A 72,089-nucleotide genomic window follows, 5' to 3' on the forward strand; every position below is an offset into this window, starting at 1 on the left:
TATTAGTGCACATATGAGATAATTTAAAGAATACAATAAAATGTATAGTTTAAAATTTGGTAATATTAATTATAAAAATTTATTAATTATAGACATCATAGGTATAAAATTATGAATATTATGAGCACAAAATTATGGATGTTATGTGTACAAATTTATGGATGTTATGAGTAAATTTATCAATTAAATAAATTAATTTAAGAAGTTGACATTTTTTCAAATTCAATTATGATAAAATTTAAAATATTTGTGTTAACTTGATAGTTACTTATGCAATAACTAAAAAATGATATGTATATGGATGTAATATCTAATAAACATGAATTTAATTTTTAGATGTTAGTTGTATGTAATTATAAATGTTATGTATATGAACTTATGAATATTATGTGTATGAACTTAGTTAGTACAATATAATTATAAATGCACATAAAAACACAAAAATAATTATATCAGTGTATTACCATACCTCATGAAAGCTAGTGTAGTTTTCTATATTCTCAAAAATTGGTTGGCTGGCAATAATTTCATTGGGTGAGTTCGTCTATTGTTCAAATTATTCTTCAACTCCTTCTGACATAGGTACCGTGTTAAGGTCGAATTCAAATATCATGCTATTTACAATGATAAAGGCAACTTCTTAAAAATTTCCTTGGCCTATCCCAATTGTACTTGTAATTGAACTAGAGTTGTGATTTTTGGATTCTGTGTTATACTATCTTCAATTCATGATCCTTGTTGCCAATGAGTTATAGCTCAAATTGCATAGTCTCCCCATACTCAATTAAGAAGTTGCGAGTTCGAGTCTCCTATCTTTGGTAAAAAAAAAAAAAAAACAATAATAAAAGTATTAAACAAGGCTTTCACGTTTTCTATTGCCTGGAATACGGTAATAAATGAATTAAAGAAAATAAAAATTAAAGTCAGTTAAAGTCATTTAATGAATATTAGTATTACTTCTCTTTTTTATTATTATTAGTCTTTATTGTATTTTAAATATAAAATTTAATTATAAAAGAGAATATTAAATAATAATTACAAAAATGCTTAATAGTTAAGAATAAAATATTATAATTAATATCATTAATAAGTGAAGCGGATAAAAGTATGATAAGTGGATTAAGAAGAGAGTGAGATAAAAAATAAAAAATATTATTAAATATTATTAAGTTATATAAATAAAGTAAATTTTTAAAAATTTTGGCTAAATATGGCTAAAACTTTTTGGTTACTAAATTTTTGTCTTAACTTAATTATTAATGGTTAGTAATGTTTTAAAATGCAATGCTAACATTATGATTGAACGTTATATTCATGGTGGTAGGCTGGTAGCTAGAGCTAACCTTTTATTAATTTTGTTCACAATGTGCATATAGAGTAGTTTAATAAACCATTTTGTTTCAAATACTTAGTTACATTTAATTTGTTTCAGCTCAGGCTATGATATGCTATACCTTGTTGTTCATAGCGATATGCTGCAAACAAGTGGGCAGTGGCACTATTGAATCCAAAAGCAGAGAGACTTAGCTTTAGTTTATTTATAGAGGTGTTGATGTTGAATATTTGAGTAGTTATTGTTTCCACTCCAACCGACAGCAGGTAAAAATAGTTGCACTTCTTGGACTCTAAGAATAAGGTACACTTAATTAAACTATTCATTAAGTATGATCTGTATACGGCAGCTTGGTCAATGGATTCACATATTCATATTCTTACTTGATTATAGTAATTAAACAGAGTAGAAAAATTGGACTTATTATCAGAAGGTAGTGTCTGACTTTTAATTTGTGTTGCAGGTTATGAAACAGCGACTTATAATAACCTAAATTTTGGGTTTAGTAAATAACCCAAAAATGTTATTTTATTACGAAAAATTATATATGTGATTACCTAAATTTTGATTCAGGTTGTATTTAGATTATGGTATTTACTACGGGACGATGATAAATTCATATGTATCGATACGTTTAAAATATAGACAAATAACAATAAGATATGTGAAATTTATTTTTCACGTCAGTATTTAATTTTTTTTTTTAAATATATAGTATATCACCGCTTTTACTAAAACACTTTTTTAATTAAATAAAAATAAAAAATATTTATTTATTTAATTTTATAAAAAGACTTAAACATCTTTCCTTTATTTGATTAGACAAAAATACCTTTTTAAATTAATCAAATTTTAGAATTCAATTAATCCTAATTTTATAGTTTCAAATAATTGAAACAACAAAATAAAAACATATTAAAAAAATAAAAAATCAAAATTGTTCTTCATCTGTGTTAAACATATTAAAAAAACAAAAAACCAAAATTGTTCTTCATCTGGGTTCAGAAACCCTCTCATTCACGCCTCTAAAGGTTTCAGTATTCTTCATCTTCTTCTCTCCTCTATCTATCCTCTCTCTCTGTCTCTCTTTGCTCGATCTCTCTCATCTGTCTCACTGTGCGTCGCACGCAAGATCTCTCCCTCTCTCCTCTCTTGTCTCGCAATCGAGGTCATCGTCGCGTCACAGAGCATCGCCATCTTGTGCGTTCCAGAGAGCGTCGCCTTCCTCCTCGTTCCAGAGAGGCTGCCTTCCTCTTGGTTCCGTCTTCGTCGCCGTCTTCTTTGCCGTCTTCCTCATTCTTCATCACTGTTGTCAGCCTCTCCCTTTCGGTAATTCCCTCCCTATGATTTCTGTGATTTGAATTATTATAGCATTGGTGTGATTTTTGTAATTAGGGTAATTTGGTTTTGTTGAGTTAAGAAATTAACTAAATCAATTAGTGATGACAAACATTATTTTTGGGCAAAATAAATAATTAGTGTTGATTATTTATATTTTCTTGTTAACTAATTGTTTATTGTTGCAGGCCAAATGTTAATAGCCCAAATGGAATAGAAAGCAATCAGCAAGGATATTGGGCTGAAAGCTAAATTAAGAGCCCAAGGAAAAGCAAAGAAAGAAGCCAAAGAAATCAAATCGGGCCATGCTTACCAATACTCGATCCAAGCCCGATCTGGTTTCAGAAAAAGCAAATCTCTCTCTTTTGCTTAACCAAGAGCAACGTTCATCTCTCTCTGACCAAGTCAAATCAGCTTCAAAAAAGTAAGAAAGAGAAAGAGAAAAAGAGCTTCTTCACCAAGATAGTCACCAAAGAAGCAAGAAAGAGAAACTAAGCTTGAAAGGCAGAAGTCATCTCAACAAATCCAAATCAAATCAAGCTTAGGTTATAGGTAAATCTTTTCCTCATACATGCAACTCGGTTACATCTCTTCTTCCCAACTCTTTGCTCTATCCGAAATGGGATACAAGGGAAAGAGGATTTCTGTTCTTCCCTGCTGTGTATCTACGGTCTTAAACGATACTTGGGGACCAAGTAGTTTCTAGATGGCTAAGATCAAGTTGACCATGGGAAGATTTCTATGGTTACTGCTTTATGGCTTTCGGTCAATATGAAGAAGTCAGAAGGAAAGTTTCTACTCTGAGGATTAAGGTGAAAAAGTGATTCTGTGGGTTGGTGAAGCTCAAGGCTCAAGGTGTTGACCTTGGAAGAAGAACCAAGCAACATGCAAGGAGATAAAAGAAGCTTGCTGCTCATTCAGAAAGCAAGGAGAGAAAACCAGAGTGTGAGAACAGTGTTATGTTAAGAAGTTCCTCTACTTGGATAATGCTTTCTTTCAAAGAAGCATTCGGCCAATACTGAAGAATTGAATCTGAGGTTTGCGAATCTGGTTTTGCACATAGCAAAGAGGCTGCTGATGAAGTCAATCTCCTTCATGTTTTACTAATTGTAATGTACTTTTCTAAGTTTATCTTTCTGTAATTTCTTGAGAGAAAAGGCATTGTGAGAAATCTTAAGAAAAAGCCATGAGTGGAAAAAGGCTGAGAGATACACTTAAGAGAAAAGCCTAGAATTATTTTCTGATTTCTTTAGGTTGGTTAAGTGTCTTTTATCTTGTACCTGTAAGGTATCCTTTTCTTAGTTGGGTTAGCACTAAGAGGAATAGTTAGGTATTAGCATAGCCAATGTCAAGTTAGGTTAGAACTTGAGTGTGAAAGGATTGGGTCAATCCTGTGAAATTGGTGTATGTAATACTGTTAACTATAGTGAAATTCTTCCATATTTGTGGAGGAGACTGGATGTAGGTTGCATAGCACAAGGCAACCGAACCAGGATACATGCTGGTGTTAGCTTTTCTCTTCTCTGCTGAGTTCTGTTTTCTGATATTCATGAGACAAAAATAAATTGTCTCATAAATTTCTGCTGCTGACAGAACCTGTATTGAAAGTTCATTTTAAAAGGGTAATAACAGCAACTTAAAAGGAGGGCATAGATTCAACCCCCCTTCTCTAAGCCTACCACAACCTTCAGGTTTGATTTATGTGATTTGATATTAGTTGTTAATTTTGACAAATTGTTGAATTCTTGTTGTTAATTTTGGCAAATTGTTGAATTCTTATTTTTTCTATTTTTTGAGAAAATATATGTTCCCCCTTCCCCATCGGAATCTTCAAAATCTTCAAAGTTCTCTTCAATTGGATCTCGTTTCAAGGGTGCAACTAATTTCGAATTTTCTTCGAATTTTCATATACAAGACTTTAGCAAGAGTTGTCTTTCCTATGCCTCCCATGCCCCATATGCCTATAAAGCGAACATCCTTTACATTTGGTCTTAAAAGTGAGTTCATGTCTTCTATCTTCTTATCAATTCCAACCAATCCATCCCTAAATGTTGGCAATTTAGGTTGCATCCTTGTCTAAACAGTTGACAATTTCTTCAATTAGTTCTACTTCCAACCTGCATAAGAGAAAAATAATCTAACATGGACCAAGCATGAATGGTAATAAATAATAGAACAAAAAGAATAGAAAAAGTATGAGGAGCCAATGGAATATTTGTACAATGTGTACAATAGAGGTTTAGGCAGTATTAGAGATATAATCATTAGTGTTACCTTTTTCCATCAGCTGAAGCTTTTGGGGTGAGTGGTATCATGACATGGTATTAGAGTGCTAGATCCGAAAGGTTAAGAGTTCAATCCTTGGTGAACCCCAAAATCAGTTTAAGCTTTTGGGAAGATATTTATTATCCCCAGTATTCGGATGGTTATTCTAGATAGTATGGGGATGTTCATTTTGTAAATCAATAGCCCATTGTATACATTGTACAAATAGTCCATTGTCTCCCTAGCGGGACTCAAAAGAATATGTATGTTCCAAGAATGAATTGATTATATCTTAATTTCCAACAATTATGTAGCATTCACATGATGAGTTGAGATCTTAAAAGCACATATTGCTGATTTTCTTCTAGCAGTAGTTTTCATTGCATTGCACACAACTTTGACAAAACAATACAAGATTTTCCGCATTAGGATAAATTCTTGAGGTTCAATACCATATTCAGAAGGTTCCAACTAATATGAAATTTTCTATTAGGCTACCTAAAGTGACAATTTCTTTTTGTTGCATAGGGAGCCCCTATTTCTTGTTTACACTGCTTGTATGTTCTCAGTAGCTCTATAGGTAATGATGTGTAAACATTTCCTGTTTCCCTTGTGTTCCTACAAATTTTCATACACTCTGTCCAAGATTGTCGCAAATTATTGGCCCCCTTTTTGTTTTTACCTTTGTCTCAAATCTCAATTATTTCGTTTTGGTTCATTTTGTCCAATTTACTTAGAGTTACTTTCCTAATCCATATTCACAAGAATTAAGCAGACACCCCTCAGTCCCATCTCCCAACAAACGCAAGTTTTTGTTAAGCCTTGGATCTTGTTAGTATAAAATGGAAACATACTTTGTCATGTTAAAGATATATCTTCTTTATTTTTTAAAACCCTTTCATTACAAAACCAGATTCCTTTCTTTCTTTCAACCTGAATATCTTTTTTACAAGGGATCGGTTATTAGTTTTACCATTCAGTTGATCATGTATGCTTGTTATTATGGTTGATTTGCATGTGTGCATGAATTCTTTTGTTTTACAGTCAGGGACTGATCTCCATCATACATGAAGGGCTAGTGAACGACCAATTCAATGGTTCTGTATGGGTTTTGTATTCTATAAAGCTTTATTTTTCTCTAAAAAGTCACTTTCTTACATTATTTACAAGTTTTGCAAGTTCAGGGTATCCTTCCTTCTATGAACCGAACCATTGATTTAATGCAATTTTACCGTGGAATTGTGTACACGTTCTTGTAGTGCGCTGCAGGTTCCTGGTTTGGTGATCTTTTCAACAAGCAATCTCGGGTGAAGCCGTTACTGGCATGTTGGTTTCTTGTAATGGCAGGCTATTTCAAATGGCTTTTTATTTTCCTAGCTTATTAGGGTATATATATGGTTCAGAGTTCAATTGGAGGCTGATTTCGAACTTTAATTATTTCGTTATGTTGTGACTGTAAATTACCGTGGATGGTTAAAATGTATGATTAGCTTCCCTTTTATTTGTTTTTGCATTGGTAGAGAGGCATTGTTGTCAAACTCAGCAAGTTAATTTATAAACTTGTACTTGTATTAGGTGGTGGAATTCAGTTAACTTGGATATAAACTAGATTGAGTAGACTCAGTCAAACTAGGTTAAACTCGCAAGTTTAGGAAGAGTTTGCGAGTTTATGTGCCATTCGTTAATGATGGTGATGATGATTCAATGCAAGGTCAAGTCCCATCCATGCATGAAGATTAGTCCATGTGAGTGGTTTACAAAACGAAAAGATTTTAAGGGAAAAAAAAACTAGGATATTGAAGGAGGGAACCAAAGGAAGACAATGAACGTAATTAGGTAAATATGAATTTAGCCATTGTTGCATAGTTTAGTTTGAGTATTCGGAATATTGGAGTTGAATGGTGTATAATTGGGTTCATGACCATACGATCCCCAAAATATCGTTTGCAAATGAGCGGAGACTCAAGTTCATATCGTTTTAAACAACGAAGGATGAGTTCCCAAATCCCAATTAGAGCATTAACGCTCAAATTTAAAACGAAGTTTTGATCCTGACACAGCAAGCATCTTTGATTGTTCAATACATAAAATAGCCTTAACAATGTCTTTAGAAATACCAAGAAAACAAATAGAAATCATGTAGTTTGCGTTATGAAAATCAAGGGTAAAAAGTAACCTGACATACAGAAAATAGTCAAAACAAGTGGTGCCATGGACGTTCTCAGCATTAGAGAGTAGCTCAGATTTGAATAATAAAGATAATTAATATATTTTAACTCAACTAATACAAAATAGTTGTCCAACAAAATTTCTGAGAACTCAACTTATCGAACTTGTAGCCACCTCTAGCAAACAAAATTTAGTAAACCTCCTAACCATTACACCGATTACGATATTACAATGCAATAAAAGCAAAAATTAGTACATATTAGAAACTTCATGATCAACGACCACCCTTCTTTCCACCTTTTTTCCTCTGCTGTGAACCAGTTTTAGGTGACTGGAACTTCCCTGCGCTGTTCGGATTTCCACCTTTCTTCACGGGGTGAGGGGTTAGTGCATGTGCAATTTTCTTGCCACCTACAACACAAAGTACATTAAATATGATGGTGCACTTGGAATGCTATCAAGTGAGCATGCATGACATGTTGCAATATCGACTATTTTCCTCAACAACACTACGAAGTTATGCAATATTGAATTGTAAAGATAGCTAATAGTCTCACCAAACTTTTCAGGAGTTACATTCTTAGCTTTCTTAGCAGCAGGAACTGGAGTTTTTGTTGCAGACACATTTGGTCTCTTCTTGCCCTGGTCGACCTTCAAGACATAAAGCAATGCATTTAGTTTTTAATATCAAATAATAATAATACACAAGACAATATACGAGGAAACAGGACCACACAGTAATGTTACCTTCTTCACAGGTGTCTTTTCATCTTCATCACTCCCGTCCTCATCACTATCAGCATCCATCTACAATTATCAATAAAGGTTTCCACAAAATTAATACTTGAAAAGAAGCGCAGTGCTTTTATTTTTCCATTAAGTTTCAAATAAAATTAAAAAGTAATTGCAACAGAGAGTAGATAACAAACTCATTGTGTTACCTCACTTCCAGATTCATCCTCATCATCAGACTCATCGTCATCATCATCATCAGAGTCCTCGTCCTCTTCATCTTTCTTTGGAACAACAACATTGACTTTCTTTGCTGGGGCACCACTCACATCCTTTTTTGGTTCATCAATCTTTACCTTTTCAGACTTGGTTTCAACTTTTCCTGAATGAAGATTAATAATTAGTTACTCACATTATAGAATGCACAAGTAAATAGTACGTTTTGGATTTAGCAGAACTATCAACCATTATCTTTGAGATTCAATGCAGCCTCTACCTCATCACTCTCTGTACAAATCAAACAACGCAACAATGTTTGAGCAAGTGAATCATAAATCAATAACAATTCATCAAATTTACGAGATAGGTCTGTGCCATACCTGAATAGTCATCAGAACCAAAATTACCAGGTGCGTTCTCATCAGTGCCACAGGGAACACATCAAAAGTCAAGGAAAAAACATTCACAAGTAACAACACACATAATTGAAACTTGCACTTTTCATATTCAAAATTTTCTAATGACAGGGGACCAAGACTAATTCAAAATCAACGAATAAATTAACATATACTAGTGGTGTAAAGGATATCGATTAGCCCTATATCCACAGAAATAGACACTGGCACTCTGGCAAGTGTGGGAAAGCTTAGCCTCTTGGTCGAGAACCAAATCCAAGGGTATTTGGGGGATTTCCTCCCTGTTCAAAGTTCCCAAAACAAGCTTCTGCACTCCAACTTTGAGGTAGACAACCACAGGTTCCTTAGATTTCTCATTCTTTGAGGCCTCTCCCAGCGCAACCTTAGAGGGGAAACACTTAGAAGATTTATTCCAAAAAACACGAGAAAACAATAAGCATGAAAAGAAGCGAACCTGAGAGATGTGGATGTAGACATTAGCTACTTCCAACTCATCTATTTTAACGCAATCCCCTGGCTTAACCTCAACACCTATTTTATTTTATTCAAATTAGAACAAAGATTACAGTGCCATAAACATAAAATGTTTCAACTATGAGAGTTTATAAATGAATTTTGGTTGGCTTTGAAGTAAAATCATAGCACAAAACATTGAAGGAGAGTTTTGGCTACAATGAGTATTACATCACAACAGGACTGCAATGCAGTGGTTATCATGTCAGTGTCGCCTACACATTCGAAAGAAAAATCTGCTCCGCCATCAGTAATGCGCTTAATAACTTGAAAATTTTCAACACATAAACGATTGTTACAAATAAACTTGTTTCACAAACATGTAAGTCTTAACCTAACCGCAGCTATTTGATATGATATATGACCATATATATATTATCTGAAAGGTCAAATTGGATATTTTCAGATGAGATAAACAACAACCTGAGCAATAGGTTCTTGGTAGGAACTCGGGTCAACAACTACTGTAAATCCAAAAGCTTTTGCTGCGGCAACAACAAACACAATAACAAATAATGAACCAAGAATTGTTCTAGGTGAAAAAACAATATTCAGATCGATTTCAGGACTGATTTTGGCACCTTTTTTCACACTTCTATGGATTCTTATCCACGCCAATTATTCGAGATACTCCCCTTAGTCTTGCACCTTATGCAACCTAATTAAATGAGAATTCATAAATTATCTTATAATTTGGAAATGATAATTAGTAATCAATTGAGAACTAAAAAGTTAAGACAGACAGAGTTGTTCCCTGCACTTACAGAAAGGCCAGCAGTTCCGAGACCAAATATCACCCCAGTTGATCCTTTTGTCACATTAGCAACATTCCATGCTGCGCCTAGACCTTCCATGAGTGACATAATCAATCAGAAACCAAGAATTTATCAATGGAATTAAGAGTTATGAATTTATGATACTCTACTCTGAGAGATTGCATTATTGGGACTCTTTCCTTGGCCATAACTTAACTCATTCACCAAATCATCAACATCATCCACATCTTCATCTCCATCTACTTGAGGACTCCCTGAAATCCAAAGATGATTCTTTCAGTTCAATTCAAAGTTAAGACAAAGGTTCTTCAGAGTCCAAAACAGTAAAAAAGAAAACACATACGCACAAAGTAAACTACCTTTGTCCCTTTTGTATCTAGTCTTGCACTGGAGGCAACACTGGTATATCCTTTTGCTCGTATTCATAACAAGGACAACAAACTGGAAATGCACACACATTGCAAGCAACAAAGACATCGCCGATGTCTGTTAATCCAACAGTTTCACCACAAATTTGACAGATTGATCCATTCAAATTCTTCAGGGGTTTAGGCTACAGAATAAAAGGCATTTCACAAGTTGAATTACATCAGTAGAATTTAAACCAGATTAGCTTCATCAAACTCTTATAAACTGATAAACAAAACTAGTCATTTACCATCCAAAGGAAATGCTCAAGCAGGGCTAGTTCGAATCTTAGAATGGAAATTAGTTTGACTTCATTACAATCTTTGTGATGTATAATAAGAAAAAAAGTTAAGTTCAATTCATTAACAATTAGCAATAATATCACTATATAAGTACATAGATCTATAAGAAAAATATCCAATCTCATTCACATTCACATCAATCGCAAAACTCCAAGAAAAGAAACATATCAATAGCATTATGTGACTTTTCTAAAGTCAAAACCAATCCAAAACATATTAAGATACATACATGTGAATCTAAATACACATATGAGCTGAGTAAGTACCTTTTTTCTCTGATCAGGCAGCATCTTCAAAGTTGAGCATAAATGAACTTTTAATTATTTAAGCAAAAACTAAATCAACTAGCCCCTTCTCTCGGGTATAATCCAAATCACCCGAACTCCCACTTCCACTTCAAACCCCAGAAAAAAAGGGAAAACCAGAGTTGCACTAGAACTCCTGCATCAAGAGGGGATGATCAAAATGCAAAGAAATATCCCAAAGAGCTAATAAATAAATAAGATAAAACAAAAGTAAAAGAAAAAATCTTCACTGCAAATCCCAACAGAGCTCAATTCATATATCAAAGATACTAATATTAGGTAACATGTATGATTCTGAATCCATCTAATTATGATCAAATCAATCATAATATCAAAATGGCATAATAATAAGCACCACTAGCAGAAAAATCATAAAACATAGAAGTAATAATGATGGTCAAGAAAACCCACCTTTAAAAATAATGCTTCTTATATCTCTAGTCAAATGGAGACATTAAATAATCCGGCAAACAAATACGGACTCAAACGTAAACAAAATAACAAAAAAATAATCACTGGAAGGTTTATATGCCCACAAAAAAAACAAAAAGGGAATGTTATAAATCTAATCTTCCGGGAATTCATAATAATCAAGATGGTGATTATTATACAGCTTTCTAAGATTTTCAGAGGCTTTTCTTTTGACCCTATACGCGATCATGTTATGATTCTTCGACACGAGTGAGACTACAATCTTCATTCGATTCCCATCATCAACCTAATAAAACATTAATATTTACACATAATGCTTAACTACCTAAATATCAAAGAAAGAATGAGAAAAAAAATAATGTATAATATTACCTTTATATTAAAATGATCATCTTCAAAACAAGCTATCATCCAACTTGCAACCCACACACCCGCGTCATTCCTAAATATCGAGCAAGATATATTAGAGTACTATATAATGCATAACTTTCATACTAATAACTACTGCTAATATTATCTTACAATCCATGTTCGAGGGTGGGAAGGCCCTCCGGTTCTTCTAATTCAAATTGTGAAGAATTCAGATTCGGAGTAGTCTCAAAGTCATAGAATGAACGGTCTTCTAATACTTCGTCTAAAAAAATGGCCTGTTTAAGTCTATGTCAGAATTTGGTTTTTTAGTCATATATCTAGATAATTAACAAAAAAACATAAAATATGGTTACTAATTTCAAGGCTGTCCTCTTTCGCTTGAACTGTTTCTCAGTGGGCAATAGGTCTAGCAAAATGATTTGTCCTTTAACACAATTGATCACTACGAGGTACCAATATTGATGACCTTCGTCAATAGTCTCAGATACAGGGATAAACACCTAATCAAGAGAAATTCATTTTAGTTATTAAATTTATTTCATACCCATATTTGCTATTTTGAATTTAAAAATGATATAAACTTCTTGAATAACAAGCATTAAGTTGTTATATGGTGTATGCAACAATTCTTACTCTTTTTAAGCAGTCCACTTTGCCCAAATAAATATCTGTGATGCAAGACGGCAGACAGCTGGGATCTATTTTTGTCTTCTCTGACAACTGCTTTATTTTTGCCACTTGTTTATATGTGCAATAAAAATAACAAATACCAACATTATTTTAGTGTTATTTCTCTGATATGCTTACCACAAAAACTGTAGGTAAAAACCAATAACCACTTTCTCTGGTCAACTCTATCTTCATTATATCTGCTACTAAGTCTAGCATAAGAGAAACAATTGGCTTGCCTGGCATCAAACTCCTGAATACATCGTTGTAAGCTGTATGATCTGAAAACACTATATCCTCCTCATCGCTGCCAAAGATAAATTAACGCAAATAAAAATAACTAAAAAAATTCACAACGCCGTTAAAAAACGATATGCCTATTAAATTTACTTACTTATCTACCAATAGATCACCATACAAGTATGCTGCAATTGCAAGCTCAATATCGTCCAAACCCATCGAAGCTGTTGGTCTAAAAGATACGTGTACCCACTAAAAATAATAATAATAATAATAATAATAATAATAATAATAATAATAATAATAATAATAATAACAACAACAATAATAAAACTAAATTAGTTATTACATAGTACTCACAATAGGTAGCTCTAATCCAAGAACAGTATTTGGAGCAAGTGAGTTTTTTCTCTTTTTTTAGCAATAGACAAATCCGTTTTTGCCTTCTCAATAGAGCATAGCAACAATGGATTACTCGACGCACTACCTTGTTGAGTAAGAGTATTAGATTCGGAACCAAAGACCTTAAACACTTTAGAGGGGGAGCTGACATTATTTTTCAAATGTTGAACAATAGATTGAACTAGTTGAGTCAATTGACCAATTGAATTGGCTAATGAATCCAAAGTCACTTGTTCCAGCTGTTCACTGTAACGATAAAGAAAAAAAAAATACCGATGTAAAAATATAGAAAATAAAAACTAAAACTTTATAAACAACAAAGCACCCCAAAGAGACATCCAAAGTATTAAACTGAATAACATGAAGAGAAAAAGAATACATAGAAAGCAATCAAAGAATGGCAGCACCCAAGATTCACCTTCAGATAAAGATAAAACAGAGCAAAATCCCACAAACACACTCAACCGACCCAAAAGCAAAAATTCTTTTTCACAGAACAAGAAATAGGTCAAAATCCATAAACCACCAAAATCAACTCAGAAAGAAAGCAATCCAGCAAAGTAAACCTAGAAAAGACCAGTAACCTTGGCGACATAGAGCAAACCAAGCTCGGCTTTCAGATTCTTGATCCACTGACCCAGAATCAAGAAGGAAAACCGGTTGCCCGCACCTGTGACGGCGAGTCGGCGACAACAAAACCAAAGGAATACGATGACGAATGTGTAAGGAAGCACCAAGAGGGAAGAGCCGAAGAGGAACAGACCATTAACAGGATTTTGCGTGTGAAACTCGATTGTGGAGTTTGGATTTAGTTTAACATTCAGATTATTTTTGCCCAGCGTCATGACCGTGGGGAGTGAAAAGGGAGTGCTTGAGCAAACCCTAAATCCTTTTTGCTTTTATTTATTTATTTATTTATTTTATATGATAAAATAATACTATATACACATATGTTTACATCAAAGATTCGCAGAAAAATATTAAGAACAAATTCATAAAACAAGATAAGTAAAAATAATAATTATTATATACCTGTTCAAATTTTTTGTTGTTTCTTGATAATTCTTCATGTTAAGCATAGAACTTGCCTCCACAGAAGCAACCCGATTATTTTTACGTATTTTGACTATTGTAATCAGCTTATAATTTTAAGTGTTTTAGAAAGAATATATAACAATGATAAAAGAGATCCGCTATTATATATAAATTTAAAGTGAATCTATAATAAATATAAATTCAATCAATTAGTGACAATCTTATTAGTGTTATAATCAAAATAAATCACACATATTTTATTTTTAAATAAATTATATATTTCATCTAAACTTCACCGTAAATAATTTTTAGATATTTAAAATAAATTTTCAATTATATATAACGTTATATAAAATATTTATTTATTATAAAAATTATGTTAACTACACGTAAATTTGAATAACAATATATACGATAATAAATATCTAAATAAAAATAATAATTTTTACATAATATGCAACTTTAAAAAGTAATATATATATATATATATATATATATATTATTAAAAATTATAAATTTATTGTTACGAAGATTAATATTAACTTATAAAAATAATATCTACTTTCAATAATTTTTAAATAAAAATAATATCTACTTTAAATAGTAAATTTTTTTAAATTACAGGCAGTAACAATGTACATACCTTATAATTATATGATATGACATGAATATAAAATAAGAAAATCTTTTTAAAAGATAGTTTCTCAGAAATAAAGTAGGAACAAATAAAAAGTTGAACTATATATAGAGATATATTTTAACATGTCATTAGCAAATTATATTCATATTATAATTCTAATTGTGTTACATATATGCTTGAGTGCTTGATATGGGTAAGCAAGAATCATCCGAATCACCTCCAGGTAGCGAGAACAAAAGAGACACGAGAGAGGTTAGCATTAATGCTATTGGTAACTAACTCTTACATTATCCGTATTTCAACCATATACCTTACATACCCCAATTTTTCTATTCTATGTACCACGATTTTTATACTGCTACAGCATATTCTAACCAATCTCCGACAACCATGCATCCATCACTATACAACATATTCCCACCATCATTTATTGTAGGTCCAACTGTCACAAATTTTCAGCCTCCTACTCACTTATATCCTTTTCAATCTACTAATCCAAGAGATACAGATGAAATTCTTAAACTGCTAAAGTCTCCACAGCATCATCAGTCTAACTATGGTACAAATAAAAAAGCATCAAAACAGACAAGTGTATGCGATAAGAAGATATCTACAGTCAGAAGAAGAATTGTCTGGAATTCACATTTGTCTAAAAATAAGGTTGGTGTGAATGCTGCCTACATTAAAGGCAAATTTTCAAAAAATAAAAAAACTCCACCAGAGACCTCACACAAATCTCTAACTGAGAAGCAAAAGGCACTCTTAAAAAAGAGTACACCAAGTGGATATTCTATTAGCATGCCTACTCTAAACCAGAAAAAAATCGAGTACAATAAACAGAGAATTGAATGGCCATTTGTAAGTTCTCATATCACAAGCATTCGCATCAATCATCTACGGTTACATAACTTAGTGATCTCACCAATTTTTTTATTTTGCAGTGGATCCCGATTTTATTTAAGCCTCCTGCATACATGGATTTGAATGACTTAGATATTAAAATGGCAACCTATGTGTTTGCACCAAATAAAAGAAGGTTAAATATCTCATTATCTACCTACCAAAAAATTTTAAAAATAGTACAATATTAATGTGATTCGTATTTGTAGTGATGATGTATTGGCGACAACAAACAAATTTAGCGGAACTTGTGGCAATTTCAAGTTATTAATTCCCAAGGAGTGGGTGCATGGGGATGTAAGTGCACAATTAAACTACTATCTCTAGCATACTTTTAATTCCTAATAAATTTATTATTTACCACATAGGTGTTAGATTTGGTGGCTACTATGCTAACCATGCAGGAGAAAGAAATAGGATGTCAAACACACTGGTATTTGCCAGCTGTGTTTTCGGTACGCAATGTCTTTTTCAGGCTTGTTACCGTTTTTATTTATTTTATCTTATAACTTAATTGGTGTCACCGACTTAGCCCCTAACTATTAAATTCAGCAATTCATACTACAATGTGATACCAAAATTGAAGTTTTGTTGAAATATTATCAAAAAGAATTTATGAGAAAAGTTGACGAAGGTCTAAAAAAGGTATATGATTTATTGTATTTTTAATTTTTTTTATTATCTAATGGCATTTATCTTTATGAACTGATCTATACTTTTTATTTTTTTTAAAAAAAAATTGTATCTAGTAATATTCTAATACGTGAAAGTTGGTACTAGATTTTTTTACCTGTCAACGAGAACAACACACATTGGTATCTGGTTGTTTTTGATTTGTGCAATCATCAAATAATTCTGCTAGACTCCCTACCGATTGCTACAGATAAAGAGCAAAAGAGATCGAGTATAGTAAAGCTGGTAAATTAACTTTCTCCATTTTCACTTTTATGACATTTTTTTTAGGTTTCAAATATCGTCCTTTATTTAATTTTTTTTCCTATATAAATAGGCAAAATATCTGGAAGATATGCTCAAGTATGACTCGTTCTATAAATATAACACTCCATTTAGGCCAAGGATACTTGATTTTGCATTTGTGGATATGCTAGAAACAGGAGAACAAGCTCCTGGCTCGTAAGGAATATATGTAGTTGTGTTTTCCTCTTTCAAATTTTTATCTGCATAAGCTAACCGCGTCTTATTTAACACAATAATGATTGTGGGGTATGGGTGGCAACTTGAATGACAAACTACAGGAAGACGTATAGTTATACAATAAATGTAATTTTCGGTTGCTAAAAAAAATAGTACTTCAATTGCTAATGTGTATGGTTTTGTTGGTAACCTAAAATATTTATATTTTTCAGGTTAATGATGGTACAAGGATGCGACTTGCATTGGATTTGATTCTAAGGCCCCACAACTTGATGCTGCGTAATGTCATTGACTCTGCTACCAGGAGTTATAATAAGTATAAACAAAAGGAGTCAAACAAAAATTAAATAATCGTAATTGTCACGTAGTCATGTTTAGTTTATATTAACTACTAAGACTTGTTAGTTTCATCTCTTTTACTTAAAAAATTATTATGCACTATATTTTTTATGGACTCTTTTTGAAAATTAATGTTTTTGTTTTTCGTTCAATTATAGTTGAATTTAGGTGAAGCTTAATTTTCACTCTAGCATTTTGATTCCTTGAACCACTTCTGTGTTGTAAGCTTAACCGAAAATTTGATACTAAAATATATTAAGCATTTTAAAATAAAAACAACATGAGAGAATGGTTATAATCTATCTTTTGAAAATCGGTTCAAACCGGTCGGTTGAACTGATTGAACCATGAATCGCTACAAAAAACAACTCGGACAAATGTTAAAACTCCAAATTTCAAAAACAACAATTGAACCGTCAAACTGGTCAGTCGAACCGAACCGTGACCTGACCAATTTTTTGGAATAAGGGAAAAATGCAAAGTTCTAAAAACGGTTTGAACCGATTGGTCGAACCAGTCAAATCCTAAACCAAGGGAAAAAGCGGTTCGAACAATGGAAAAAACCATAGATTTTGAAAACCGTGATCAAAGCAGTGAACCGGTCGGTCAAACCGAACTGTGACCCAACCGGCTTTTTAATTTTTGCCCAAAATGCTACATATGTTGCCAGAAGAACCCTAGCCTTTAGTCTTCACTCTTCAGTAAGGTTATGAAAATCGGTTCGGACCGGCCGGTCGAACCGTTTGAACCTTGAACCGTACAGCAAAGCGAGTCGGGCAAACAGAAAAATCGGAAAATTTGAAAATCGGAATTGAACCGGTGAACCGGCCGGTAACCGATCGGTTGAAATGAACCGTGACCCGGCCGGTTTTTTAAATTTTGCAAAACGCCATTGTTTTGCTGGGATGTCCTAGCCAATTACCCAACCCAGCAACCTTAGCTCCACACAACGCCTAAACGTGAACCCATCCCTCCCATCACCCTTGAGCTCCTCCTTCCTCTCTCCGTCATCGATCTCACTCCCTCACCTCCGTCCATCTCCCGTCGCCGTCGCCGAAATGAATTTTGAAGCCACCGTCGTTATCGTGCAGCTACTGTTTTAGCTTTGAAAGCACTGTCGCCCAGCTCGGTTCCATCGTCGCCGAGCTCGCCTCCTTTTTCTGTCGCGCAGCTCTGTTCCATCGTTGTCAGCGCTATCTCTATTTCACCTGTCATCCCTTCGGTCGTGCCCTTGTCACCCTCTTGCTCAGGATCTGCTCTGCTCTGTTCTATGGCTTCTAGCTTTTAGGTATTTTTTTATAACAATTATTGAATAATTGTTGTTAGTTAGTTTGTGAACTTGTTATGGGTTGAATAATTGTTGAAGAATCTTACTGTTTTTACTGTGAATTACTCCATTGTTAATGATTCTGATAATTCATCTGCAGAAGGTGATGGGGTCTTCAGGCTTGAATCTTTTGAAACTAAGTGTTACACGTGGGGTATGCCTGTTTTGTGTCTTTTTTTTCTTTGAGAACTTAGCTTTGCTATGCTTGATAAATTGTGCCAATTATGCATTTCTTGAAATTGGTATGTCTCTGTAGATTCTAAATAGTGCGATTCATGTTTCTGATTTTGATCATTTGAGTAGTTTATGAAGCATAGTTTACTGTTATTGCAAATGATTTGGGACTGCTTTTGAGGAGTGTATGATTTGGGACTGCTTTTGAGGTAGTTGAGACCTGAATGGAAAGAACAAGTTATTAAACCAAGCATATTTCTATGTAATCTTATTTTGAATTCTTCATGTGTTCTTCCTTCTTTTAATTCTTTGAATGTAACTACTGATCTTCCTTGGTACCCAGGAGTTTACTAAACATGTTTCAGTTCAATTATTTCCTCACTTCATTTCATTTAATCATATATTCATGTTCTTTTTCTTTTCCGAAATTAGTTGCTCTTTTTATTTGCATAGCTGTTATGACATGGTTTGTTTATTAAAGCTTCAGTTTTTACTAAAATTGAAGCCTTTCTCCTAATTCATGTATTTTTATTTTTTGTTTATTCTGAATTTTGGTTACAATTTGATCTAGTTAGAGGCAGGGAAGCAGCTAATAACTCCTACTGGCAATTTGCATAAATCCATTCTTCACCTTCCTTGAGTTGCCACTTGCCGGGATATTACAATTTTGTGATGAATAAATCTGTATTAACATAGCTATTATATTATTTGGTGCCTGAATTTCATTATTGTGAAGAGTCAGTACAGTGCCATTGCGATATACTTGTCTGTGGCTTAATTCAGTTAATTGTTACTCTCTCCATATAACAATGATTTATGGAATGGAGGGAGTAATAGTTACTGAACAAACATAAAGTGGACCTTTCATTTCATTAAGTATATTTAGTAATATTTTCCCCCCATTTACCTGCACAGTTGTGGTTTTCAATATATTGTAGCCTAGGAACATATCAAAGACTTTCTATGGAGAACAAGTTAGAACACTAGCTGACCAAAATGGATCAATAAGCTAACATTTAATTCAACCAAATTCAGTTATATTAGTTAGCAAGCTGCAGCCGTTAAGTTGAACACTGTGATGGATACCTCGAGAAGAAAATATAAAAAAGACCCAACAGCTTCAGAGTGTATGGTGCAATCAATAAAAACTGTGTTTTGGAGCTGAAGTCTCTAGTTCCCTATCCCTAGGATTTGAAATGGTGTTGTATTTAAGTATGAATTTTTGTAGAGAAAAGAAGAAAAAAAAAGAAAAAAAGAATGCTTGTGCAATAACCTTATCTGTTTAGGAAAATTATATCAAAGTGTCCATCTATTTACATTTATATTTAATTAAATTAATAGTTGATTAATTGTGTATCATAGTCCATAGCTACCTCGTTCAAGTTTTGAACAATAACAATCATGCTATATTGCTATGCAATAATTAACACCAGACTTCAAATATGATAATATTTTGGTTATTATTATTTTGTTTGGAATTCAGACACTCTTGTCTTGTACGACATATAATACGACTCAACCTGTGTCAATCAAGGATAGAAAGGAGAAAAAGGGAAAAATTTCTAATTTGGAATAACCAAACACAGCTTGAATTATATCGTCACAAATATTCCCATAATTACAGTGTAGCAAAAAGTTTAGGATCCCATTCTTTATGAAATCCATGTATCTATCTATATCGTTACTTTAAAAGATGTTTACATTCTCTGCTCTTCTTTCAGCATCCCTGTTATAATGGTAGAACAATATTCATCATCATAGAACTAGGTAGCATCATAAATGAATTATCAGACAAACCAATTACCTACAACGAAAAGAAGAATTTGCATTGTGGTCTCTTAGCTTGAAGTGAGTGAGAATATAAACATGATGTTTGGTGAGCAATATTATAGTTTTTAATTAAAAAAATTATCATCTTGAAAATTTGTTCCTTCCACCTTTCGTCAATAAATCCTCATACAAAAACTAAACAATGCTAAGGTATTTGGAAGCTCATAAAGTGAAGGAGGAATATGACTTTACCCTGAAAAGATGCTGCCAAAACTCAAATGCACAGAAGTTAGCCATGAATTCCATCTCCTTTTGACCGGCTAAGATTGTTCGGTCAGTAAAGTAGCTAGCAATATGCTTTGCAAACTGATGAAAACAAAAGGATTCAATTAGAATAAAGCTCATAGAAATTACAACATAGAATCATTGCAATTGGAAATAGTAATATTGATCCACTCCGGCATTACCAATATATCCTCTCCAAATGGATGAAGAATGGGTATAGGCTGTGTATCCATCATTATACCCAGCAATATTCCCTCACGTATCATACCAGCATTCCCAAATTTTAAAACTAGAACAGAAGCATCAAATGACAAAGGACAACTGGCTATCAATTGTCCATAAAATGTAGGTTCATAACGGCCCCTTGGAGTCTTTTCCAGTGAACGCATCTGAACAAGCGTGTTCCATGCATCTTCAACTCTAGGATCTGGTGCATCCAGAGATTTTTGCAGCAAAACAGCCATCAAAACCATGACAGTTGATCAATGTACAGAGAATTAAAGGAAAAAGCGGGAGAAAAAAGAAAAGAGGGGAGAAAGAGAAGGGAGGGTAGGATAATGAAAATTACATCTACAATCAGTAAGGCATTTAAAATTATCAAATATTCTGCAACATCCAAGATACAGTATTTAAAGTTATTGCCCACTCTAGATGAATAAACTCAAGCACTACTATAAGCAGTCTTAAAAATTCAACTTAAATAGAGTCTTATCACTATGATTTAATAAAGCCCACAACTGTTAAGAGATATCAGAGTAATATTTGGTAAATATACAAATATTCAAAGTGCTATAGGGAAAGAGTTTTCATATAAAAAGCATTAGTAACTAGAGTTTTCCTATAAAAAGCATTGATGATGATAATAATAATAACAACAACAATAATAATGATAATTACAACAGTTTCTGCTCAAGATATCAAGATCATATTAACTAACCTTTTGGATCATTGATAGCCTTAGATCCAGCACAGCACAGTAAAAGAACTTGAAGCCTCAAGGATAACTTCAGAATAGACGGACTCTCATGATCCTCAAGTTTGTTGAAAAATGAACCAGTGACCGATCATATAAACGTGACCATCATAAGTTCGGCCAGTTCTTCCCTCCTATAAAAGTTATCATATTTTTTGTAATGGTTTGACTTAAAAAAAGAACTCAAACATCGAAGTTCCAATATATATATATATATATATATATATATATATATATATATATTCAAAATCAGCGTCAATAACACAATAAAAACAACGTCGACAACATTTGTAATGATACAGCCTTATGAACCAGCCCTAATTTTTATAAATTGATAGCACAAGCACTTGAAAGGGAGATATAATCAGCAATTTTAACATGCATAAATTAAAAATATAATATATAGATTATAACTCTATGGCTTTTTGTTGTTGATGACATCATTCAAAAGTCCAGCCCATGTATTGCTATCACTGGGTCCACTAGAATACGACGAGACATGAGAAAACTGAGGATATGATGTAATTCCGGCAGTAGAAGGATATTGGTTGAAGTACGCCATGCCATTTGGAATAGGATGAAAAGGAATAGGGAGAACTCCACCATCAGGTTGATAAGGAAGAACCACTGGATAATGATGCATAGGATATTATGGCAATCCTGGTATCTTGGTTGTGGCTGCATCTGGAACTTCGGTCACTTCTATTTCTGATGTGTTGGTCTTATCTTTTAATGTCTCTTGAGTTAGAGTGATTTCTTCGGTCTAAACATAAATCATAATTTTTAAATAATTACGATACAAATTTAAAAAAAAAAATAAATAAAGAAACTAGTCAGACAAGCTAGAGTCGAGTAAGACTTTTCTCAAAGTGTTGGCCTCACTCACCCTTAAACTCTCAGTTGCCCTTATGGTATTGGATTAAAATAATTTAAATTCAAATTAAGACTTTAATTTTCCTTCTTGAATTATCTAATATAAATTATTAGATATGTGAAATGTTACCTTCTGTCAAATTTTTTTGCCATTTGCTCTAATCTTCGGTGTCTCTGTCAATTTAGATACAGACTTCTTGCTTCCACAACCCTTGAATTTTTTGTAATAGAATAATAAGAAATAATATAAGCACTACGAGAATAATATGTTACAAATTTGAATTGAAATGACAATAAATTTGATAGATGGTATAACATGGACAAGTGCTTACTTTAAAATTATTGTTATTGTGCACGGGTGTATTTTCTACTGATTTTGTGTTCTGAGAGGGAGTCTATTTATTGGCATCACATTCTTCAACCTGCTAAAAAAATTTTTAAAAATTGCTCAAAATATAGCATTATTTAATAGTTCTGCAAAAGACACTAAAATAATAGGTAAGCATAAAGTAACTAATTAAGCAAGGCGTTATATTAATACTATTAGTTCATCTTCAGCATTTGAGTATTCGGCGGGGGAGTCCTCCTTGGCGAGTAATGGACATGTCCTAACGAAATGCCTGCTTGACTTTGAATGCGAACATCTTCGCCTCTTTTGGCCTTTTGGAACCTTTCTTGGAGCCCCTTTTGACTTCACAACAGCTGGATCACCTATTAACGCTGACGTGGGGGAAAGCCTCGCTTGTGCATCACCTTTATTTTGCACCTTCGAAATTAGCTTAAGTAACTCACCTAAGATTTTCCTATAGTCTGCTGATTTTTTAGAATAAATATCACAAAGCTTCCAACAAATAGATGCCATTGCACCGCATCTAAGTGTGGGTACTATATCATCAGCGGTGTCTTGCTTGCCAATTGAGCATATAAAATCACTCTTTGCATCTCTTGTCCATATTTTCAGGATAAGAGATGTAGGGATGTATTTTGCATTGCGATGCTTCAAGACCCCAAAGATGTGGGAGCACGGTAATCCACGAGTCTGAAATAGCCTGCACTCACATGCAAACAGGTCCTTGTCTTTATTGTAAGATACTTTAAATTGTCATTGCTGATTAAAATACTCACTCGTGTTGTACTCAACAATGTCTCCACTGTTTGGGCATTCAGTCACATTTAAGGCACCAACTGCTTCTATCTCATCTTTCACAAATTTGAAAATATTTCTAGTATAAAGTTCAGCAGCTTGTTTCTCAAAACTTTCCAAGCATGTAGTCAAAACAGGAAACTTATAAAAGGTTTCAAAGTCAGCAGTAAGATGGTTGTTTCGGTAAAGCCTTAGTACTTCACTAAATTTATGCATGAATTCAAGGAGACTGGTTTTACTGTCAACATAGTTCTTCAATAATGAATGAATTCCCTCACACCGTGATGTAGTTCTTATGCGGCCAAAGAAGTGCTCCCTCAAATATGCGGTAGCCCACTTCATTCTGTCATTATAAATGCCATGGACCCATTCATTCTCGGCAAGTCCGTATTTGGATATGATCTCGTTCCATCTCTGTTCAAATATTTGTACGGTAAAGTGTCCATACAATAATACACTAAAATCGTCCCAAAAATGCTTGTTTTTTATATTATGTACCGCATTACGATGGAGATGCCATGCACAAAGGTGGTGTGGTATACCAGGAAATACTTCTAAGATAGCCTCTCTTGTAGCACGGTCTCCGTCTGTCACAACGCCTCAAGGTAGTTTTCTGACATGATTTCTGAAAATTCCTTCAGTGCCCACTTGAAAGTTTCGGACCTTTTATCTGAGAGCAGAGCGCATCCAAAGATAGTTGTCTGGCCATGGTGGTTGGTCCCTGAAAATATGACTAAGGGCTTGTTGTAGACATTTTTCTTGTAAGTGGTGTCAAAAGCCAGTACATCGCCAAAACATTCGTAATCAACAACGCTTTCTCCATCAGCCCACACCAAATTATCCAACCTACCATCCTTTAAGGTGAACTTTCCTAGAAATAACAGGTCACTGTCTGCCTTAGAAAACAGATAGGCCAACGCAGCAAATGCATCACCGTCTTTCACTTTGCCACGCCTAGTCTTACTAATGTGGTTATGTAAGTCTTTGCTGGTAAAACCCACTTTATCATATCCACCTTTTTGGGAAACCATGTAACCCATTATGTGGCAAGTTTTAACACCACATGCTCGCAAGCTGTCTGCTTGTGTTTTATCGGCCTCATCAAGCCCACGATTCGCGGCAATAAGATGTCTGTACTTAGGTGGACACAGTGGATGATTGCGTTCACTCTCAAAGACACTGACTTTCCACTTACCCATTCTATAGTGAAGAATGAACCGAATCCTTGCCCTGCAGTTGACACGAGTAATTGTCCTATGCTCCCTTTGCCGATTGTCCCTTTTAAGGTGCTTCCAATGTCTTTCTCCTGCTTTATTGCAAACCAATTGTCTTGTATTAATGTTGCCATTAGCATCCACCATCTTCAAGTCTTTTCGGGACACAAATCTATAGCATTTGGCATATTTGGCATAAAATTCACAAACTTGAGATTCAGTATCAAACACCAGTCCCCATATGTCTTCGATGGTCAAATCAGTTATCAACTTTTCAAAACCATCAGCATTAATTATATCTGCCTCTGCTTCATCTACAGTTACATCCACCATATCATCACTTTCATCGGAACTGCACTCATACTCAACACTTAAATCCTCATATTGATCACCATCCTTATACGACTCTTTGCCATCATTCTCCATGACTGAACTTAAAATTTTAACATGTTAGGTACTAACTAAATGCTAGGAGAATGGAATAGGCAAAATGAACTAAATTTTTTTTTTATTAAAATTATTGGTCAATCAAATTCTATGAAACCTAAGAGCTATTAGTGCATAAGAATGTTAAAACAGTTTTTAAAACTTAAAAAAATTATAATAAACATGTTTATAACGAATAATAATTTATTTTTTAATTCTTTAAAATTTTATAAAATATTTTAAAATAAAATAATTTATAAATAAAAAATTCATAATAAACATAAATATAATAAATAAACTCTTTTATTTTTTAACTTTAAAATTTTACATATGTATCATAAAAATTTATTTTATCTTAAACATCATCATTAAAAATACTAAATTACCTAACTCAAATTTTAGAGACTAATAGTTCATATTTTAGAGACTAATAATTTAAATATGTACTCTTGATTCCATATGCAAAATCAAAACAGACAAGGAGATCAAAATCAATAAACTGGGGAGAAAACTAATCAAAATATATTATTTATATATAAATAAAGCAAGGAGATCAACAATCTTCAAGTAGGCAAAGAGCAATAATGCTGAAGCAAAGCAGAAATCTTCAAATCAAAGCATCAATATTAAAAGCATTTGCACTTATGTAGTTATGTTGGCAAATGATAGATATCAAAAGGTAGCTTCATTCACAAGGATCCACCAAAACCCAGATCAAATCACATTAAAAGGAAGCATTTTTAGGCAACCCAAATAAAAAGATAAGACCCACAAAAGGAATACAGGTAGAAGTAAAAACCTTGCTGGGTACAAAGAATGATAGGAGAGTAACTTGTGATTACACTAATACATAAAGGAACAGAACTATATCAGTTCCATAAGAGTATGTTTTTGGTATACTTTTAATTCATCTGCGTGAGGTCTATGAAGATTATAACAAGACAACCATATAATACAATCTTACATTAATGGGTAGTTCCTATCAAACAATGACTTGTTCTTATTATAATGCATACCTCGAATTTCAACCCCTTGTTTTACGTTTTGTATCAACTTCAATAGTGAGAATAAGAAGAATTAAGAAGTGAGGGGGTCTTATTCTTTCCTTGTTGGTTTGAATTTCTCAAAAAGTTCTCAGCTTTTAACATGTGAAAATCTAAGCTCAACTTCTAGGTGTTTTCTCAGTTTTCTTAGTCATCCCTTGCATTTTTTCGACAAGTTCAATTCAATTTCCTTCTGAATTTCTTGAATTTATGTGTGTGATTGATTTTTCCTTTTTTGCTCTCAATTTCCCATTAGTTTCTTATAAAGTTAATTCCTTTATCATGTGTTTTCCAGTTACGGTTTACTACTTGTGTAACTGATTATTCTTTTCTTTTCTTTTTTCTTCCAAAAAATCCAATTTTTTATGAATATGATTATGGAAAAGAGAAGCTTAACATCATTCAATTGTTACGAAATATGGCTTCGGACAAAGATGAGACAAAGGTAGAATTGTGAAAATAAGGCAACATTTCTTGTGAAATTGACTGTATTTGTTGTTGTTAATTACTTAGTTATCTTATGTAATAGTACTGTGCAGGAGAAGATGGCAGAAATCAAGTTTTTATCACCAGTAGTAAAGTCTCTAACAAGAGATGCAGAAGAGAGGAGGGAAGCAGTGGGACTGCTGCTAGAACTCTTTGATCTTCCTGCAGTTCGAGGGCAAATTGGAAGAATTTAAGGGTGCATTGTAATGTTAGAATGATCTTCCTACTTGAGGTTGCCTTTATTGAGTTCTCTCTAATCATTCTTTCATTCATTATTAATTTTGGTGAAGCAATTTTGAGCTTGCAATATGATAATATCTTAGGTTGTATTGATAATTGAGGATAACATTTGTACAACAGAGTGTATAAACCACTTAAGTTATTTATTTTGCAAATAAAAGTATCATTTTTTTCTCTTCTTATTCTTGTTTATGGCAACTTTTTCTTGCTTTTATTGAACTTCAACTCTGCAAATTGTACAAATTAAGTTTTCCAGAGAGAGAAGACAAGAATTCAACCATTCTCACAATGGCACCACTGAAGGATATCCTTAAATATGTTGGCTGGTTTATAGGTTTAGTTGTTGTATAGTTATATTGTTTCTAGGGAATATAATAAAGCGACCAATTTTCTAGATCAGCAACATAATAAGCATAAAAGTATATCAAGCAATTAAACCTGCAAGGGAATCCAAGCATGCAGCTGTTACAAGGCACCCTTCCAAGTTTAGTAAGGAAAGCTTTTGCAACCCTGAAATGAACCAGGACATCATCGAAAATTAATGAAGCATAGATAATTATGAAATACTGAAACTCAAGAATTATGTTCAGACTGGCAAGCTGAGATGCTAGTATTGTATATCGGTACTGTTTATAGTTCACACGGTAACATGTCTACTAACTAACATAAACAATATCAACTTCAGAAATTACAAGGACAAATGGAAAAACAAAGAGACTTTTCCAAGAATGATTTATACAACTGAAGTCTACATCAAAGAAATAAAGCACAAGGAAGATTGGATATATAACTGAAAATTTTTCCCGGAAAAGACAAACTGATTGGTTGATAGCTGCATTCAGAATTATAACCATATATTCACATAAAAACAATAAACAAAGAAAAATCCATGGAAGAAGATGAAAATGCTAGGTTGAACCTATAAAATAAAAAATCATGATTGTTCTGAAACACCACAATAATACAAGGAAACAGAAAGTACTTTTTAGAAAGCTGATGCCAAAATTAGTGACTTTACTGCAAGAAATCTCAAGAATCTCCAAACACGCCAACTCTAGAAGCAAATTGAATAAAATACATTGTTCTGTTAATCATTGAACCATGTGTTGACTAAGACAACAATGACTGTACTTCCATATGTACACATCACATTGACAATTATACAGTAGTTAAGCACAGTTGCAATGTGTTCTTTCTTAGAGAAAAAAAAGTATTCACACACTTGAACTCATTAGCCTTCAGGAGCAAAAGTTTTGATATCTTCAATGCCATAATTACTGATATTAGAGAAATACTTAAATATTTTGGCAGCACCGCACCTGACCAGTAAAAGCATAGCATACGGCAGACAACATGATTACATACCATCGGATTAAATTCATAATATTATATTTAAAATGTTTAAACATGATCTGGATCTCAAAAGTGTTAATCTTTCTAACTACCTATCCTAAACATTGTAGTTTCTAGCCATTGAAATCAAGGTTCTCGCACCCTAAACATGACAAAACCTTGTTGATCTTAGAATCTAGATCAATTATGTGAACCTACTTATTTAAAAAAAAGATACGACCAGCCATAAGTAACTAATTCAACTGAGTTAGCATTTCGATCAAACCAGTTTTGCTCAGCTTTCACCTAGCAAAGAGAAATAGAATTTGAAAACACAATTATCCATATCCACTCGTTGTTTTGTTGACTTTTAATTCTACTTTCTACTTTTAATTCTACAATAAGGTTATTGACTTATTGGCCATAAACCGGGACAATAACCCTATAAAATAAAGGCAGAGAAATTCTATAATAGTTCCAATCAACCAAAATAACAAAGACAAAAAGAGAAGCTGGCTTCACACAGCTTACCAAACTTTATAGAAAATAACTAAAAAGTTTCACATTAAAGATAAAAGACCAAGATGAACTGCAACATGTCTACTCACACACCAACCCATTATAAAACCTTAAATACCAAGCAAAATTCTAAGCCAAACACCACAAACAACATAAATTAAGCTCACCAAAAAAAATTTTTTTTTTTCAAAATAATAATAATAATAATAATAATAATAATAATAATAATAATAATAATAATAATAATTTAAAGGGCCAGTTAATTACTTCAAGTCAATGTCATGGAATAATTGACAAAATCCAGTTTCAAAATTAAAGCAAACAGCAGAAAATGCCACTCAGAGAAAATATAATAGCTCAGAGAATCACAGAGAAAATTACAAACTTTGGTCAATTAACACACCGGAGATACTAAAAACAAAATAAAATAAAGATTGAGGATCAAACCTGAAAAGGGTCACAAGACAGGGTTTGAGTGACTGTATGAAGAAGAGCAAGCTTAGTGTTGCAACGATTTCATGGAGCAAAATTAAAGAGCTGTGAGAGAAGCAACAGAGAGGAGAATGTGTGTGAAAGTGAAGTGAGTGATTGAAAACACAGAAATAGGGAAACAAAGACATTAACTACATAAGAAGATGAGTGAAAAGAAATGCAAAATTTAAAAATATATTATTATTATTATTATTATTATTATTATTATTATTATTATTATTATTATTATTATTATTATGAAGTCATGAAATAAAAATAAAAATAAAAATAAAAATAAAAATAAAAAATAAGTGAAACATAGACAGGACAAGAACCTAGCCCTTAAAATTGGCCAAATCCCTGAAGCATATTTAGTACTATGATAGTGACTTCACTAGTATTTTAAGGCACAAAAAATAAAATTAGTTCTATGCCATTGAAGAAATATTAAACCAAATATAAGATTGATAATGATAATCAACAAAGAATTAAATAGCAAGTATTTCCTTCTTTTATCATTGTCTTAGTTCCTTAAAACTCTCTGATTTGCTCATCAATTTTACAGTGATAAACTAAAAGTCATTAAGAGAGACAAAAATCTGTTTAGTCAAGAAGGTAAAAACAATACATATTTAAGCTAAATAAGTAACAAGGATCAAATTCTTTGTAACATTACATGCATATTTAAACCAAATGCCTATTTCTGCTATTGACTACTAGGAAAGAGTTAAAACAGTACTATTAATTTGGTTTCAATTTTCAATAGGCATGCAGCTTTTCAATTTTCTTCTGAGTTTTATAAAAATGATTTGTAACATGCTCTATGAATTATAATTAGCCAAACTTCAAAGATTTAGAGTTGTATTACTAATTATGATATAAATGAAACACTAATATATGAAATAACATCAAATAGCGTGCTATGGTGAATCATAATAGATGCAGTGAAAAATAAAAAATCAAAAATCAAAGAACAGAATCAACTCAAGTACAGAACAGAAAAAAATAAAAGCATTAAAAAATCATAACAAAAATCAAGAATCAAGAATAGCAACCAAGAGAATACTATAGAGAACTGCAGAAAATATGCCAACCAAGAATCAAGAAATTTAAAAATCATAACTACAATCAAGTACTACAATACTTAGGAACAAACCAGAATTAACTCAAGAACAGAACAGAAAAACAAATAGAAGCAGTGAAAAATCAAACAAAAAAAATCAAGAACCAACCTGAGTCAGAGGCTCCATTCTTGATGATGCAGACAGATAGTGGCAGAGTGCAGGGAGGAGTGGAGGAAGACGCGGTAGCTGCCAGAAAGGGAGAGGCGCTAGACGATGACGGCTGGACGGGGCTCGACGGTGGAGGGCGAAGGGGCTCGACGATGGAGGGCGAATGGGTATTCAAAGAATTTTCATAGAGGAGAAAGACGCAGCGTTTGTCCAGTTGAGTGGTTTAGCCTTCCTTCTCCTTTAGGTTCTTTAAATTCTGTGGGTGGCTAGCTAGCGAGATCAATGCAGTCAATTATTGCTAGGGTTTTGCCGTTTTGGTGTACTTCAGAGGGGAGGGGAGCACGAATGATATTAGGAGAAGATGAAGAATAGATTGATTTTTTATTTTTTTGATATGTTTTGCTTTGCTTTAGAGGAGGACACTAATGATTAGGGGAATTGGAGAAGATGAAGAAAGATTAATTTTTTGTTTTTTTTTTTAATATGTTTTTGTTTTGTTGTTTAAATTATTTAAAATTATAAAATTAAGATTAATTGAATTCTAAAATTTGATTAATTTACAAGAGTATTTTGTCTAATCAAATAAAATAAGGATGTTTAAGATTTTTTATAAAATTAAATAAAAAATATATTTTTATTTTTATTTAATTAAATGGGTATATTAGTAAAAGTGGTGATATAATATATATTTAAAAAAAATTAAATGTTGATGTGAAAAAAAATACCACATGATTTATTACTATTTGTCCATATTTTAAACCTATCAATATGTATGAATTTATCATCGTACCGTAGCAATCACCTTATATTATTAATCACATACTCATCATCATATGTTGTATTTAGAAATTTAGATTATTAATGACGTGCATACTCATCATCATACATATGATCTCCATGTGAACTCACATAGAGAGTTTAATATAAGTTGTTCGCATCTTATTGAACTATTGATTACATCGTGTGGATGAAAGTAAAATCAAATTCAAAAGAAAAATATTGGAAGATCAACGCATTTTAATATTATTATTAGTCAATATTTTTAATCAACACATTATTTTGAATAAAATAATACTACATGATGAATAAATATTATTATTTTTATCAAGTACTTTATTAGCACTAATTTGTATCTTCATTTATAAAAAATTTGTATACAAAAAGAATATAATTTGCATATATATTTATCCGAATTTACACACATGATCAACTAATACAGTTTACACTCATATTTTTTAAAATTTTCACGCATAAATTGATAAAATTTATTTGTTAAAGACAATTTAATATTTACGTTGGTCAAATGATAATAAAAAAAATACTAAAAATTGTTGATTCCCAAGAGTTTTTCTTTTGAAGAAAGTATATATTTTTTAAATTTGTCAAAATTTTAAAAATACTCATAAGTTTTATTTTATTTTAATTTTGTCTCAAAATTTTCAATTTAAGTTAAATATATTTCTGATAACTATTTTTTTAAAAAACTTAAAACCAATTCAATAACAAATTTATAAGAACAATTTTCAACCCAAATTATTTAGGCATAAAGTTCTATCAGTGACTATTAGTTGTTAAACATTATAGTTGAATTAGTTTTAAGATTCTTGAAAATTTAATTGTCCGGGATACAATTGACGCAAATAAAAAATTTTTAGGATGAAATTAAAATATAAAATTTAGAGATATTTTTAAAATTTTTGACAAATATCAAGAATAAAAAATATATTTTATTCGATTATTTTTATATTATTAGGAGTTAGAATTTAGTATTTAGAATTTATATTTTAATACTTAACATATAGAGTGTTAGTTAAATATTAACCAAAATTATAAATTTTATTAGTCATATAACATTTTATAATTTAAAATTCAAATCATCACATAATTCTTCCATGAGTTTCAGAATCAAAATAACAATGTATGTAACAATGATATATTATAGTTTTTGTGTAGTTATTATTATTACCATGTCTAAAAATAGTAGATTTCTAGATATATAAAGGAATTCCTGCATAACTAGGTAAAAGACATATTAGTGAGATTTGGAACAAATTATGGCATGATTTAATTAAACAAGCATAGAAATATGAAAGATCCATATGCTTGGCTTCTTGTTCCTTACTCCGCAAGTTTTGAGTTCTGACCAGCCAATTATCACTCAGTATTGTCAATTACAATCTGGTGGCAATAATAATTAAACATTGTCATCCTCACTATGCAGCACAAGCCTCACAACCATCTTAAAAAAATATAAAGCTTACATTCTTTTTAGTTTGTTCAACAATATAATTATTATAAGTTAATAGTTAAATTAATCCCTAAAAAATAACTCATTTTTTAAATTTATCTTTAGTATTGTTAAGTTATATTAGGTTTAGGATATATATAATTGAAAAATAGACTAAATTGATATAATTTCGTAAACATATTTGTTCAACATCGAATTAGACATACTATGTGTCATGTATGCTATTAATTAATGTTATATATCACCAATTATTGACGAAAATTATTAATTGAATAACAGAATAATAAAAAATAATTAATTTATAATAATCTTTAAAAGACTAATTTAATTGATAAATTTTTTTAAAAATAAATTTAAAAAATAATTCATCTTTTCAGAACTATTAATTTGACCATTAACCTAATTACTATCAAGTTAATTTCCTGAAATTATTATCATCTCAGAATATTGACAATGGTTCCTCCTCTCTTTGATTTAAGCGACAAACGTGTTGCATATGTGTAAGTACTTAGTTTCTTTAAAATTTAAGCAAGGTATATATGAGTATATAACTATATATATAATTTAGTTTAGTTTCGATCAAACACAAATAACTTATTATTCATTATTTTTTTCTCATGGAATGTACAAAAGAATATTGTTACAACTTAATTAATTCGAAACAATGTGATATAATAACATGAAATCGTATCATATGACTAAAAATGAATCAAAGGCCAGACGTAAATGGCACGCCAGTAGCCGGTAACCACGTGCCGCCAGCAAGGAGGCTATTAACCGTAAAGGGTGAAGCCTGGGCCGGGCTTGTCAAAACATGATAACCAGGCCACCGAACCCTGTTCTTTGTAGAAGATCCAGGCCCAAAATTCTTATACTCTCCGTAGAACAACGTACTCTGAGCAAAATTAGTGTTGCCCCATGGAGACCAGCCCGTTGGGCTTACCAAGCTATCTATATAACTTTTCATAACCACAACTCTTGAGTATTGCTGCCAGGGCCGGCCCAAGAATGTGTTATATTGGTTGACAAGGGGCTTGAGGTCGGGTGCGGCCCGTATCTGACAATTGTGGAATGAGATACCTGTGTTTTGGAATGGGTCGCCGCGACCTTGGGCCGTGATCATGTTGGCCTGGCCATTATTGGGCTTTCTTGCGAGGATGACGCAGTTTTGGAAAACAACGGCGGCGTTGCCAAAGATGAAGTCAACTGTGCCGTAGATGTAACAAGCTCGGTAGAATTGTCGCTGGGCGTGAGCCATGAGGGTGTCTTGGTAGCCAATTATGGAGCAGCGGTAGAAGACGGAGAGATCGGAGGCGGATCGGAGCGCCACGGCTTGGCCCTTGAGTGGGCCCGCCGTGTTCATGAAGGTGATGTCACGTGCAATGAAGTGAAGTCCATCAATTCCTAGTCAAGAAAATTAATGAGTTAATAATCATGACTATGGTTTCTTTATGTCCCCGGGAAGTTAGCCAATTATGTTTATCAAGTATACACAAATTGCAAGCATCAATGATGGCATTACTCTTGTATATTCATGCAAGCTAGCTAGCCAGTTTGGCATCTTTTGCCAATCATTTTTAAGTTTGATTTGATGACGTGGCCTTGCTTATTCAATAATCTAAGGCAACTCTAACGATTTAATTAAGTCTCCGAAAGTGCATAACACTTCCTTTAATTCCCTCCTAAACTAGATCTTGTTGTAAAATGAAGTCAATGCTTGCACAAGAAGGACCCCCCTAAACTAGATGGATCTAGTAATCATGAGTTATTTGAATATCATTTTTGCACATATAATGCACAATGAAGAGTTCTAATTAAGATGAATGGAATTAATTAGATAGGAAATGTTACTGAATTTTGACATGAAACTAATTAATGAGTTACCTGCAGTGGCGGAGCTATAGGTGGTATAGCCTTGTTGAACGCTTCTTCCACTGGCAATAATGGTATTTCTCATGCCATCACCAACCAGCATGATATTATCGTTCGTCTTATCAACCTCAATATTCTCTTTATAAACCCCTCTCTTCACGTGAATCACGAACCTCGTCTTCAACCTCCGCTTCGCCGCCGCATCAATCGCCGCCTGCACGCTCCTAAAGTGTCCCGAACCGTCTTTGGCCACCACAAGGTTAGCCTTCACGCCTGAATCCTGCAGCAGCCTTCTGTCCGTCACCGAAAACCAACTCGGAAACGCGTCCTCCGTGTAGTCCTCCGTTAAATGATCTCTCTGATATTTCAAGAACACAGAATTCACAGCCAGAGTATTGCTTATAATCTCAGACACGTTGATGCTGGGGCATGAATTCGGATCAGTGAGGGCCGAGATCTTCATTGCATTGGCCCATTTCTTGCAGGTTTCGATGTTGGTGAGTGCAGTGCTGAGCCATGTTTGTGCATCGAAAGCCGTACAGTTTCTCGTTTGATGGTATTTGAGGCCTTGAATGGTGCGGTTGAGGTGGAAGACGGTGTTGTCGTAGAGCTTCAAGCAATCGCCGAACACGGTTTTCTGCTTCATAGTGGTGTTCTGGATTTGCAGAGAGTGTGCTTGTTTTTGCATGAAGAGTGCTTTGTCTAGCGCCACGTTGAGTAGAACGGAACGGAACTCGGTTCTGTGCTTGAACCTGTGATAATAGTTGTAGTGGCTTTGCCTCATGTAGTACTTGCATGGTGCAGGGTGTGGTGTTCGGTTGCACCACCAATCCACGTTTGATTTTTGATGAGATGATGATCTCTTTCTTGATGCTGCAATTGTGAAAATTGATGACAGCAATAATAGTGTCAAGAATATTTTCCTCATATTCATCATTTTGTGTGCTGTTATTGTTTTCTTTTTTCTTCTTGGGTTTGGGTGGTGTGGCAGTTATTATATACTCCCAATGAAACGGTTATTATTAACTAGCTTAGAGTGGGAGTTTCCTACATGGAATCGAGGAATATGAGTGTGTCAAATGAAAGCTAAGGATATCTGAATTATATTGAGTTGTCGGCAAATATTCAAAAAGAAAAATGATGAAGTTACGGCATATATTATATTACATTATATGTGAATGCAATTTCAAGGTTCTGCCTTTGCTTGTAGCTCTGCTCATGTAATTCAGGGTATGGTTATTATTACTCCATTCTATATATACCTGCATGGCTATGGAATCCATTAGGCAGCAATATATTATTTTTTAAAACAATTGCGGTAGGGACACAGCGACAAATTTAAACAATCTGAATAATGGATTTAGAATTTAACTAAATACAAGAAAAAAAAAAGGTAAGAAAACTCCCCAACCTAAATCATAAAATTTAAACACCCTCTTCTCCTCAAACCGTCTGTCACTATTCCACCCTCATCAATCATTCCACTTTTTCAGCGTTAGAAACTCCCTCACCAACCATCATCGTCCATCCTTGTAGCACCTCTCCCCAATTACCGTCGCGGGATCGTCATCAAACAACTATCTATGTAGTTATTAAAATAATCATCCAACTAATGAAAAGGACCATCCATTATTTGTTAATTGTATATAATTGAACCGAACAAAATAACCATCCAATTAAGAATTAAAATAACTATTTACATACCTAATGAATTGAACATCCAACACATTTGCGGGGTAGAAAAAGTCGACAACGACGCATGGAGGCTAGGCAAGATTGCGAATCTACTCCGTGGACTTCGAATCCGAACACGCAGCGGCCAGAGATGGAAGAGGAAGAGGAGTTGAATCGGTGGGAGGAAGGGTGGCGTCGATGAGGTGCGGCAGAGCAGCAAGCCAGCAACAACGGCGCGATGGGGAGGACAGACGACGGAGATAACGTGCATCTCGAATGGCGCGGCGGGAGACGGCGGTGGGGCCTGCACGGCCGGCGGTGGGTGGGCAGCGATAACGAGGACGCACGGGACTTTTGCGGCGCGATCTCCAGTTGCTACAGCGCGCAAGTGGAACGCGGAACGGCTGGGCGTTGTCGGCGGGAGGCTGGGCGTCGTCGACTGGGCGATGTCAGACCAGACAGTAGAGAAGTGCAACGGCGCCGGGGGTGACTCTGCAGACCGAAGTTCGCAAATGAAGAATGGGAGGTTAGCGTGATACTAGGAGTAACTGTGCCAATTATGATTTGGTTTAATTGCAAATCCTTATTTTTCAAATTTCAAAATCTGAAATTAAAAATAATTAATTCATAATCAGATTTATGATTTTAATTTTAATTTTTTTATTTTATTATTCTCATTATCTCCCTATATTTTTAAGACCAACTCAAATGGACGAAAAAGTATTATCGTAAACTGAACCAAATTTTGTCACTTATATAAAGAAAAGTATACGGAACCAAGAGGTTACCAGTCAAAAACTAAACAAAACCACATTAATTTATATTAATAATTAATTAATTTTAAATTTTTTAAATTTAAAATTTAAAAAATTTAAAATTGGTAAACTTAATTAAAACCTATAAAAACTTTTCTCTTCTCTCTCACATTAACCTACCCACCTCCAACAATCACACACACAGACCCCGCCCTCTCTGCCTCCCCATCGGATTCACCACGAGTGGTGTCGTCTTTGAGCTCAGAACGCCAAGGATCTCCTTCCTAATCTTCCTCCGCTTCAGTTCTTCATGGTGGAAGGAGTTTCTCATCGCTTTTCCTACCTAACGGCTTTCCCAATGCCTCTGTTTCGTGCCACTTCTCTCTAGCCATTGCACCAATTTGTTCTCCATATTTTTTATTTTTTTTTGTCTCTGCGCAAGAACCTGATTATTATTTCCATTAGCTCAGTGCGCCTTATATTCACCGCCACTCTTCAAAAACTTCCATCCTCAATTCTGAGTATTTTGAATCGCAGTTCATCATGATGTTGCTGTTCTGCATTTTGGGATATTAGATGTCGTTTTAATGATTAAAAAGATTACAAACTACACACTTAATTTTACCCAAAAGGATTTCTTGAACAATTATAGAAATATAAAAAAAATTCATTTAATATGAAAAAAACATCCTAATACTTAACAAAAGAAACATCCAGTTATATTTTAGTAAAAATAATTAAATATCTATAAAATTTAAAAAAATTATAAAATTCTTAAAGAAATAGAGACATTCACATTTGCAATACAAAAAAATTCAAAAAATACATAAAAGAACATCCATTTAGTCTGAAAAATAAACATTCTAATACTTAGCAGAAAAAACATTCATATATATTAACTCGTAGAGATTTTGGATTCACTCAAAGGTATTTCGCTAATTTTTTGCTAATATCCTTTTGGTTCCCTAGCATTGCTCCTTATCTAATTATCTTGATAGAATAATTAAAAATAATATAAAATTTAAAATAAATTAAAATTAAATATTAGAATAATAAATTTTATATTTAATCTCAAATTACTATTTATAACATATGATTTCACAAATATGAATATAGCATTTTATAAAAAAATTAGAGAATCGTTATAATTTATTATTTTTTACTATTAGTTAATCATCAATGTTTAAAAATATATAGAATAAAATATATTATTATATTATTAAACTAAAGAAATTAGATTAAAAAATTGAATTAATAATTAAATAATGACTAAAATAATAAATTCTGATGACCTTTTAATATTTTTTTAAAATAAATTCAAAATAAAATTAAAATAAAAGTTAATATTGGAATTACTCTAAAATGTCTTACATGGTATGCGAGTAAATGAATATTCCTGCTCTGTATAATTTATTTTGTCAGTTTTAATGTTAATTTTTATTTTAAGATGTTAGAATTTAAGATTTAGAATTTTAAAATAATAGTGAATTTATAATACTAATGCAAAAAACAATTAATTGATAGCACTTATTCTCGGAGCATATAACAATGTTTCTATATAAATATGAAAAATTTAATATAAAAATTTTAAAAATATTATTTGTACATTAAAATTAATTATTATATATTTATGTATAAATATATGTATAATTTTGATTTATTTTTAATATATATTTTATAATAATAATTAATTTTGATGATTAATTTTAATATATATTTAATATGGGTGGTAAAAACTTACATATTAACTAGTCTATACATATATAATATATAATATTTTATCTTACTTAGTCTATTTATTTAGTGAATATATAATAGAGGCTTTCTGAGAAAGAATATGTATAAACTAAAATAATAAGAGTGAGGTGGGAAAAAAGTGGTTAATTGCTTGAATTAGCATGTGTGCGGTGCTTGCTTATCGGCAGAGGCAGTGGATCAACTCTGCTAATTGCAGATTGAAGAACAAAACAAAAGTATCTTGTCATGTTGGCACGGTCAGCTAAGTAATAATTAATAATAATTAAATCTAAATAAGGTTGCTGTAATTTGTCAACGTATTGGACGAGAGATATGATTATTAGAATATTTATTTAAAGAAACACCTCACGAGGATTCGAGGAAGATGATGATTGAGGTTGTTATACTTGTTCCGTACACATGGACGCAGGTATGAAAATTGTATTTGTATGTACATTTTGATTGAGTGAGTAATAAGACTTTGTGTTGGAGTATGTGGGAAGCAACAGTTTTTTGAATGGGTGTTAGAATGAATGAATGAAATTTTCACTGGGATGCGTAAGGCAGAGTAACCTTCCATGTGCTCTTGTTTGTGGAGTAAGTGAACAACTATATTACTATATTTTCAACATCTTCTAACACAACCATCATTCACCAACGCGATTATATCGCTGCTATCATTTCTTTTTAAAATGAAGATTTGGTTTTAGTTGTTACTACCTTGGTCTACTTGAGAACTTCGAAGCGATCCCTGAATGTCTGCTCTACATCTTGAAAATCTTTCTCATCATACAAGTTTAAAACTAAGTCAATTTACAACTTGGTCCGTGAAAAAAAATAAAATAAATTATGTATACATTCTTATAGTTCAAGAGTTTTTGATTTATTAATATGCCAGAGAGCTCTTAATTATTTTTGGTATTAGGAAGAAAAGGAAATAAAATACAAGATCTAGAGTCTGACTTTATCACCTGGATGAAGTCCACTCTAACAAATAGTTGTTTTTAATTCCCTCCAAGAATTGGTTCCCCTATAATTTACTAATTAAACTCGTCCCATATATAGCAGTTCATGTTCCCACCAATCTGCACGACTATAGCCTATGCCATCCATCGATATTATAATGCCATTTTTGCTCTGAATCAATTCATATAAATCAAACATTTTTCATGTATATATATATATATATATATATATATATATATATATATATGTTTTTTTTTTCTCAATACGTTACGGTTTTAAAAATTTATTACCAAAATGGCATTATTTTCAAACTATTTATTATTCAGTGAGAAAGCACCTTTTTCCACAAACCTTAACCCAAATCTATCCCTTTTAGTGAAATCAAATTGCTCACATAATTTATCCGAGTAAATAGTTTTAAAATAATAACATTTAGGTAATAAGTTTTTGAAAATAAAAAATGTTAAAAAGGTGACAAAAAGCAGTAGAGAAAAGATTTGTATATATTCAAATTGTATGAAATAATATAATATAGAAGGATATTTATATGTGCTAAGAGAATCGAAATAATAAAGACATAATATCCTATAATAAATATTCAAATATGATAAATAATTCTAATGAATGCTAATTGATCCTAATATATTCTAATATCCCTCTTAAATTCAAGTGACAACTTGAGTTTAAAACTTATTTAAAACAATGAAATAAAAAAAACTGCATAAACTGATAGAACATGTGCAGACAGAATTGCCAAAAGAAAACGCAAAAGAAGAACAAAGCAAGATTTGCTGATCAGCGGTCTCAGTTTCTGCTATAAAATTATTAGAGATTAACTGTATATATGTCTTACTAATCACAGTAACTTGTGTTAATTGCACAGGAGTCCTACACAGAGAGACTAGAGGCCACGATTTAGTTGTCTTAGCAAAGAAGGGAGGACGCCGCCGATGGCTCTGCGGCTTTAGTTGTCGACCCCGATGCGGTTTGGTGTGAGACCGCCTTAGCATCGTATAAGAACCGCGTATACGGGATGGAGTCGTTCTTCGTCAGCAACCTCCGCGTCTTGACGTTGAGGCCGTCATCAGGCTCCGCCACTAGTCGAGTTGTCCAGTTCGAGAAAGGCGTGGATTTGAGACTACAAGTGCAGGAGCTCGAGCGTAGCCTTCACCAGCAAGCTCAGGAGTTTAACGATTATCGGGAGAGGTATCTAGAGATCTTCACGCGCAAGATGTCTACGAATGAATTTAGGCTGGAGTTTAGGGAGTTGCTGGAGCGGATGCAGCATTTAGAGGCTCTGATGGAGGTGTACCAGGCCCAAATGCGCACTGCTGGCATTGACCCTGCTGGTGGCAGCGGTTCTACTAGTGGCACACATGGACATCATCACCGTCTTCTACGCCACCGACTCAGGGTTATGAGACTGACGACGACGATGACTACCTGGATCTGTAGATATTAGTTTTTTGTTTTATTGTTTCATTGTATATATTTAATCTACTTAATTTTTAATTTATTTGAACATTGTATTATTTATTTTAAATAAAAATTTTTCATTATTTATGAATTGACTACTAATTGTGTGAAAAAAATTAAATTTGAAATTTAAATTGACAATTTATTTCAAGTTTAAAAAAAATGATATTACCATTGGAATAATTCGACAGTAATATGGCGCGAAACAATATTTTTTGGTGCCAACATTACGGTCAGAAAAATCCGTCAAAAATCAGTGGTTTTTCGAGCAAGTAATTCGCTGGAGAATTCGACGATAATTACCGTCGAATGGAATAAATCCGAAGGTAAACATTTACCGGTGAGATTTATACCGTTCGATTGTTTTCGACGGTACTCAACGTTTTTCTTGTAGTGTATATAATATAAATTCAAGTATGAAAAAAGTTAATATATTTTGCTAGAAATATTGTGAATTTAATTGTGTTTTAACTGATGATGCTATGGATTGAGGTTGGTTGGATTTATGGAACTGTAAAAGTGAATATATGTCAAATTTTAGGGGAGATTATACCAATATTTTTTTGAAATAATCTAAATTTTGAATTATTTGTGTAGTATATATGCTGATTAGTGTTAATAATATGTTCTCTTTGCAGACATGACGATAGGTAGCAGAGGTAGATCGAGTGGGTCTTGTGGTCGTGGTTGAGGGAGGGCTTCCACCGAATTTTCAGGGACTGTTCAGTCATCGCCCCTGCCCCGACTACCCCGTCGACCCCTGTGATGTCACAGGCAGGTCCAGTGGACCAATAGTTTATCATGGTCCCAAATCCGAATTACGTGCCTCCCTTTACTACGCGCCTACGCCCCCTGCAAATCCAGCAATGGATACCGTGGTAGATGATTCCTCCAGTGCTCCCAGCAGGATGCTCCTCCATCACTGCCTGTCATCCGGCTGAGGATTTGGCCTGATGACATGCAAGCGTGAGTACATATAATTTTTTAATCTTATGTTTGTTAATCTTAAGTTTATGTGCTTATGTGCTTGTTAATGTTAGATTTTCTTTCTAATAGGTTTGCACCAAACAATAATGCTTGCACACAGGAGATCTAGGAGGTTATTAAGTCAATGTATGACCGCCCCTGACCGAGGTACACGATGATTCCGGCTGAGATCAGAGAGCGGTGGTTTCAGAAGTGAGTCGTAAGAACCCAATAACGTTAAATTAATTAACAGTATTTGAATTGTATTTTATCCCGACTAAATAATATTGTTAAATTACTTTGTGCAGTTGAAATTCATATGGGATGCGGAACATAATCTCATGATGAGGAAGTTCTACGATCACCAGGCAGCTAAACGGATTCAGCAAATAATGAGCAGCATTCGGGGGTGCGACCACCTAACAAGATGGATCCATCCATCCATCAAGAAGAAACTGGAGTCCCATTTTAGAAATGATGAGGGGTTCAACCGTCGCTGTCTGACGAACCTCGCCAACAGGGCTTTGCCCAGGTCGTCGAAGTATACGGGTGGATCGCAACCTTCATGAAGACGAAGAGCAGACTAGTAAGTAGTTTGGTAATATTTAATTTTTTAGCAGTTACTTGAATTAGTTGTTTAATTTGTTGATTTATTTTATTGGTTGATACAATTGTAGTCTAAGTCGTTGGATCATGAGGCGACATTGGCGGAGACCTTCAAGTAGTATACCCATACTTTGAAAGCTAACAAGGAGAGATTTGTTGGCAAGGGGTCTGTGAATTTAAATTAATCCTAAGTTTTAAATTTATTTGGTTTAAATTTAATTAACTATTATCCTAATGGAAATGACGAAACCGGCTTCGAGACCTCAGTGATAGATCCTGATAGGGTTTAGCATGAGACCGCCTCTGAACCCCACAAGAATCACCGCTTTGGGTTGGGATCATTTTTTGCCAGTGGCCTCAACTCCTCCACGTTGATGGCTTCCTTTGCCTCTGCCACCAGCCCTGCCGATCCCCATGAAATTATCGACTTGAGGGAGGAGGTGCAAAAGCTGATACAGGAGCTTCACCAACAAGCGGAGCAATTTGAGTAGAGGTAGAACGACCTTCTTGCATGTGTGGGAGGAGTCGTTGCCATCAGCTCGGACCTAACAGAGAAGTTAGAGCAGCTAGATCGTTTGCGAGAGCAAATGGAGGTGTACAACCAGCAGATGCGCGCTAGAGGTAGCAATGCTGATGGTTCCAGTGGCAACGCCACTGGTTGAACACTGACGTCGGCACCTACTCCGCCGTCTCAGCAGGAAGACCCCGGCGACGACGATTACAGGGATCTGTAGGGTTTAGGGATTTATTTTTTTGTTTGTTTATTTCATTGTATTCTACTTCTGTGACATATTATTATATTCAGACTATTTATTTTTATTAAAATAATTTATTCATTAATGATCATTTTAGATTTCTGCTAACAATTTTGTTAACAAGAGTTTTAATTTGACTACTAATTATGACTTAATTGTGCCAAAAAATTAAAATAAAAATAACTACCGATGAATTTACCGGCAGATTAATCCGACGATAACTTGGCACCTAATACTTGAAATGGCGCAAAAGTTAATCCGATGTTAATTATCAACTAACTCAAGTCTCGACAAATTCATCGAAAAAACCGACGTAAAATTCGCTGGTAATTAGCGCCAGACGAAAATAATCCACTAATAAACAATTTTTTGCGCCATTTATATCGTCAATTCTAAGACAACGGTAAACTGATTATCGACAAATTTATTTGATGAATCCAACGGTGCTCACCATTTTTCTTGTAGTGTCAATTCTACCTATTAATTTTTTTATATCCAATATTAATATTCTATTATATCCTAATTATTTCCGTAATTAATTCTTTTTAAGAATAAAATCTCTAATTCATTATATTTTTATTTTATATTATGTGATTAATTTTTTCTAAATAAAATAATATATTAAATCTCATTATGGATAATTTTGATTTTTATTAATTTATTATATTTAAATTATATCACCTAATTAATTATTTTTTTATTTAAATATTAACAAATCTAATTATTTAATACATAATTTTTTTCTAAAAAATAACATTTATATTGGAATTATTGAATGAAAATATAAAATAAATCATAATAATGAATAAACTTTCTATTTTAGTCCTGATTTAATTATTAAAAATATATATTAAAAACTTATTTTATATATTTTTGTTAAAACGATTTAATCATGTATGAGAATTGATATTTAATTATTAAATCATATGTTAATATAATAACGATATAAATTAGGAGGCTTAGAAGAATTATTGATAACTAACATTATTTTAAGAGTTAAATTTTAAAGTAATTTTTAAACTTGCACTCCAGTCTCAAAGTGATTCCTGAAATTAATAATTACTCAAATTCGTTCCTAAAATTGTCTTCTAAAACTCATAGTAGTTTTTAAAATAATTTCCGTTCATCATTGCCATTGAAAAAGATTAAAACGACATCGTTTTGTATTATATATATATATATATATATATATATATATATATATATATATATATATATAAAAACAGAGCCTCCCTTTTCCCTTCCCTTTCCCCAACGCTCACTATCCCTTTTTCTCTTATCTCTGGCATCCCTCTTTGACCACCCACTAATGTCTATCTCAACTTTTCCTTCCTTTTCACCAAAGTATGCATCTTTCACCTCTTACAACTATTTTTTGCTTCTTGGACTTCTCGCTTTCTTCATCAAACACGCAAAGAAAAAGATAAAAAAGATGATAAGTCTTTTGGACTTGTACCATGTTCTTGCTGGAAGGAGAAAGAATAAAGACTATCATCTATTTTGCTATTTTTCTGCGTCAGTGAGAGATTGGCGAGATAGAAAGAGAGGATGTGAGTCATTTGGTAGTGGCTCGTTGGCAATGAGGGGGTGATGATGAGAAGCCAAGGAACAGAAAATAATAAAGAAGAAAGGAAAAAAAAAAAAAAAGGAAGGGAGGAAGAGGAGGAGAGGGAGAGGGAGACTCAGGTGTTTTTTTTTAATAATACAAAACGACGTTGTTTCAATTTTCTTCAATGATAAGGATGGACAAAAATTATTTTAGAGACTACTATGAGTTTTGGAAGGCAATTTCAGAGATAAATTTAAATAATTATTAATTTTAAGAATTACTTTAAGATTCGAATATAAGTTTACAGACTATTTTAAAATTTAACTCTTATTTTAATTATTAAATGTTATTTTATGTATAATTAAATAAAAAATATTTTTTTTAAAATAATTAAAATATATATATATATATAGAATCCGCCATATGAGTGTGTTTGGCACCAAAATCTTATTCGTGGTAAGATAATATAATGATTAGTATCCATATTAATGCTTTATTTGGAACAAACATTATTAGTTCACTAACTTGATACGCATGCGCGCGTTTTTATGTATGTAACTTCTTTCTCTTGCGTATAAATAATCCTTGCTTAGATTCTTCAGAGAACCATAACAATTAAATTTCTTATCCTTCTCATTATATACATTTGAAGAATACGAGTAATAGCAGAAATTAAACTTGAATCTGGGAGATCAGAGAATGGATTTGATTATGACATCCATCGATATTATAATGCCATTTTTGCTCTGAATCAATTTATATAAATTAAACATGATCCGTTACTTATAAATTTAAACTGAGCCTACCTATAAATCAAAGCTACAATAAATATGTACAACAAACTGCACGAAATTTGAACTAAAATGGAATTATTTCCAAAAATAGTTTGAACATGGATAAACAAGATCTTAGATCAACAACATAACAACCTTATAAGCATAATAGCTTTATAAAAAATAAACGGATGGAAAGGAAGAGGAGGTACGCTCTTCACTCAACTACATTGTATTCATTCCATTATCTCTCTCTAATTTGAGTATTGGAGTATCTTTATAGGTGTTCAATGTCGCCGTTCTTAAAGGAGCCGACGTATACGTACCTCATCCAACTCAGGAAAAGACGAGTTCAGCACTGAACAAGACGAGCTTTACCTTAAAGCCGGCCATCCGCACAGGAACATTTGACGTTCATCATGAAATCTAAGTTCTAAATAAACTAACCCTACCTTCATCTCTCCTATCCCATTGTCGCCACTTTTTTGTAGGTCATAATCCATGGCGGACGAGCCTAACAACCCCCCTCCTCCCCCCACTCAAGTTGAACTATTGGCCATCCACGAATCTCTACGAGAAAAAAAAAAAATCAACGAATGGCCGACCTATTACGTCAGAAGCAAAACAACCAAAGTAAGAGAGAGGAGCACAAGAACACTGAGAACAAAGATGATCAAGACGAGCACACATTAGAAGCTAAGCCTATAATAACAACCTCCATGAAGATAATGGTGAAGAGGACTAATCCATTTTCAAAAGACATCATGAACTTTCAAATGTTCAAAAACTTCACATTACCAACAAAACTGAAACCTTATGAAGGAATTGGCGATCCCAACATACATGTCATCAAGTTTTGTACAATGATGTTCATGAACTGTGCATCCGATCTAATACTCTATCGTACATTTCCTACCTTTTTAAACGGTGCTGCCTTGATCTGGTTTTCTAATTTACCTACAGGTTCTATATCAAGTTTTGACGAACTAGTCGATCTCTTCATCAACAACTTTTTCGCATCAAAGATTTATGTGTACGATTCAGACTATCTCAGCACCATAAAGCAAGGACAACATAAAAGTCTTAAAGACTACATGATGAGGTTTGCCAAGGCAACCACGGAGATACCTAACCTCAACCGGGAAGTATATTGACAAGTATATTGACCGCTGAGGACAAAGACAGAATACAGAGGATCTTGGTCAACATTCTAAATCAAAGGACAATCATAAAGACATGGAAAAAAAAGGTAAATGAAAATCCTAACTAACCTCGCAGCATTTTTAATTGTATTTCCGGTTATTTCGCAGGTAGATGATGTAGAAGCTTGGCCAGGAAGAGGTCCTACAAGACCATGATGTCGATAACTGGCTCCAAGCCAACCTCAACCACCAACACGCGTCCCATAAATAACGTTCAATCCTTCAAATTGCAAAGCAATGGACAAAAACCTAGGCGAAATCTAAACTGAGCCTACCTATAAATTGAAACTGCAATAAACGTGCACAACAAACTGCACAAAATTTGAACTAAAACGGAGTCATCTCCAAAAATAGTTGAATGTGGATAAGTAAGATCCTAGGTCAACAACATAACCGCCTTATAAATATAATAGCTTTATAAACAAACGGACAGAAAAAAAGAGGAGGTATGCTCTTCACTTTGAGTTGCATTGTATTCATTTTATTTTCTCTCTAATTTGAGCATTGGAGTGTCTTTACAGGTGTTCGCCACCGTCGTTTTCAAAAGAGCCGACATTATCTCATTCAGTCCAGAAAAAAACGAATTTAGCACTGAGCAGGACGAGCTATCATCCACAAAAAATGAAACATTTTCACACACATTACGATTTGAAAACTTTATTACCACAATGTTACGGTTTGAAAATTTTATTATCAAAATGGCATAATTTTTAAACTATTTATTCAGTGAAAAAGTGCCTTCTTTCTCAAACTTTAATCCAAATCTAATCCCTTTTAGTGAAATCAAATTGCTCACATAATTTGTCTGAGTAAATAGTTTGAAAATAATATCATTTAGGTAATAAGTTTTCGAAACAAGTATTGACAAAAAAAACCACTAAACTTTTAATGAGCAAAAATGCCTGGAGTTCGTTTCTTGTTGTCCTTAAAATATTTTTATATAAGACAAAAATAATCTATACACAATCATATTCTTTAAGCATATCATATATATAATTATTTATATATCTTTATTTTGCTATAAATATATAAAAGTTCAGATAAAATATATTTTTTATTTTTAATATTCATAATTTTTTTAAATATTTTAAATATTTAATTTTATTTAATTGTGTCTCTCATATTTTTAATTTATATTAAAATTATCTCTAAACATTAATTATATCTAATATGTTAAAGACAAATATATTTTATGCTAAATGTTTTTTTTTTTTTTTTTTTTTTTTGGTATTGACCCTAAATGTTCCCTTTAGTATATGTCTTTTCCGGGTCCGGTAATATCCTTTCTTTTTTGGACTGGGTAATATCCTTTCTAAACACACACTTGGTAGGCCTATTATATTATTACAAGTATTACAAAAAAATTATCTGTTGGGCATGGCAAGCTCCATTCACAGATATTTAGATTGATCGAAAACACTCGAAGAACTACTTTGACTACGAAAAAGTATTTCTAATTGAGCCAACTAACTATCCAATCCATTTCAACCAAAAGCCTGTAAGGTCCAGGTCCAGGTCCAAGTCCAAGAAAAAAAAGAAAAAAAAGAAAGAAAGAAAAAATTTTCATAAAAATTTAAGATTTAATTATTTTGTTGGACTTATATATTTTTATTAAATTTATAATTAAATTTTTATAATTTTTTAATTAAATTTTTATATTATTTTTAATTTTGTAATTAGATTTTTTTAGTGTATAAAAAATATTAGAATTGATTGAATATTTTTCTGTAAATTGAAGGTATTCACGATTAAGAACTTAATTATATCTTTGCCAACATATTTTTCGAAAAAAATATTTAATTAATTTTAATGTTTTTGACATAAAAAAGACTTAATTACAAAATTAAAACAATCTAACAATTTAATTAAAAAAATATAAGAACCTAATTAAAAATTTGATGAAACTACAATGATCAATAAAATAATTAACTAAAAATTAATTGTCAAATTAATATCTTAAAGATGGATTATTTTTCAAATTTGCCTATGACAAAATGTATAAATCAAAATAATTCTTTAAAAGCTACAAATTAATCATTTTCGTACTTTTGTTATTCTATTAATGATTTTCATCAATAGTTAATGATATGAGATATTGAAATGTTAACTAACAATATATATAACATCTAGCATGTTTAATTAGACGTTAGTTAAATATATTTATGAAAATTTATCAATTTAACTCTTTTCTCTAATTACATAAATCTTAATTTCAATATAATTTAGTAACTAAATTGATAAATTTTTATAAATATATTTATTCAACATCCAATTAGATATATTAGGTATAATGTATATTGTTAATTAATATTTTATATTATTAATTGTTGACGAAAATTATTAATAGAATAATAAAATAATAAAAATAATTAATTTATAATATTTTTAAAAGATAAATTTGATTATTATTAATAAAATTTTCAAAGACAGATTTAAAGAACGAATTATTTTTTAAAAACTAATTTGACATTTCATCAATCGCGCAAAAAGAGAAGAATTTGACCCACATGTCCAAAAACAAGAAAAAATGTATATTTAAATCCACATTATTTTTTTTTGGTGACTTAGTATTTTTTGGTGACTAAATCCACATTATTTAGGTAAGGTTCAAAGACTACTAATTACTTCAATTATAAATTAAAGTTATTGATATTAAATCCCTAAATCCGTTTCTAAAGCAAAAAATGTAGAGGGTTACATAATCACTATTAGGCCTTTACAAAATAAAATATTACATGCAACTAACTATGAAGGTGAAATTTACCCAAAATCGATATTGATTGAACTTTTATTTGACCAGAAAATATTGATTAATTTGTTATGAGTAGCGCAATCACATATAATGTAATTTTTACCCAAACTCCTCTAATTACAAGAGCTGTTAGTGGAATCAAAGGAACAATATTATTAAATATTAAATAAGAAAGCTAAAGGAAAGTAGAACATTATTATTGTTAGTTGCATTGGTTTTGGACGTTGTTTTTTCTTTATTATATTTTGAGAAGCCGTCCCTTGAATAAAAGACAAACATCGAATATAGGATGCCTTCGTTGATGTCAAGTATTTTACCACCTTTTTGTATTGGTCAAATGCAAGGAATGAAGTGCAACACAAGTACAACGAGTATCAATAATTATTAGCGTAGGTACCTTTGAAATATACGAAAAATATCTATTTAATTTATATTATTATTATTATTATTATTATTATTATTATTTAAGATTATTTTTATTAATTTATTTAATTTATATAAAAATGATTAAGAGTCTTAACTTATTTTTTAATTATTTCTTAATTGATAAAATTTTGTATTTTTATATTTTTAATATTTTAAATAATACATATATATATATATTAAAATTTTTACTCATAAGTATTAGGAGGATAAATTATTAGACCTTCTAATAATCTAATTATTATTCATATTTTATTATTCTATATTATATTTTTTTGTCTAAATATTGTTCAATAATTACTAAAAAATATAAATTTATGTTACATATTCATGTATGATAAATAAAAATTAACATATTACAATGCAACAGTATAATTATAAACAAAATGTCTAAAATAGAGATATTATAAAGTAAATAAGATAGATATCTATATATATATATTATTATTTCTTTAAATGGATAAATATAAAAAAATTAATTCGAAATCACGATCGACTTAAATTCTTTTTCAACCCTATTTATTATTATTATATTATTCAAAATCTCAATTCTCATTATTCAATTTTCATTATATTTCGATTAGATTTTCTTCTTAATTATTTTATATATCCACTTTTTACATTAATTTCTTCTCAACTAACATCAAATTCCATAATAATTACTAATTGATCTAGTTTATATTGACTTTTTTTATTTTTGCTTCCTTTTCACCGTTTGAAATTTTTCTTCTTTACTCAAATTATTTTCATAGTACTGTTTCAACATCAATTCTCTTTCCTTTATTATGTATATTCATCCACCAATATTTATTTTAAAATCAACTATTTTAAAAATTAAACACTCATCATATAATATGTTATATTATCATATTTCACACCTAATCTTATTCATATAATTATATTATATCTTATTATATTTTTCTTAATTGTTTTTTCTATAAAAAAATCTAATTTATTATTTTTTTTATTACATATCCAAGAATAAGGATTGATTTTTCCTTTAAAGGATATATAGAAAGAAACTAATTCAAAAACATGAATCAAATAAAATGTATGTGCAATATCACCAAGTTTAGACCTATTTTTTTCTAGTCAAACATTCATATCGACAATTTGATTCCTATTATATATATATTGGTTACATCTCTTAATTAATATTTTTTCTTATAATTGAAATCTTTAATTGGTTACATTCTCATTTTTCTAATTTTATTTTATGATTGATTATGTGTAGGAGAAAAGTGATTCAAATATTCACACGAGAGCGCACCTCAACATCAAATTCTTACTCAATTTACATATTCAAATATCTATACTCATGATTGATTTATTCAAACTATATTTATGTAGTATATTTTTTAATTGATTTTTTTATAAATAAAATCTTTAATTTATAATATTCTAATTTTTAAATTATATCAAACAAATTGATTATATTAAAACTTTTCAATTATATATCATAAATTATTATTTCTTTAAATAGATGTATAGAGATAACTGATGTTATTTAAGACTCTTTTTAATTCTACCTATTAAATTCTTTATATCTAATATTAATACTCTATTATATCCTAGTTATTTCCATAATTGATTCTTTTTTATGAATAAAATCTCTAATTTATTATTTTTTTATTTTATATCATGTGATTAATTTTTTTTAAATAAAATAATATATTAAATCTCATTATGGATAATTTTGATTTTTTATTAATTTATTATATTTAAATTATATCACCTAATTATTTTTTTAATTTAAGTATTAACAAATCTAATTATTTAATACATAATTTTTTTCTAAAAATAACATCTATATTAGAATTATTGATTAATGAAAATATAAAATAAATCATAATAATTACCAAAATTGTCTATTTTAGTCATGATTTAATTATTAAAAATATATATTAAAAACTTATTTTATATATTTGTGTGAAAATGATTTAATCATAGATGAGAATTGACATTTAGTCGTTAAATCATATGTTAATATAATAGCGATATAAATTAGGACGATTAGAAGAATTATTGACAACTAATATTATTTTAATTATTAAATGTTATTTAATTTTAATTTTTATGTATAATTAAATAAAAAAATTAAAAAAATTTAAAAAAAGAAATATATATACTAGTAGTAGAATCCGCCATATGAGTGTGTTTGACGCCATATTCGTGGTAAGATAATATAATGATTAGTGTCCGTATTAATGCTTTATTTGGAACAAACATTATTAGTTCACTAACTTGATACGCATGCGCCGCGTTTTTATGTGTGTAACTTCTTTCTCTTGCGTATAAATAATCCTTGCTTAGCTTCTTAAGGGAACCATAACAATTAAATTTCTTATCCTATTCATTATATATATTTGAAGAATACGAGTAATAGCAGAAATTAAACTTGAATCTGGGAGATCAGAGAATGGATTTGATTATGATAGTGGTTGGTGCATTAATATTATTAACGGTGACAGAGAGAAGCAGGGGTCACGATTATGGAGATGCATTATCAAAGAGTATATTGTTCTTTGAAGCTCAGAGGTCAGGGAAGTTGCCACCAACACAGAGGGTTACTTGGAGGAAGGATTCCGCCGTCCACGACGGCGATCAATTTCAGGAAGGCGTGTCCCACTTGTACCGCAAACTTGACTTGGTTGGCGGTTACTACGACGCCGGCGACAACGTGAAGTTCAACTTTCCAATGGCATTCTCAACAAGCATGCTAGCATGGAGTGTGATACAGTTCGGGAGTTCCATGGGAGCAGAACGAAAGCACGCTTTAGAGGCTATTCGTTGGGGCACGGAGTACCTGATGAAAGCAACTAGCGTTCCTGGCTATGTGGTTGTACAGGTTGGTGATCCCTACAGTGACCACAATTGTTGGCAGAGGCCTGAAGACATGGACACTTCTAGAACCTTCTATGCGGTTAGCAAGGAGTGCCCTGGTTCTGAGGTTTCGGCGGAGATTGCAGCTGCGCTTGCAGCTTCTTCCATTGTCTTTAAACGATATCAACTTGCTTATTCTGCTAGGCTTCTCCGAAGAGCTAGAATGGTATTTAATTTGAACATCAATTATTCCAATATAATGTATAGCTGATTTTTGTTATTCTTTGTCTTATTAATTTGCAATTTAGGTGTTTGAGTTTGCAGATAAGTACAGAGGATCTTACAATGACGGCCTTGGACACTGGGTATGCCCATTCTATTGTGATTATAGTGGCTACCAGGTGTGTAATTTTCCATATTATGACAGTATATTATTCAAGCTTCATTTATATTCATTATGGTATTTGAAATCTATACAGGATGAATTGGTGTGGGGAGCAGCATGGTTGTTCAAGGCTACTAAAAACTCTTATTACCGGAAATACATTGACGAAAACATTCACAATCTCAAAACCTTCGCTGAATTTGGATGGGACTCCAAGGATGCTGGCATCAATGTGCTTCTTTCTACGGTACTGCAATATATAATTAATCTTCCTTTAATTATTCTGAATATTATTTAATTAATATGTTTTTGTTTATTAACCACAGCTTATGATTAGTAATAGTAGTAACTCTAATGCGGACAACTTTATCTGTTCTGTGCTACCTGAATCGCCTTCCCTATCAGTTTCATACTCTCCAGGTACTCAAATTAATTAATAAACCAAGTAATATATATTGTGGGTTAATTAAGTTAATTAATATATGGCGTTTATGAGAGTAGGAGGGCTTATGTTCAAGCAAGGAGGGAGTAACTTGCAGCATGCAACGGCATTTTCATTTCTTTTCCTGGTTTATGCTGACTATTTGAACAAAGTTAATAGACACGTTGACTGTGGGGGTAAAGCTTCTGCAATATCCCCAACGCGACTTATACAATTTGCCAGAAGCCAGGTATACTTAATTAATTGCATAAATTTATCATATTAAATTAATACTAGTTAAAAAAAACAGTCTTTCACTATTATTAGCTATTTTTTATGAAAATGATAAAAGGTCAGAAAAATTTATTATTTTTTATTAATGATTAATTAATAATGTTTAAAAATATAGAATAAAAAATATTATTTAAATTACTAGATTAAAAAAATTAAAATAATAATAAAAAACAATAAATTCTATTAGTTTTTGAACTTATTTCATTCTTTTTTCTTCATTTGTTCTACAATAACTGTAGTAAAAAAAAATTATGCAGATTAAAAACATAAAAGTAAATATTTAAGTAATAGTAAAAAAGTATCACAAAATTATTTTTACATAAAAAGACAGATTTCAATTAATAAAATTAATTATATATTTATTTAATTTTTAAAAAGTATATTATTATTAGAAGTAATTTTGATTAAAAGAATTACTATTACCTAAATACTAGAAATGTGATAAATATTTTAAAATTTAAGAAACATGTAAAACATACAAGTATTAATAGCACAAAGAGAAGAGAGAGTTAATATACTACTCCAAAAATATTATTTGCACATCAAAATTAATTATTATATATTTATATATAAATATATATAATTTAACTCATCTTTAATGTGTATTTTTTATATTAGTAATTGAGTTTAGTAGCTGATTTTAATATTTACTTAGCATGATTGATACTACTCATCATTCTATTTCTTTTTTTTATTCTACTTTTTTTTAGATAAATTTTGATTAATGTATCAAAAAGCAATAACATTATAGGAGTTTGTAAGAATTCAATTTTTGACGAACTAAACAACCCTAACAAAGGGGGGAAAAAAAGAAGATATTGCTAATAAGTTGAAGTGATGGTGGAAATGCACATGTAGGTGGATTACATATTAGGAAGCAACCCATTGAAGATGTCATACATGGTAGGGTACGGAGAAAAGTATCCAAAAAGAATACATCACCGTGCATCTTCATTACCTTCCATAGATATGCAGCGTGGCCACATCGATTGCAAAGGAGGATCCTCTTATTTTCAAAGCCAAAACCCTAATCCCAATGTCCTTCTTGGAGCTCTAGTTGGGGGACCTGATATCAATGATCAATATGCTGATTCTCGATCCGATTTTGTGCACTCAGAACCTACAACCTATATAAATGCACCTTTTGTTGGTGCTTTGGCATATTTCAAATCACATCCATCCTCAAAACCAAATTAAATTATTACCTATAAGCATACATAGGATTATTGTATTCAGAATGTAAATGTAACTAGCTACAATTATGGCAGATTGTATATAGCACTTCTGCCAATAGAAACTAGAAAGTCATGGATTGTATATGGCAGATTGTATTAATTATTGTAGGAATAATTTTCTCAATCAAAGATTTACTTAATCTTTAAAGGGGAGTGCTAGAGGGCAGTACTTTTGTTAAATTTTGGTCCGCATTTAACTATCAAAAGAAAATTGAATGATTCTACATCATTAGATGCAATCTCACATTATTAAAAAAATTATTGATGGCTAATTAATGACTAAAAACCATAAAATCTGCTGGCCCCTAGACTTTCTTATCTTTAAGTAGCGCTCACAAAATATTTTTTCTTTTTCACATAAATAAATCTCAGTTTCAACAAATAAATTTCTTGAGATAAAAATACAAGAAAAATAATTATATATATATATATAACGATCGAACACTACAACAAATTCGGCAGATAGCGGCAGAAATTTTGCGGCGGTTTTACAAAATCGCCGCCAAATGACATATTGCGGCGCATATCGCGGCGGTTAGAGACGAGGCTGCAATGAGGATTGTATTTAACAGCGGTTTTTCTTGAACCGCCGCCAAATGACATATTGCGGCGCATATCATGGCGGTTAGCGGCGATGCTTCAATCAGGATTGTATTTGGCGGCGGTTTGCTATCTGTAACGTCAAGTGACTCGTCATGTTACATTTTGCGGCGTTTTTTATTCCAACCGCCGCAAAATGCGTATAACGACATATTTCATTGGTTTCCTTTAAGGGAGACACTCCGATAAAGATGCTTAAAACGTCTTTTTTTAAAGATATTTGTTATTAACTAACATTTAATACATATAATTGATTAAACTATATTATTTTAATTTTAAAAATCTTAAATTCTAACCCTATAACGATACAAAAAAAGTAAAAAAATATTAAAATTTAGGAATATTATATATATATATATATATATATATATATATAAAAGAATATTTTAGTCATTTTTTATAATAGAAATATTGTAATTATTTTTAATAAAAAAATAAATTTAGACCGGTTTAAGGTATAATTTATTGATTTTTTGGCCAAATCAATTTATCTGATCTAATTTTGATAAAAATGACATAGTTTAATCAATTATATGTATTGAATTTTAATTACTTAAAAACATCTTTAAAAAAAGACGTTTTAAGCGTCTTTATTTAAGTGGCTCCCTTCCTTTAATAACAACCATCTGGATATAATCTAGTTAATTTAAGACTACTATTTTAGCCTACATATGATTTAATTATTGTTACTTAATTTCGTAACACTTTTTTTAGATCCGTTTTACGTAAAAAATTTTACAAATTAAATAAGCTATATATGTTAACTCATGTTTTAAATTATAAATAAGCTAATTTAAAAAATTAAATCATTAATTTTTTATATAATCAAATAAACATAATTAAGCATACTATTACAATTACAATAATACGAATATATTTATTTTATTGGATTGAATTAAATTTTTATTTTAAAGTATGTCTATTTAAATTTTAAATAAAAATTTATAATGTTAAATTTTAAATTATTTAAATAAAATTAAATTAAATAGAAGAATAAAATCATACCAATACAATTCATTTTGTAATAAATTATATCGATTTTGGATATAGTTATGTGATTTTTTTCATAAATAGAATCTAGTGAATTTTAGATAACTTTAAACATATTTCTGATGTTGTGTTCAATTTTTTAAATGAGCTTGATCTGGAGCGAAATTTAAGATAAGAAAATTAAAAAAAGAAATTCTTTTATTTCAATTTAATTTTCTGATACAATAGTTAAAAAAATTATTCTACTTCTTTTATTAACATTGAAATTTCTCAAAAAAATTTAAAAAAATTTTATTCATTAAAATTAAAAAACAAAGTAGCTACAAAATTTAGAGATTTTTATACTTCTTAATTCCAAAATCCTAATGCATAAGGTTAATAAAATAAAATGGGCCAATCATAATTGGGTTTAAAATAATAAAAGTAAAATAGAATAAAATAAATATAAAATAAGTCCTAAAATAAATACTAATAAAATAATGCCTATTTGATTCAACTTAACTAATTAGAGCTTTCAATGCAATTTGAAAAGAGTAATATTATGTAGCTAAAATATTATAGACAATAAATAAAAATACATGATCAATAACATTTACACTTATAAAAGAGTGTGAATCACTCTCCTAACTTAACTATCTTCTCTCATTTAATTACATTTACACCAAAAGTCAATTCCAAATTTTATATGAATCAAATCTCAAAAAACTCTCTTTCATTATTATATTCATAATTCTATAATTTTTTCTCAAATAAAAATTTTAAATACTTATATTTTTAATTCTAAGAAAAAATCTCAAATCATCTTAATACATTTTATAAAAAATAAAAATATTTTAAATTTAATTAGTCTCTATTTATTAAAAATAAAAAAAGTCTAAAATGATTAATTTTTTACCTATAAAATAAAATAATAAATAATAAATTAGCACCAATTCATTAATTATAGATATTACGTGTTTAAAATTATAGATATTATACATATAAATTATGGATGTTAAATTAAAAAATTTTAACAACTTTTATTATACAACTCATATTTTACATATAGATTATTATAAAATAAAAAATAAAATATAAAATATAAACAAAAATTAAGAAATAAATTATTAAAAAAAAATATTAACTCAGCATATTAAAATTAATAAATAGACATACATATGAATATTAAATAAAAATATTAAAATAATTAAAATTATGATCCATTAGTGCATATATGAGATAATTAATTTGAAAAATACATAATAAGACACGTATATTAAAATTCAGTATGATAATTATAAAAATTTATTAATTATAGACATTATATATATATATATGAAATTATGAATGTTATGAGTACGAAATTATGAATGTTATTAATATAAAATTATAGATGTTATGTGTATGAAATTATGAATATTATGAATAAATTTGTCAATTGAATAAATAAATTTAAGTATTTAGCATTCTTTTCTTAAACTTAAATATGATAAAATTTAAAAATATTTGTGTTAAAAAATAGGATAAATCATTATTCTACTTTGAAAAACATAAAACAAATTTCTAAATTATCAATAACGGTGATTTAAAAAATTATAGGATAATTTACATGTATAATGTCTTTAAAAAAATATTAAAATAATTTAAAAATATAATTTATTGATACATATATGAAATAATTTAAAATTAAATTAATTTATTACTATACCTCATTAGAATTAGTGTAATTTTTTATATTCTCATAAATTAATTGACTGTGAACGATATTATTGGGTGAGTTTGAAATCAAACTAAAAAAAACTTCAATAAAAAAGATCAATTAGCATGCATATGTTTATCCGACACATGTAACATCCTCCATTCTAAAGCCCATTTCATTATCTCTCCACGAATTGATGCATCAAGCTTTTTTATTTCTGCATCAGGCTTCCAACTGCATAATAATCGTGGTTTTTGCTCCTGAATGTTGATGTTTTTAATTGTGCTTCAACTATACTAAAGTTGTGATTTTTGTCTCTAACCTAGATGACCTTTACGTTATTTCGACAGCCTCCAATGATAATGAGATGAATGAATAAATTAGTGGTTATATGAAATTTTTGTCTTATATGAATCAATTACAATTAACGTCACTTAAAGAATATTATTATTTTAGTTCCTTATTATTAGTCTTTATTGTAATCGTAAATATGAATATTAAATTGTAAAAGAGAATATTAATATATGATTCGGTTGATACTTAATAGTTAGGATATGTTATTATAATTAATATAATTAATATACGGAGCCACTAAAAGTGTAATAAGTAGAGTGATAAGAGAGTTAAATAAAATAAAAAATTAAAATATAATTAAGTTATATAAATAAAGTCAATTTTAAAAAGTTTTGGTTAGTTATGTCTAGGGTTAGAAGTAAGTCAAGTAAGCTCACGAGTCAGCTTGAGTTCGGCTCGTTATTAACTCAATAAGTTGAGCTTGCGAGCTAATGAGTCGAATTTGAGGCTGGAATTGAGCTCATAAATTAAATGAGTCGAACTTGAGTTTGGATAAGCTCAACTCATTAGTTCATGAGTTGGCTCGATTATATATATATATATATATATATATATATATATATATATATATATATATATATATATATAAAATAGTAATGTATAATTTTACATATATTAATATTCTTCTTTAAAATTTTATAATTATTTTTTATATGATTTTGATGTAGGATATAAATAAAAATTTTATAATTAATAGATACACAATATATAAAAATTATTTTTTAATATATATAATTTATAATTTATTAATATAAAATTATAGATTATGTTCCTATTATTTAAGCCAACTCGTGAGCTCGAGTCGGCTCATGAGCTTTCGGTGAGTCAATCTTGAACTTAAGAAATAGGCTCGATTGTTAATGAGAAATAGGCTCGATTGTTAATGAGTTGAGCCGTGAGTCAAGCTCAATTTTTGAGTCGAGCTTGAGCTTGGTCTAACTCGACTCAGTTCAACTCACTTCCAACCCTAATTATGGCTGAAATATTTTAGTTCCCAAACTTTTTCCATTTGAAAATAGTAAGACATTTGGCTTTCCATAATCATTTACCAATCTCTTACTAATTCTTGATGCATATCTTGAACAAATAATTTAGCCATGTTTGTAAAATCTTCTTTTATTCCCTTAGATGTTGTTTTTGTAATTGGACCAATTAGCTATGACAATTTTTAATTTGTCCCAAGAAATTTGTATCATTTTTTTATTTCTGAAAAAGATTCTTCCTCGAATTTGTATCCTGATTAAAAGGAGATAAGTTAGAAACATTAAAAGTAGTTAACACATTATACTCACATGGGAGGTCAATCTTATAAGCATTGTCATTGATCATTTCTAACACCTGAAATGGACCATCATCCCTTGTTTCTAATTTATATTTTCTTTGAGTAGAAAATATCTCCTTCCTCAAATGAACCCAAATCCAATCATTAGGTTCAAATACAAGTTGTTATTAATCTTTATTCATCCTTTGAGCTGTCAACTAGTTTTTCTTTTCAATCAACTCGCGTGCTTTCAAATGCATTGTTTTAACTTTTTCAACTTTACCTTCTCCATCCAAGCTAACAAAATCACTCAAAGACAAAGGTAATAAGTCCAAAATAGTTAAAGGATATGCAAGTTCAAAAAAAAATTCATAAAAGAATGAATTGTTCTATTATAAGCAAATTCAATAAAAAATAAGCAATATTTCCAAGTTTCAGATTCTTACCAACAACAGCATGTAATAAGGTCCCTAATGTTTTATTTACTAGTTTAGTTTGACCATCATTTTGAAGATGACAAGTAGTAGAACAATTTGGTTCCCAATTTATTTCACAACACTCTTCAAAAATGATTCAAAAATTTTACATCATAATAAAAAATAATAGTTTGAAAAATACCATACAATCACACAACCTCTCTGAAGAACAAATCAACAATATTTGTTGCATCATCAATTTTATGACATGCAATTAAAGGAACCGTTTTACTAAATCTGTCTACCACCACAAAAAATATTATCTCTATTTTTTTTAGTTCTAGACAAACCAAGAATAAAATCTATAGAAATATCAACCTACGGATGCATAGGAACAGGTAAGGGAGTATACAAAATAAACTATGTGGTAAAGATTTAGATTTAGCCTATTTTCATACAATACATTTAGCACAAAATTTTTTAACATTTCTATGCATGTGTAGCCAGTAAAAATATTCAGATAACACATACAAAGTCTTACGCATACTAAAATGACACAACAAATTCCATTATGTGATTCTATAACAAGTAAGTCCCTAATAGAACAAACAAGTACACAAATTCTATTACTATGAAATAGAAAACCTTCATGTCTATAAAATTAAATGTGTTAAATACACCATCTTCACAAGAGATATAAATAGCAAAAAAGTCAGAATCAATTGCATACAATTATTTAAAAACTCAAATCCTAACAACTTAAAAAGATAGTAATCAAAGCATATTTTCTAGATAAAACATAGCAACTACATTCTCTTTACCTTGTTTAAAGGCAATCACATATGTAAAGGTCTCAATAAATCTCACCTATTTAACATGTCTTTTATCAAGTTCACTTTGTCCTTTCAAGTGCTTCAATGATTCATAATCCATGTGAATCAATCACGAACTCTTTAGGTAGTAGGTAATGTTACCAAACCTCCAATGCTGGAACCAAGGTTTACAATTTTTTTGTCATAAGTTGAATATTTGCGTTGAGCTAAGTTCAACCTTTTATTAAAGTATGCAATGGCCCACTTTTTCTACATCAAAATAATACCTATACCAATTCTAGAAGCATCGAATTCGATCTCAAAGGCTTATCAAAATTAGGTAAAACAAAACTAGGGACATAACACAAAAAATCTTTTAAGATATGAAATACAATTTTTTGTTCTTTTTTCCATTTAAACCCAACATCTTTTTTGATAACTTCTGTTAGAGGTGTAACAATGGTAGAATTTTTTTTTACAAATATCCTGTAAAATCTAGCTAAACCATGAAAACTTCTTACCTCAAAATATTTTTTAGGCGTTGGCAATTCTCGAATAGTCTTCACATTTTTCTTATCAACCTCAATTCCACTCGCACTCACAACAAAAACCAAAAAGCACAACTCTATCAATACAAAATGTGCACTTTTTAAGATTGGCATATAAATGCTCTTTTCGAAGCACTACCAAAATAGCTAAAATATGTAACAAGTGATCATCCAAATAAGTGTTATATATGTGAATATTATCGAAATAAATAATAACAAATTCATTCAAAAAATCTCGCAAAACATAGTTCATTAGATGCATAAAAGTACTAGGTGCATTAGTTAATCTAAAAGGCATTACTAACCACCCATATAATCCATGTTTGTTTTAGATGCAGTCTTCCATTTATCCCCTGGTTACATTCTAATTTGATGATACCTACTTTTTAAATCAAATTTTTAATGAATATGCATGTACCATATAATTCATCAAGCATGTCATCTAACCTAGATATAGGATAACGATACTTTACCATAATCTTATTGACTGTACGACAATCTACCCACATCTGCCAAATACCATGAACCAACAAAACTGGTACATCACATGGGCTCATACTGTTTCGGATATGACCTTTGGCTAGTAATTCTTTCATTTGCCTTTGAAGCTCCTTTGTTTTCTCAGAGTTACTCCTATAGGTTGGTCTATTAAAAATACTAACTCTAGAAATAAAATCAATTTGGTGCTCAATCTCTCGTAATAGAGGCAAATCACTTGGCACGTCAGTAGGAAAGACATCTATAAAGAAACTATTTAACAATTTTAGGTTAAGTTTAATGTTAGATAATAAAGTGGCTCGAAACCGAACTAAAATTATAGTGTCTTTGCCTACTAAAGCACTCTTTAAACCACTCTCTTTTGCAAAGAAATATAATTTTTTCTCAATTCTCATTTTTTTGTATGCGCATTATTCTCATGGCATGCACTCGTCTTTCCTTTCACTCACCTTTGGACCTTTTGCTAAATACTTTTCACTCAAGGTCCTTTTTTTCTCAGAATTTTCTTTTACCTCATATCCTATTTTTTTTCTTGGTAATCTTGTTGAAGCTTCAATTGTTCAAGGTAAAGCTCCTTAGGTAATAATGGAGCAGTGATCTTACAACCATTAAAATCTAAAGAAAACAGATTCGTGTAACCATCATGGAATGCTTGACGGGTCGAATAGGCAAAGTTTCTCTAATAATAAATGACAAGCTTACATTGGCACCACATCACACAATACCTCATCAACATACTTCCCCACAGAGAATGCATATGTCACCTGCTTGTCAACCTTTATCTCACCATTGTCATTCAACCACTACAATGTATATGGTTTAGGATGCCAAACACATGTCAAGTTCAATTTCTCCACCATAAGTGTACTGACCACATTAGTCCAACTCCCTCCATCAGTAATCAAACTACACACCTTTTTACCAACCAAACATCTAATGTGAAAAAATTTGGATGTTGCTGTAAGCTATCTTCTTTCACCTGCAAATTTATGGCATGCCTAACAACAAGAGATTCATCGTGAGCTGCATACTCAACATCACCATCAAAATAATTCTTTAAAGGTGGCATACTATCATAATCAGAGTTATTACCTTGATCAGAATCAGACACAATATCACCTCCTCTAATAATCATCATCTTCCTGTTTAGATAATCACTAGCATAATGATCCAAATCATGATACTTGAATATTTAATATCTCTATTCCTAGAGGTAGCAGATGAAGAAGAGTTAGAATTATCCTTCTTCTTTGTAGCATCAAACAACTTCTCCTTGGATTCTGCGCACTTAAGCTTTATTGTGTCATCACTATGAGACTCTGTGTGAACCCATTTTGGATGAGCATAAGACAATTCCTTTGGTGCTCTTCTTTGTTTTTGCATCTCCACCTTCAATGCCATACTGACTAAATCCTCCAACTCCACATAATGATGTAACTCCACCACATCAGCAATCGCTCTATTCAACTCACCAATAAATCATGCCATAGTAACCTCATTATCCTTTTTTATGTTGGCAATGATAATAACAATCGCCATTTTCTTATGGTAGTCTTCAACGGACTTGGAGCTTTGAGTCAACCTATGTAACTTCTGATGCACTTTCCCATAGTAGTACGAAGGAACAAATTTCTTCTTCATGAGGTGCTTCATATGATCCCAAGTCTCAATAGGGTGATCATCATTCCGCCGTCTTGTCTTCACTAGTTCATCCCACCAAAGCAAGGCATAATAAAAAAATGCAACTGCTCCCAAGCAAACCTTCTTTGCCTCTGAGTAATTATGACAAGCGAAAATTCTTTCCACCTTACGTTCCCACTCCAAATAAACTTTAGGATCATTTCTCCTTTTGAATGGTGATATTTGCATTTTAATGGCATTGATATTGCTATCGTGACTTTTGTATTGAGATGTTGTAATCCCATCAGAGTCCTCATTAGAATGTACATGATTCTGATGCTGATTCTTGAAAGTTCGTGTTTAGTACTCTTCGACAATGTCTGTATCACCTTCTGTCTCTATTCCTCCAATTCATTCAAGCGATTAATTAAGTGTTGAATAACCCTTTGCATTATCCCCATATCAACTAGAGTATCTTCTGGGTGGCCCGCTATAGCGATAAACCTGCAAACTGTTATAGGAAGGATCTCGCAATCACTTTTTCACGTGTTTTACTCAAGGATGGACACTCGTGTTTACTCTCAAAATTGACTTTTACCATCTATTGAACTCACCACTCTTGCCTTTTATCACTCTTGAATCTCTTTAATTATTGCATTTAAAAATCAAATAATCAAATAAAAATAATAAAAATTAGAGAAAATCTGACACAATGATAAAAGAAAATATGACTGAAATAAAAGACAAAATATACAGAATACAAAATGATAAAAATGATAATTTTTTTTCCTAAAGATTTTTTTTTCTAACGATAACACAAGTCACTTTTTTTTTATTGAATATTTTGTTTTTTTTTTTTCGGATAATACCTAAACGCTACTAGAAACAATAAGGAACAATAGGAAACAATAATAATGAAAAACAAGTAACAATAAGGAAGACACGAACTGATTGAATAATAATAATAATAATGAACTCCGCTAGGTAACCAATACCCAACCAGCCAATTATTAGCCAACTTTAATGGATTATTCAAAAAAAAGTCCAAGACACATCTCAAAATCCTATCTCAATGTAATCCTAATTTCACCTTTCACTTTCACACAATATTTAAAAAATAACAGCACGCTCATTCACCTTCCTCTCCTACTTACCATCAAGATGTCGCTGACTTCTATCACCGCAGCACTTCCGTTTTCCATCACCGTTGCGCCGCCGTTGCCATTTGCCTGTCATGAGGCCGGCGACGTTCCATGGCCAACAGAACATGAGTCCCTGCGCTGTTGCTTCCCTTCACATGCTTTGTTCTATGCGTCCTCCCAACGCTGGGTCGACCAAGCTACACGCGTACTCGCGACACCATGACGACCAACCCACTGCCGCCTCGACCCAGTTATTCCACGTGTCGTTGCTGCCGGTGCCTCAACGCGAGTTCTGAGCGACGTCCTTGCCCAGCATGGCCGCTGTTGCGCCTCAAACCAATGCCGATTGTCCCCCCTCCCGCATGTCTTCAACAGCCAAGCCCGACTTGGTCCGTCATTGCGCCACCACCCTCCCCACTGTGAGTCCCTCCCAATCTGTCAATTTATCAGCGTCGTCTTTGTTTTGGTTGGATGTTTCTTCTGAGTTATATGAATGTTTTTTTATTTTAGGTGGATGTTTCTTTGAGTTATATGGATGTTTCTTTATTTTGCGAGCAGTCTTGATGGAAGCGTTGTTCGCAGCTATCCGGCAGTCCAAAGAGGGGGTAAGTCGCGTTTCGGACGACGTTGGGGGATTTTCGGTCGTATATACCGGCAAAGATTTCGGCGGGGTGGATGCCGGCATCCGGCGAAGCGATCTAGTGATCTGAGGATAGGGTGGGTCGCGTTCGGGGGGTGATGATAGAAAACACGTCTGCATGAAAAGGAAGGGGAGAAGTGGTCAATTGGTAATTGTACGAGATGTCTCCGGTACGGATTGAAGGGTGGATCGGGAACCCGCGGGCAAGGCTGGAACCGGATTGCTTGACTGGAGCGATAGGGGGTGGTACCTGCAAAGACACTCCGACGCTCAAGTCAGAATGGATCTGAGAGGTGTGAGGTGTATGGAATGAATCATACCTGAAGGGACTTGGGTCCTCCTTTTATAGGTGATGGCCGTTATCTTATCTTATCTTGTTTGATTAAGATAAGAGAGATATTTGAATTCGAAAGTTGGTTAGGAGCTTTGAAAGGCCGGTTCTAGGCCTTCGAGTCGAAACGGGTTGTCCCCGGATAACCGGGTATGCGGGATCCGTGGGTCGGATCCGTAATAGTAATCCTGATTTTTCAAATTGTCATTAATTAGTGATTATTCAAATTTTATTTTCTAAAAAAATACAAATCAATAATTACAGTTGTTTAAAGTTGGTTGGTTAAAAGTTATTTACCTATATTTTTTCATACAATAAAGAGTAAACAAGGAATGACGTTACCACATGGGTTTTTTATGTTTTATTTTTTATTTTTTAAAAGTTTGCAAGAACACAGAAGACCCAAATAACAATGGCACAAATCGATTGAAGAATAATTTTTTTTTCTTTTGTTTTCTTATATTAGGGTAAAAGATGAATAAATATAGGTTAATAAGAATTAATTTGATACTTAAAACCTAATACCAATTGATATGGAATAGAATCTAGAATACGATGAAAAATCAAAGAAAGAAATTTTTTTAGCTCAATTTAATTTTCTGATGCAACCGTTTTTTACCTCTTTTATTCACATTCAAGTTTCTTAAAGAAAATCAATGAAATTTTCATTGATAAAAAATTAAGGAAAAAAATAGCTAGGAAATTTAGAGATTTTTATACTTCTTAGTTCCAAAATTCTATAAGTTCACTAAAATAAAATGGGCTAAATCATAATTGAGCCTAAAGTAATAAAAGCAAAATAGAATAAAATAAACATAAAATAAGTCTTAGAATAAATACTAATAAGGTGATGTCTATTTAATTCAACTCGACTAATTAGAGTCTTTAATGCAATTTGAAAATAGTAATACGTTTGGCTTTTTATAGTCATTGACTAGTGTCTTAACTAATTCTTGATGCATATTTTGAACAAATAATTTAGTCATGTTTGCAAAACTTTATTTTATTCTTTTAGACGTTATTCTTGTAATTGAACCAATTGAAATATAACAATTATTAATTTGTCCCACAAAACTTGTATCAGAACCGATTCTAGGTACATCTGAAATTAATATATTCAATTCTTTTCCTCTAAGATACATGCATAATTATCTTGTACTCACTTCATTTGAGATATGTTTTTGAATTAAATAGTCTAAAAATTATATATATTAATAAATAAAAGATTTATTTTATTTATATATGAAAAAGTTATTTATTTTCTATTTTTAACATAAAAACAAAGCTGATTCATATATATAGAGTATAAAATAAAACTTATTACAACAATAAAAATTTTTAAAATATATTATAAGGATGTGATGTTTAAAAATCATTATAAAAAATATGATATATATTACGTAGTGTTTAGTGTAGTGTTTAGTTTAACAACATAGATGTAAAGAACATTATTACACATCTTGGACATAGTCTATATTAAAAGTTAACAGTAGCAAGTGTCTTGTTTATTTTTTTCAGTGAATTATCTATCAATAATAAAAAATAGTACATAAATTTTTAAATTATTTTAATTTTAATTGATATAGTAATATTACATCAACTTTTGAATAATATTAATTTTAATTGGTGTACCGTAATATTGTATTATAATATAAAAGTTTATTTAAAAATAAAATATGTAATATATTTTTTATATTTATATTTTTTAATAAAAAAATTGATATTGCATAAAAAAAGAAAATGAAAAAAATGAATCACACCTATTTGTACATGTTATATATGTTACCTACTTTTAGTACATACTATATTATTATTTAATATATTTTATAAATAAAACCTTATACAGTGTAATAATATTCTTTATATTTTTTTGTATATGAAACAGTATGTCTTCTATTAGGATTTAAATTTTGTTTTTAAAAGTTCGAGAATAACTGATAAGAGTTAGGATTTGTAGTTGAAAATTAGGAATTAAGATTATAAATTTATAATTAAAAATCTACATGGAGCGAAAAAAATTCCAAAATCAGTGGACTAAGATAGAAATGGAATAAATTCAATTTGTGTTCAAAAATAGTCTAATCTAATCTAATAGATCAAAAAGAAGAATACAAAGGAGGTTTTAATCTGAACAAGAAATCATATCCATTAGTATAAGATCTCTGCAGGAATTTTCTTCCTTTTTTTTTTTATTTGTTTGCATTGCTTATTTTACACACTTTGAGCAACTAAACTAAGAGGGTCAAGATGAAGTAACTAACGTATGCATGAATACCAAAAATTGTTTTTTTTTTTTATGAAAAAATTTGAAATATTTTCTTGTGTCATGCATAAAAATTTGAGTCAAATAAAAAAAAACTTCTTACTAATAATTTCTAAATTTAGTTAAAATTGAATGTCAACATAATTTTCTCTTTTATTTAAAATAGTTTTAATTTTATTTAAGAACTAGAATAAAATTCTTTTCCAAAAAAAATATAAGTATCAAGTAAAATAATTAAATTTGTAGAAAGTTTGTAAAATTCACGTGAAAATTTTTTATAATTTAATTTACTCGCTATTAGCTTAATTTTCTTAAATACAGTGAAAAATATTAGATGAAAATTCAAAATATACATGTTATACCTTATAATTTATTTGTTAATTATTTTTTTATTAATATTATGTATTATGCATATGATTATTATTACATTATTAAAAAATAAAATATAATTTTAGTATACAAATAATATTTTTAATTAATTATATATTTAGTCAATCTAAATCTTTTTTAGATAAATATATAATATAATTCATTACCTCTATGAATATATAAATTATTGTAGGATATAATTTTTTTTTCAATAAAAGATTTCATCAATCTTTAAGTGGCACTGGTAATTTTTGTTGTTCTCATAAATAAATCTCAATTCCAACAAACAAGCTTCTTGAGTAAAAGTACGAGAAAATCCATATATGTAAATAGTGATTGAATTATATCTAGGTTTAATTATTTTGTTGGTCCTTATAGTTTTGTAAAATTTTTAATTAGGTCTTTATATTTTTTTTCTTTTAATTGGGTTCCTGTACCAAATTTTTTTTCAATTAGGTCTCTCTTGACAGTAATTGGCTTAATTGCATAGGGATCTAACTAAATAAAAAAAATTGGTGCAGAAACTCAAATAAAAGAAAAAAAGTGTAGGCACTCAACTAAAAAAAATTGGTGCAAGTACTCAATTAAAAAAAAAAGTATAGGGACCTAATTAAAAATTTCGCAAAACTACATGGACCAACAGAGTAATTAAACCTTTTTAACTAATCAAACTTAGAAAAAATTGGTGTTTAATATCTATGAATCACTTCATAATTTTAAAATTTTAAATATGAGTAACAACCTATCTAAATTCAGTTTAATTGATATATTCAATAAGGATGAAGCCAATATGACTAAATTTAAATTGACAATATTCATATTTAAAATTATATAAAAATAAATTAAAAAATTTAAATCATTATTTTTTTAGAATAAAAAACATAATTAACCATACGAGGACAATAATAAGAGTACATTTTTGTTATTTTTATTGGATTAAATAATTTTTAATTTAAATTATATCTAATTAAATTTTAAGTTAAAAATTTTATAATTTTAAATTATTTGAAAAAACTAGATTAAATAAAAAAAATCTAGTTAATACGATCCATGCTCTAAAAAATTATATCGATGATTTTTGGACGTAGTTATATAAAATTTTTCATATCTAAAATTGAGCGAAATCAATGCATTTAATTTTTTTCATCTAAAATATATACATAGTTATCCTGTACTCACAATGTCTTTTAGAATTTAAATTCATAAATAATCCAAAAAATTATGTATATTAGTGAATAAAAAAGTTTATTTTATTTATATATAAAAAGTTATTTATTTTTTATTTATTAATTACAATAAATACAAATATCAAAATTTATCAAATTAAATTGTAAACATAAAAATACAGTTAAAAATCCTATGTATAGATTATTGACAAACAATTTTTAGTCACATTTAAAGATCATAACCTAAAAAAAGTATATAGTTATGGTTTAAGACAATCACTTAAAGTATTTGATAAAAAAAATAACAACTGAGATTAAAAAAATCATCACCTAAGATAAAAAAAAGTGATTATAGAGTTATGGTTATACTGGATTAGGTTACTATCAACAAAATATTACCTAAAATAAAAATGATGACCATTGATATATAGTCACAATTTTAAAACATGATCATAAACAACAAATATTATACTGGTCAAGGGTTTAGAATTTCAATTTAAGTATTTATTGTTAGATTTTAAAATTTATGTACCTTTGATTTAGGATTAAACTTAGAGTTAATTAGATTTAATGTTAAAAGTTAGGATTTATGATTTGAAGTTAAAAGGTTAAATGTTAATATTTAGAGTTTGGATTTGGATTTGAGATTGATGATTAGAATTTAGAATATAAAATTAGGGTTAGAATTTAGAATTCAAATTTTGTTGTTTAAAGTTTGAGAGTAAGTAATTTCGTCTATGTTACACCTGCGGTTCCAAGTCCGGATAAAGGAGGAGGGCTATGTTAGGCCTTCGATAGCTAATATAAAAATTTAGTCGAATCTTTATGACATGGATCAACGTTGTTATTGTGCTAAAGTTAGGTCGTTGTCCAAAAGCAATGCACTGTATGGCTCGCGTGCAATGTCAAATGAGTAAGAGCCGCTGCATTGGTGCCTGGGTGTAGTATTAAATGAGTAAGAGTTCCCGCGTGCAGTGAATGAACGAGGGTAAATAAGCTAGCTCACAAAGAAAAATATAAAGGTAAAGGTCAGAGCAACAAAAGGTTGAGATTTAGGATATGGAACATAGGTAATCCAACAAGAAAATTTATGGAGGTGGTGGATACCATGACAAGGAGGAAAATTAACATCACGTGCCTACAAAAAACAAAATGGGTTGGCGCAAAGACTAGGGAGTTGGATACCTCTGAGTTCAAACTTTGGTATACAGAAAAGGTGAAGAATAGGAATAGGGTAGGTATTATTGTGGATAAGCAGTGGAAGGAGGACGTAGTAGATGTTAAGAGGGTGGGTGATTGGATCATCTTTATCAAATTTGTAGTGGAAGGAGGTACTTTTCATGTGATTAGCGCCTATGCACCGTAAGTGGGTTCGGACGAGCAACACAAGATAAGGTTTTGGAAGAATCTAGAGAGTTTGATCCAAGACATACATTCGAGAGATAAGATTTTCTTAAGAGGAGATTTAAATGGCCATGTTGGAAGAGAAGTGACTAGGTATGAAAGTATTCATCACAAAGGCCATGGTTTCGTGGTGGTCAATACCGAGGCTAAAACTATTTTGGACTTTTCCTCAACCTTTGACTTTCTCATCACAAATACATGTTTTAAAAAGAGAGACGAATATCTTATAATCTATAAGAGTGGCATGACAAGCTCTCAAATCGACTTCTTCTTATTGAGGAGTGTCGACCGAAAATTTTGTATTAATTGTAAAATTATTCCCGGAGATAGTTTAACAACACAACATAGGATGCTTGTCATGGATTTTCGTATTGAGCAAAAGTTGAAGAAAAGACATCATACGAAGAACCCAAGGATTAGGTGGTGGTGAATGAAAGGTGAGGAACAAAGAAGTTTCCTAAGACGGGTAGGAGAAGAGACAAAGTGGGAAGGGGATAGAAGCGCGAAAGAGATGTGGAAGGAGATGGCAAAAATTATTAGAAAAATAGCAAAAGAAAGTTTTGGTGAATATAGAGGGATAGGACCAAAAGACAAGGAGTCTTGGTGGTGGAATACG

General features: G+C 31.1%; 4 protein-coding genes and 1 pseudogene across 4 annotated transcripts; 1 reads left to right on the top strand and 4 right to left on the bottom strand.

Moving 5' to 3' along the window:
* Positions 1-7,278: 7,278 nt before the first annotated feature.
* LOC110269385 (histone deacetylase HDT1-like) lies at positions 7,279-10,238 on the bottom strand. Its single transcript, XM_021117176.2, has 12 exons — positions 10,121-10,238; positions 9,935-10,015; positions 9,750-9,832; positions 9,409-9,433; positions 8,927-9,003; positions 8,646-8,854; positions 8,437-8,480; positions 8,303-8,344; positions 8,047-8,219; positions 7,853-7,912; positions 7,663-7,756; positions 7,279-7,516 (listed from the first exon to the last, which is right to left on the bottom strand). The coding sequence occupies exons 1-12, from the start codon at positions 10,236-10,238 to the stop codon at positions 7,380-7,382; spliced, it is 1,143 nt and encodes a 380-aa protein (XP_020972835.2). The 3' UTR covers positions 7,279-7,379.
* A 13,858-nt stretch (positions 10,239-24,096) lies between these two features.
* On the bottom strand, positions 24,097-25,146 carry LOC110269388 (protein FAR1-RELATED SEQUENCE 5-like). The gene has a single exon (XM_021117180.1). It carries the CDS (start codon positions 25,144-25,146, stop codon positions 24,097-24,099), a length of 1,050 nt encoding a protein of 349 aa, XP_020972839.1.
* An 8,144-nt stretch (positions 25,147-33,290) lies between these two features.
* LOC107629732 (putative pectinesterase/pectinesterase inhibitor 60) lies at positions 33,291-35,665 on the bottom strand. Its single transcript, XM_016332606.3, has 2 exons — positions 34,602-35,665; positions 33,291-34,121 (listed from the first exon to the last, which is right to left on the bottom strand). Exons 1-2 carry the CDS (start codon positions 35,524-35,526, stop codon positions 33,427-33,429), a joined length of 1,620 nt encoding a protein of 539 aa, XP_016188092.1. The 5' UTR covers positions 35,527-35,665; the 3' UTR covers positions 33,291-33,426.
* A 16,977-nt stretch (positions 35,666-52,642) lies between these two features.
* LOC107632563 (endoglucanase 8-like) lies at positions 52,643-55,454 on the top strand. Its single transcript, XM_016336231.3, has 6 exons — positions 52,643-53,272; positions 53,355-53,447; positions 53,526-53,678; positions 53,758-53,851; positions 53,933-54,102; positions 55,005-55,454. Exons 1-6 carry the CDS (start codon positions 52,643-52,645, stop codon positions 55,341-55,343), a joined length of 1,479 nt encoding a protein of 492 aa, XP_016191717.1. The 3' UTR covers positions 55,344-55,454.
* Positions 55,455-61,622: 6,168 nt separating this feature from the next.
* Positions 61,623-63,939, bottom strand: LOC148569894 (uncharacterized; annotated as a pseudogene).
* Between the last annotated feature and the right edge of the window lie 8,150 nt (positions 63,940-72,089).

This window comes from Arachis ipaensis, chromosome B3, assembly GCF_059453495.1.
Source record: "Arachis ipaensis isolate K30076 ecotype BB chromosome B3, ASM5945349v1, whole genome shotgun sequence".
In the NCBI taxonomy this organism is placed as follows: Eukaryota; Viridiplantae; Streptophyta; class Magnoliopsida; order Fabales; family Fabaceae; genus Arachis; species Arachis ipaensis.

Bases quoted from the DNA above. Each gene is read 5' to 3' on its own strand.
- LOC110269385 (XM_021117176.2), bottom strand. From the start codon at position 10,238: ATGTCTTTGTTGCTTGCAATGTGTGTGCATTTCCAGTTTGTTGTCCTT. The intron at 7,757-7,852 runs GTAACATTACTG...TATGTCTTGAAG, and splicing joins AAAAGACACCTGTGAAGAAG to GTCGACCAGGGCAAGAAGAG. The intron at 7,517-7,662 runs GTGAGACTATTA...TTTGTGTTGTAG, and splicing joins TGTAACTCCTGAAAAGTTTG to GTGGCAAGAAAATTGCACAT.
- LOC110269388 (XM_021117180.1), bottom strand. From the start codon at position 25,146: ATGGAGAATGATGGCAAAGAGTCGTATAAGGATGGTGATCAATATGAG.
- LOC107629732 (XM_016332606.3), bottom strand. From the start codon at position 35,526: ATGATGAATATGAGGAAAATATTCTTGACACTATTATTGCTGTCATCA. The intron at 34,122-34,601 runs GTAACTCATTAA...TTTCTTGACTAG, and splicing joins CTATAGCTCCGCCACTGCAG to GAATTGATGGACTTCACTTC.
- LOC107632563 (XM_016336231.3), top strand. From the start codon at position 52,643: ATGGATTTGATTATGATAGTGGTTGGTGCATTAATATTATTAACGGTG. The intron at 53,273-53,354 runs GTATTTAATTTG...TTTGCAATTTAG, and splicing joins TTCTCCGAAGAGCTAGAATG to GTGTTTGAGTTTGCAGATAA. The intron at 54,103-55,004 runs GTATACTTAATT...ATGCACATGTAG, and splicing joins TACAATTTGCCAGAAGCCAG to GTGGATTACATATTAGGAAG.